General features: G+C 40.8%; 2 long non-coding RNA genes across 2 annotated transcripts; both read left to right on the top strand.

The window, feature by feature from the left end:
- Window positions 1-11,602: 11,602 nt before the first annotated feature.
- LOC122428867 lies at window positions 11,603-35,999 on the top strand. Its single transcript, XR_006265837.1, has 5 exons — window positions 11,603-11,699; window positions 15,724-15,885; window positions 16,994-17,071; window positions 31,573-31,680; window positions 34,060-35,999. It is a non-coding gene; the product is annotated as an uncharacterized LOC122428867 (long non-coding RNA).
- Window positions 36,000-47,109: 11,110 nt separating this feature from the next.
- Window positions 47,110-51,216, top strand: LOC122428868. The gene is made up of 3 exons (XR_006265838.1): window positions 47,110-47,822; window positions 50,371-50,443; window positions 50,942-51,216. It is a non-coding gene; the product is annotated as an uncharacterized LOC122428868 (long non-coding RNA).
- Window positions 51,217-72,089: the final 20,873 nt, after the last annotated feature.

Below are 72,089 nucleotides of genomic sequence, written 5' to 3' on the forward strand. Positions count from 1 at the left end.
AGAGGATGAGATGGTTGGATGGCTTCACCAACTAGATGGACATGAGTTTGAGCAAGCTCCAGGAGTTGGCGATGAACAGGGAAGCCTGGTGCTGCAGTCCATGGGGTCGGACATGACTGAGCGACTGAACTGAACCAAATAAGAAACTAATGTGTCTTATAAGGGACTGATAAATCGCTATGTGGCAGCTTTTAAGATGAACAAGCTAATAAAAAGAATTGCATAGACTCAGAGCTATAAGGCACCATAAGAATATTTTTATGTAATATCTTTATTTCTCAAGTGAGAAAATAGACATAGAAAAGGGAAAGGGGAAAAAAAGAAAGGAGAAGAGACCTGTTCAAAGTCATTGGTGATGAGCCAACTTGGTGGTGGCAACTCATAGGATCCCAAAGCCTTCGCTCTTACCCACTGCGCCATGCCGCATCTCTATACAGCTGCTGGTTCTGGTTGTTATTACCATTCTCTTTCCAACCTCAGGGACTTTGCACCTGCTGATCCTGTTTTTCTCATTGTTCACATCTCAGTTTAAATATCAAACCACAATCCAAGGCTTCCCTGGCAACCCGATCTGGCTAAGTCTCCAACTCTCCCTTGCCATTACTCTGAGTCACCATTTCCTATGTGTTACCTTCTCTACTCTCTTTCCCTATTCCCTGCCTTCATGGGCATGATCCACGATGAGGGGCCGTGGAAGAGGAAGAGACAGGCCTGAGGCTCACACCAGTTAACACAGATGTAGATGAGATCTTCATCTACACATGTCACAGCATCACTAAAGGGCAAAGTATAGCTGTGTTTGCACTTTATCTAAGGCCAGACTCACAGCTGACCTCATTATCACCACCACCTGGGACCAGGGGTCCCCGGAACAATATGCATATGCAATGCCTGCAATTGCATCAGTTAATGCAGTGCCTGCAGAGATGCTACTGACCTTTAGTGTAGCACAAAGACAGTCCTGAAAGGGACTAAATTGGGTCATTTGTAGAGAAGTGCTTGGACCTAGAGACGTCATACTGAGTGAAGTAAGTCAGAAAGACAAATCCTGTATATTAATGCTTGTATGTGGACTTTGAAAAAATTGGTATGGACGACCTTATTTACAAGGCAGAAAAAGAGACACAGACATAGAGAACAAATATATTGATACCAAGGGGGAAAGAGGGATTGGATGAATTGGGAGACTAGAATTGACCTATTTTCACTATTGATACTACATATCCCAGAGGAGGACGTAGCAACCCACTCCAGTGTTCTTGCCTGGGGAAGCCTCTGGACGAGGGAAGCCTGGTGGGCTGCAAGTCAGTGGGTTCACAGGGAGTCAGACACAATTGAAGTGACTTAGCTCGCAGGCACAATACTATGTATAAAATAGATAGGGGGCTTCCCCGGTAGCTCAGCTATAAAAAGTCTGCCTGCCAATGCAGGAGTCCCAAGTTCAATCCCTTGGATGGGAAGATCCCCTGGAAGAGGGCATGGCAACCCACTCCAGTATTCTTGCTGGGATAATCCCATGGACAGAGCAGCCTAGTGGGCTGTGGTCCTTGAGGTCACAGACTCGAAGTGACGGATGTGACTGTGCATGCATGCATAAAGTAGGTAACTAGTGAGGACCTCCTGTGTACCACAGGAAACACTGCATAATGCTCTGTGGTAACCTAAATGGGAAGGAAATCCAAAAAAGGGATATATGTATACGTATAGCTGATTCATTTTGCTGTACAATAGAAACTAACATCACACTGGAAAGCAAAACAAAGAATTGACCCACCCCAACAGCAACAGGTGCCAACGTTTTACCCCAGGTTTTCTTTCCTCGAGCACTTCAGAGTCAACGCAAAAGGTAAAAATCCACAATTACATATTGCATCATTAATTCTGAAATGTTTCCAAGAATTAATGACCACAAGACATGCCATTAGCAGTGAATTGCTCCCCTGACTGTGCTGGTCTGAGGAACAAGGGAGTATTAATATATCTGCTACCTCCATCCTCTACTTCAAACTTCAAAGACACGTGGTAAACAGCAAGAATATCTCAAGTAGCTTTCTGGCCTCTCTGAGTGCAGTTTTGTCTAGACAGCTGTGTTTCACTCAGGTCATGGACACATGTTGCTGCCTCTCAGCAATGGATGCAAATATCCACTATTCAAGGCAGGATATATTTCTACCTGACAGCAAACTGCATTCTATCCAGAGTGAAGCTGCTGTGTTTTATTGTTGGTGAAGAGGTGCATGGTAACTTGTGGAAGTGGAAGTTGTTGGAGTATGAATAATTGATGTCGGAAATAAGTCCTTTTTATGGACTCCATTCATTAGGGGAAGTTCAATCAAGAAGCCCTGTTTTTATGATACCAGGCTTAAGGTAATGTCTTTGGATGCACAAACATTGGCTTCTTACATATTCTGGGCTTGGGTTTAAGTAAATCAGGCCCTGTAACCATGAGATATGATGGAAATTAAAATGTTAGAGGCCACTTCTCTACTTATATAAGGAGAACAAAACAAAATTACTAAAATGGGTCCACTGATCTAATGATATCTCCAGGTCTAGGTTTAAAATAAAACGAAGTTGGTAGATTTCACAGGAAGGAGTGATATTTTTCCAGAAAGTTACAAAAAATCGTGGAACTGTGGTGCTGGAGTAGACTCTTGAGAGTCCCTTGGACAGCAAGGAGATCAAACCAGACAATCCTAAAGGAAATCAACCCTGAATACTCATTGGAAGGACTGATGCTGAAGCTCCAGTACTTTGGCCGCCTGATGCAAAGAGCCATTGGAAAAGACCCTGATGCTGGGAAAGATTGAAGATTGGAGGAGAAGGGGATGACAGGATGAGATGGTTGGATGGCATCACTGACTCAGTGGACATGAGTTTGAGCAAACCTCTGGAGATAGTGAAGGACAGGGAAGCCTGGCATGCTGCAGTCCTTGGGGAGCAAAATCCTGGAACATTTGTGGACACTTTCTTTAAGAATCACTTTCTTTCACTCATTCATTCATGAATTTGGCTATTTATTTGGCTGGGCTGGGTCTTAGTTGCAGCATGTGAGATCTTTAGTTGCAGCATGTGAACTCCTAGTTGCCACATGTGAGATCTAGTTCCCTGACCAAGGATTGAACCCAGGCCCACTGCATTGGCAGCAGGAGTCTTAGCCACTGGACCACCAAGGAAGTCCCTTTGGGCATTTTTTTTTTTCAATCAATAGGATTATTTTTTTTATAGCAAACCTATTTTGTGTCAGGCACTAAATTCTGGGTTGTTAGCAATAAAGAAAATGGACAAGGTCTCTGGACTCACAGAGATTACAGTAGTCTCTATTTGCCATACAGGAAAAATACCAGTCAAAATCCATTTATCCACTCCAATTATAGGAAGTTCTGTGAAGAGAAATTAGTCCAAGATGCAACCTTAGAAGTCATTAACCTTGACTCCATTATCTCAAAGATGGGAAGGATGAAGTGGAAGGGGAAGTGGCTTAGGTGAGCCTAGACAGAGGAAGAGGCATGCCTGAGGATCACACCAGTTAATGCAGAAGAAGCAGAAGTGATTTTCATCCATGTAGAAGACTAACAAGACCACCAATAGGGAAAATACAGCTGTATATGCACTTTAGCTCTAGTCAGGCTCATAACTCATGTCATCTAAAGAGTCTTCCTTAAGAACATTTGTCTTCTGAACCTGAGAGTTCTTTTTTATTTATTGTTTTAATGTGACCAACACTGACTGCTTTTATTTCATTTTGCTTAATAAACCTAGATTTGTTTGACTGTCAGTTGATTGGTTGGTTGGCTAGCTTTAGCAAGGCTTAACTAAGTCACAGATATAAACAGCTTTTTGTATCCTCCTAGGGAGTTTGGGCTTCCCTGGTGGCTCAGCGGTAAAGAATTTTCCTGCCAATGCAGAAAATGTGAGTTTGATCCCTGGGTCAGGAGAATCCCATGGAGAAGGAAGTGACAACCTATTCTTGCCTGGGAAATCCCATGGATAGAGGAACCCCTGGGCTACCATCCATGGAGTCACAAAGAGTTAGACATGACTTAGTGACTAAACAACAACAAGATAAATAAAATTTTGAGAATTGGGTCACTGCTTTGGATCTTGAGGGGGCAGGGAGCAGAGTTGGGTTTTTGGGTAGCAGTTGGGAGTAGCTCACAGAGAGACGGTACTGGAATAAAATTAGGGTCACTTCAAAGTGGGGAGCAATGGTTCCCTGAAGTTTTTTTGATCCCTAAAATGTCCCCTAATGCTTGGAGAATAGTGATCGAGCTCTACTCAGCCCTTCCTTGCCTGCCCACCCGAGGCACATCCAGAAATAAAACTTCCAAGATTAGGTGTCAAAGTTTCCTTTTCATTTGAAGAAGCCCTTAGGTCTTCAGTCTGAGATGTTCTATCAGCCAATTTACAGTTTCCTGGACTGGAAAATCTGGTTGTTTGTGTGGTTCTGCCTACGTTTCTGAGTGTTTACTATCTCTATGATACTACACAAAAATACACATAAAATTTCATTCTTTATATGGGCAGTGAGTATGTACAAGAAAGGTTGTGTCAGATTATTAGAAATATAAGAGGCAGTAAGCCCTTGGTTCTTTATATATATATATATATATATATATATATATATATGCAAAATCTTATTTATTTATTGGCTGTGCTGGGTCTTTGTAGGCTTTGCTGTAGCTGCGACAAGCAGGGGCTACTCTCTAGCTGTGGTGTGTGGGTTTCACATTGTGGTGGCTTCCTTGCTGCTGACCGCTGGGCTCTAGGGCGCACGGGCTTCAGTCGTTGAGGCATGAGGGCTCAGTAGTTGCGGCTCTATAGCACAGGCTTGATCGTTGTGGCACCTGGGCCTAGTTGTTCCGTGGCGTGTGGGATCTTCCCAGACCAGGGATCGAACTTGTGTCTCCTGCATTGGCAGGCAGATTCTTTACCACTGAGCCACCAGGGAAGCCAGTCCTTGGTTCTTATGAATGTTCTTTTGCTTTACCATTTTTTTTTTTTTTTTGCCAGAACTGCCATGTAACGTGGGGCCTTTTACTTCCTAAAGGTATTGTAATTTACAAAATACATTTAACATTCTTTTGTGCATGTTTTCAGCAGATAGGAAGTGAAAATGAGAAATATGATTTGACCATAAGTTCCCTCTAAAATGAATTTAAGGAGGCTGTACACTTCTGAAAGTAGAAACTTTTAGTTTATTGCTATGAATATCTAATAGTTTTTACATTTTCAATGACGAGTAATTTAGTGTGTGTCTCATGTTCACTTAAGCATTCATAATAACAGATAGATATGGAGGTGATGTCCAGAGAATCCATCATATATTTATGAGTATGAATCATTTTTCATCCCCAAATTAGTCCATTACAAAATAAAATTTACAAACCATTCAAATGTTTCCTATATCAATTACCAGATTTTAATCCCTTACCTACATAAAACATTCAAAGGATGACTTCAAATTTGAAAATAACCACAGTGGTTCTCAATGTAAGATTAGCATTTCCCTTGAGTCAATAATTCATGGCATTTTCCAGTTTTCTCTGAAAGCTATCCTTGTAAGATGAGTCAAATGAAAGAAGATAAATATGGACATTTAAAGAAAACTGCTGTCTCTGCCATAAAAATTCTTTTTTTCTGAAACAATGATGCTATTTCCTAACTCAGAGCCAAAACATGACTATTTAGGGGTTGAATGATTATATTCTAATGAAGTAATGCCATTTGATTTCTGACTTTTTTAATTTCCCATTTTATATTTCTGAGTGGACATGAAGGAATGCACAAGCTCCTCAGTACATACAGAATAAAAATGAATTGACCTGCATATTGAAATTGCCAAAGCACTCAATGTCTTAAGAGGTAGCCAATCAAAAGCAGAATATTCTAATTTCCTTGAAAAGAGGTTAGAGGGTGAAGAATTTATAAAGCTCTAAAATGCTTTAATATGTGTGTGTATATATCCTTTATGTATGTATATATACCTATATACATATATATATTGGGTTTCCCTGGTGGCTCAGTGGTAAACAATCCTCCTGCCAATGTAGGAGACGTGGGTTCAATCCCTGGGTTGGAAAGACCCCTTGAAGAAGGAAATGACAACCTGCTACAGTATTCTTGCCTGGGAAGTCCCACGAACAGAGGAGCCTGGAGGGCTACAGTCCATGGGGTAGCAAAAGAATCTGACTCAACTTATAGACAAACAATAGTGAAATATACATACATGTATACCCTGTGGTTCTGTTTTCTGGAGAACAGGGACCAATATACTATCTCACGGTGTTGTTATAAAGATGCAAGAAGTTCCATATGGCGCCAGAATATTGTAGGCGTTTAATAAATTTTGGTTTCTTGCCCAGCTACTCCCCTACCCCTTCCCTCAAAAAGTTACAGGGAGTCCACACATAAGACAAGTTCGAAAGCAACTTGGCTTTGTCCTCTGGGCTTTACAGGAGAATTGGGGAAGGGGGCAGAGGGAGAGAAAGTCAAGAAGGATGGTCTCTCCCACAAGGGATGGAACTGCCCAGGACCCAAAAATTCGAGTCCAGTGTGTCTTTAGCTGTCTCCTGGCCCAGATCCCAGATCCAGCCCTGGACTGAGTGTCATTCCACCGGAGGAGAATGTTCTATGCCCAGCTGGAGTCACTTTAAATGAGAGCTGTGGGGCTCATTTCTGGAAACGCTCTCACTTCAAACCCAGAACCAAACTGTGCTTCACCTGGGTTCTGGCATCTCAAAAGCAGATGGAGAAAAAGAATTCAAAAATAACTCCATCAGAAGAAGCACTATGAAATGAGGCTATGTTTTCTCTGTTGCCAAATGTGATAAAAAATAATGTAATACTTTAAATACCATCACTGTTCTTTATCAGAATTTCTAAGGCAGAAACTTAAACCAAAGTCAGGTAAGTTATGAAGTTGGTACTGGTCTCATAAGGTAAACTCATAGAGCCATATCTCTCAACAACTACACATGTGATTCACTTTCATCTCTCTCTGGACTCCCAGACTAGCTTCTACATTGGATTGAACTGATTTCTTCTGGGAAGATGTTGAATTTTATGGCTGTTCAAGTAAACAAAATCACACACTTTCACAGTCAAGCTAAGCCAATTCAAGACTTTAAATTTTGGGTGGTCTTCAAAATGCATTGAAAAAAAAATGTTTCCAAAAATATGTGTTGAAAAAAATGTGGGGTACAAGTAAACTTGTACCCTATTAGAATGTAAACTGGATAGATCTTCCCGGAAAGCAGTCTGGCAACATAAACCAAAAAGCAAAATGTGCATATCGTTTGATTTCATGTTTTCACTCTGTGGAAATAATCTAAAAGAAGTAATAAGACAAACACGCAAAGATGTATACATGAAAATTATAATTACAATGTTGATTATAAAGATAACATAATATCAATATAATTATGATCCAAGAAGGTTAAATACATAATGATCATTCATACAGAAATATTCCGCAACCACCACAAGTGAGTCATGCAGAACTAATTTACATCTACATTATATTAGGCAGAAAAAGGAAGATTTAGAGTGTGCTGCCATGTTGCTTTTAACAAAAATACTATCTGTATATAAAGTCTAAAATAATATATACAAAAAATTAAAAATTGTTGTCTCTGGATTGCTGGGTGAAAGGGTAGTACTATTTTTCTTTCTTTCCTTTCACTTGCAGGAGAAACAGCCCACTGAGTTTTATAATAAAAAAAAAGATAGTTATTTAAAATTCTAACTATTGAAGGTGGGAGGAGAAGGGACGACAGAGGATGAGATGGTTGGATGGCATCACCAACTCAATGGACATGAGTTTGAGTAAACTCCGGGAGTTGGTGATGGACAGGGAGGCCTGGCGTGCTGAGGTTCAAGGGGTCGCAAAGAGTCAGACATGACTGAGCAACTGAACTGAACTGAACTGATTGACAGTACAAAATTTTGCTTTCACACATTTTAAGGAGGGTTTTTAATTTTTGAAGTTTCAGAAAACTGGTCAGTAATTCTTAATGACAGGCAGAAGCAGAAGTGAATTGTTTCAGATTCAAACAAAAAAGAATTCTTTGAAAGTCAAGGAAAGCACAAGAAAATATTTAAATGCTCAATAATCCTGCAGTTAAGAATGTAGGCTGAGATCCATGGAAATTATTGAAAAAATACATTTGTCAGTGTCTCTAAATCTGTGGAGAAGCAGAAGCAGCTTGTCAATAAATGACTCAGGTATCGTGAGGATGAATTCCAAGCACTGTCTATCACTGACTCTATTATGAGCAAGTTGACAAAGCTTTTGTTATCTTCTCAATTGGAGCAAGTTTTACATTGTAAGTGTACGTAGCAATTTCTCTCTGGGTATCAATCCATTGATTCTCAAAACAAGCTCATCTTAAAACAAAACTCCAGCCAGAATAATGTTTAATACATGTTCAGTGATAAAGGTAGATCAATCATTTTTGAGGAGGGATGATGTGTCGAACAGGGAAATATATAGCATTTCTCTATCAAAAGAACAAAATAAAGGGAGTAAACTGACCTTCTGTCCAAGGACTCAACTGTGAATACAGAGGTGTGACGAGCCCAGTTTCCTCTAAGTTGTCCGAAAGGGGTGACAATAAAATAAATAATAACATTAATAAGTAATCATAGCTAATACAACTTAATAATAGAAAAGACGTCCTGGAGTAGAGGGGAGGTGGGAAGTATGTCGTGCAGAGGAGAAAGCACGGGGTGGGAGAAGAATTTGGAGATCTAAGAACAACACCTGTTTGTTGTTGTTCAGTCGCTATGTCGTGTTCAAGTCTTTGTGACCCCGTGAACTGTCAGATGCCAGACTCCTCAGTCCTCCATTATCCCCCAAAGTTTGCTTAAATTCATATCCCCTTAGTCATGCATGCATGCCTGCTAAGTCGCTTTAGTCATGTCCAACTCTTTGCAACCCTATGGACTGTAGCCTGCCAGGCTCTGCCTGTCCATGGGATTCTCCAGGCAATAATACTGGAGTGAACTGCTATGCTCTTCTCCAGGGGATCTTCCTGACTCAGGGACCGAACCCATGTCTCTTAAGTCTCCTGCAACGGCAGGCAGATTCTTTACTACAAGGGCCACCTGGGAAGACTCATTGAGTTGGTGATGCCATCTAACTGTCTCATCTCTGCTACCCCTTCTGCATTTGCCTTCAATCTTTTCCAGCATCACGGTCTTTTCCTATGAGTCAGTTCTCTGCATCAGGTGGCCAAAGTATTGGAGCTTCAGCCTCAGTCCTTCAAATGAATTTTCAGGATTGATTTCCTTTAGGATTGACTGGTTTGATCTCTTTGCAATCCAAGAGACTCTCAAGAGTCTTCTCCAGCACCACGATCCAAAAGCCTCAATTCTTCTGCACCCAGCCTTCTTTATGGTCCAACTCTCACATTCGTACATGACTACTGGAAAAACCACAGCTTTGACTATACAGACCTTTGTGGGCAAAGTGATGTCTTGGTTTTTTAATATGCTATACAGATTTGTCATACCTTTCCTTCCAAAGAGCAAGGGTAGGGGCTTTACAAATAGCTGAGGAAAGAAGAATAGCCAAAGGCAAGGGAGAAAAAGAGAGATGTACAGCTATTTAGCAACTAGTATAAAATTATTTCCATATTTCAACCATGCTGCATCCCCCTGTAAGCTTTGGATTCAACTGGCATTGGGATTAGTTCTAAATCCCAATAATAATAAATAAACTAAATCAGGGTTTCCCTACATGCACTCTCTTAAGCTAGTGGTTCTAAAAGAAGGGCATTTTTGCTACTGCCTCCCAGGACTTTTGGCTACTTCTGGGGACATTTTTAATTGTCACAACTTGGGGAGGGAACTACCAGCATTTAACAGGTAGAGACTAGGAACAGTGCTAACCATTCTACAGCCCCATGATAAACAATTATCTGACCTGAAATGTCAATAGTGCCAAAGTCAAGAAACTCTGCCTTAAGCATTGGATACAAAAGTTACAATGAAGTTTTCTAATAATATTCCTTGAATGGGTTAATTTGATACTTCCAAATTTGGCACTTCTCAAAGTAATGAGTAAAACGATGGCCATTTCAAATTATTTTTGCTCCTGGAAATTTTCAGCCATTTCTGACATTCTACAATTCCAGACATGACACCATCTTTTAGTGATTTTCATTCTATAGATCTGCAGAAGGCAAATTCAAGGGAAGACGTCAAAGTCTTTTAATATAGCAGGAGTCTAAATGAAAAATAAGGCATGAAACGGCAACTTTCAACATGAGCAAAAATTTGAAACTGCCTACCATGCATTTCTTCTACAAAGGCTTACGAGGTCGTACAACAATGTGAATGTACTTAACACTATTGAATTGTACACTTAAAAATGGTTAAAGTAGTAAATAGAAATCGTAGAAAACAAGCTTATGGTTACCAAAGGGGAAAAAGGAGGATGAATTAGGTGTTTGGGATTAACATATTCACACTACCATATATATAATAGATAACTATCCAGGACCAAGCTATATACCTGAAACAGTAACACAACATTGTAAATCAGCTACACTTAATTTTTTTCAGAAAGGGCTCTTTCACCTTCTGAGATGGCCCACACTCTATCCACAAAGTGTGTTTCTCTTTAAGTAAATCCAATTCTTACCTACCCAAAAAAAAGAAAGAAATAACAAGAACCTACATTTCCTTTCTTCTTCTTTCTCACAAAATCTTATTCCTGGGATTTGTTGTATTACCACCACTATTACTGGTCCACAGAAATATCTCTTCTGAATTTCTGAAACAGATTTACACAAATTATTCACTAAGCGTCTGTGATTATACATGTGTATGTGTGTCTCTTCGATATTTAAATTTTTTTAAGTTTTAGTGAATTCCCTAAAAGTCCAGTGGTTAAGATTCCATGCTTCCAATGCAGTGGGCACAGGTTTGATCCCTGGTCTAGGAATTATGGGCTTTCAGGTAACTCCGTCAATAAAGAATCTGCCTGCAGTGCAGGAGACTCGGGTTCAATCCCTGGGTCTGGAAGATCCCCTGAAGAAGGAAATGGGAACCCACTCTAGTCCATGGAAAATCCCATGGACTGAGGAACCTGGTGACTTACAGTCCATGGGGTTGCAAGAGTCGGACACGATTAGCAACTAAACCACCACCATCTGGGAACTAAGATCCCACAAGCTGCACAGTATGGCCAGAAAAAAAAAAAAAAAAAGTTAAATTTTAAGTTGTGTATATTTTACCACACACACACACATACACACACACACAAACGCCTACAAGGAACGTCTAGTAGGACAATAAGTCCATGGAATGAAAATTCTCAAGATGAATCTCTTTCTAGAATTATGTGAATGTATTAAAATCTGAGTCCATGCTAGAATCTCAGCACCACCACCTCTCCTAAAGTCTGATGGACTGTGCACACTCATGCCAAAATGGTCAGTGTGTTGGACATCTCTAGAGCCTTTTTTCCTGTTCTCGTGGCTGTACTGTTTTACTGTGAGTCATTGCTCAGGTGCCACTTTGGGTAGCCCCTCAGCCCCGCTCCATAGCCATGCCACCCACTTATCGCTTTCTGTCCTAGGGCTTCTCTGCTGCTGCTGCTACTGCCTGGGACACCTGTGGAAACTACTCAGCCATTCTGACGCACGCACGGTGTGGAAGTATGAAGGCATTAACATCACCTGGGAAATCAGGTAACGTTGAGACACATCCTACGTGACTGATTAGAAAGTCCCCAGCGTACAGTCTATTTATATCTATGTTGCTGTTGTTTAGTCACTAAGTTGTGTCCAACTCTTTTGCAACCCCAAGGACTGTAGCCCACCAGTCTCCTCTGTCCATGGGATTTCCCAGGCAAGAATACTGGAGTGGGTTGTCATTTCCTTCTCCAGGGGATCTTCCCGGCCCAGGGATCAAACCCACGTCTCCTGCATTGGTAGGTGTATTCTTTACCACTGAGCCACCTTGTATATGCAGCATAAAGTCTCTCTGGAAGAATCCCCAAAGAACTACTGACAGGGATATTCCTACAGTCCAGTGGTTAGGACTTCCTGCTGTCACTGCTGAGGGCTTGGGTTTGATCCCTGGTCGGGCAACTAATATCTCACAAGCCACGTGGTACAACCAAAAATAAAAAAAGAAAGAGTGGCATTGTTTTCAGGAAGTGAAACCGGGTGGCTGAAGAAGGATGGGGTGAAGAGAGAATTTTCAATGAACATTCTTTATGCCTTTTGAATTCTGAATCATGTAAACATAGTGCCTATTTAAGAATAAAACAGAATCTAAATTTAAATAAAATCATTAATGTGAGAACATCTTATTTGATGTAAGAATAAGAAGACTTAAATATCCAGATTGATTACAGTCCTATAGATTGAGGGAAAAAATAGATTAGTTGTGGCAAGGTTGTCACATTAAGAAATTACCTTAAAAAGTCAAGCTTGTCATAGATTATCTGCTCATAAAGGGGGCTTTTATAGAGGAAATAGCACTTTTAGTTCAGAAAGCAATCATCATATTATGTTGGTCACATTTTAGACAGTATGTGTCAGAAATGTTGGAATGAAACTGCTGGTTAGAAGATATTTCTGGTGACTTCAAATTGATTATATATCATAAGTAATGGAAAGGGTGTACCATACATCAGACTACTAAACTAACTGACAAAGGCATTTTACTTTTCTGTGATATTTTGGCAATAGCCTTGGTCTAGAAGCACATTCAGGTGAATCCAGACAAATTCTGTGAGATCATTTCAGAGGAAAAATTCCTTGATTTTGTCAGATTTCTCAAAATGGCCCCACCTGTTTCTAGTTATATCAAACTTAGGCTACAAAACAGATTTTCATATCAAAAAACCTGGAGACTCTGTGTACCCTCACTAAGTCTGTTATAAACACAGTGACTTCCTTTAGTGATGGTTTTTGCTACGTTTTAAACAAGCGTGAGAGATAAAATCTGTTTCATAGGAAGATTAATCCATGACATTTCCTATAATCAGTTCACCTAGTGAATTTAATTTTCTATTCACATAATCTGGATTTACAATGAAAACTTTCAGGAATACTTTTATGCATAATACATAGTAATGATACCAACCAGGCTTCTTGGTCTTCCCCAAGCAATAGACATTGACTACAGGCCAGACAAGAAATTCAAGCAAGACATTATTGCGGCTACTGCACCGGCTGCAGGAAGGAGCAAAAACAGCTAACAGGGTCCCTTGTCACTCCCCCTTGTTGTTGTTTAATCGCTAAGTTGTGTTCAACTCTTTGTAACCCCATGGACCACAGCACGCAAGGCTTCCCTGTCCTCCACTGTCTCCCAGAGATGCTCAAACTCATGTCCACTGAGTCGGTGATGCTATCTAATCATCTCATCCTCTGTCTCCCTCTTCTTTTGCCATCAATCTTTCCAGCATCAGGGTCTTTTCCAATGAGTCTTTTCCATGAGTCCAATGAGCTCTCCGCATCAGGTGGCCAAAGTACTGGAGCTTCAGCTTCAGCATCAGTCCTTCCAATGAACACCCAGGACTGATCTCCTTTAGGATGGACTGCTTTGATCTCCTTGCAGTCCAAGGGACTCTCAAGAGACTTCTCCAGCACCACAGTTTAAAAGCACCACATCTTTGGCACTCAGCCTTCCTTATGGTCTAACTCTCACATTAGTGCATGACTACTTTCCCCCTTGGTGTTTCTTATGTGAGGTGAGGGGAGGGGTGTATCCCAAAGGACAGGCCGGAGGGGTGGTTTACGCAGTTTGCTCACCCCTCTGTGGTGTTGAGTGCAGGGGGGCAAGCACTGCACCCTGCTTTTGCTCCTACCTTCAGTTTTTGTTCCTGGCTCTTCAGAAACGGCAGCTGGATTTTTTTATACATATATATATATATATCTCTTGGTCCAGAACCAGCCCCAAGTGTGCGTGTACACAGTTATTTTTAGGCCCATACAGTTTCTTTGTATTCTGTTGCTGGAGGAGAGGTGTGTCGAGGCGCAAGCATTGCAGCACTGCCGTGAAGCGTCCCGGGTCCCAGCCCGTCTCACTTAGAGTATTTTATATTACTTTAGATAATCTTGCCAACTCCATTTTTCCCATTTTCACACATGGGAAAACTGAGGCTAGGAGATGGGTTTGGCTCGCCTTCCTCACACAGTATGACCGCACAAGAAATATACATACAGGTCCTCAACCTCTCTTCTGTCTGTGCAGAAATGGTGCTTCTCATTTGCACAGGGAAAAACTATGAGCTGTGTTTTCCCTACTTTCTTTCTGTGCTTCATTGATTAGATAGGGATTTATTCTTGATAAGATTTCAAAATCAAATATGAGTTGGATCAAACTAAGGAAAATGATAAAAACTAGGTATTTTTAAGCATAAGAGCAAAGCAAAAGAACTACTATGCAATGTGACTACTTTAAAAGTTATTCTGTTGGTTGCCATCCCAAAGTTTACTCACAATAATTCATGGGAATTACTATCACATGCTAGGAGAAAGTATAATTAAGGTTGCCTGCTAGCATTGCACTACATAATATAATCTGTTTATTCAGAAGCTCCACTTTGTCTTCCAAAGGTTGATTCAGGAGCTTCTTAATCTGACAAGATATGTTTTATTATGCTTTCCTTTGTAATGAATATTGGAATACTTAATGCAGGGACTGATTCTTTATTGAAAACAATATATTACAGAGAAAAACTTTTACTCCCTCTGAGAAAGCAATCTCCCAGTCCCAGTGTGGGCATATTAACCATCTAAATTTGATCTTCTCATGAAACTAACTTTTAATTGTCTTTAACAATACATTCTAGGTCTTATACTAGAGAAAAAAATAAGGTGACTATTTTAAGCTAAATACTTATTAAGTAGCAAAAGCAATGAACCTCACTTAGTTTGTATTTAATAGGCCTTATATTTACTGAAGCCTGAAACCCTGGTTATTACTACTTATATAACACTGAACTTGGTGCTTGCATAAAAGAATGAAAGAGGTGATACTAACCAAATTAAATAGAGAAAACTTCCCATGAACTGTAGAACTCCCTGAAGATTTTTAATATTAAGGTTAGCTTCTGGGGTAATTCAGAAAAACTTCCCTAGAATTTTGAGGATGAACCATTCAATTTTGAAACATCAGTTTCCCTTCTTGTAACTAAGGTTTTTATGGAAGAAAACATTTTTAGTCCCACATATGTAGCTTCTGAACCCTGGTCACGAATGTTTTCTTTCTTTACCAACATCCTTCAACATCTTTCAAAACATCCACAGTTTTCCTGGGAACAATAAGTGATTTTTTTGTTTTATTTTTTTATAAAAATAATATATATCTTTAAATTCCAAAGTTGTCAAGGCATTGTTTGGGCAAAGAAATCAACCAATTCAACCCAAATTAAATCAATGATAGCATGTAAACAGAAACAGAATCCTTGGTGATATTTAATTATTTAACCCATCATTTAGTAACTTCATTGGTTTGAGAGCCAAAATATGAATCTATATTTTCAACTTGAACCCAGATCTAACTTATTCTCAATCCAACCTTGAACAGGGTCAGATGAAATACCAAGGGGCTATTTCAAGGCTAGTCTGCTAGTGTCCATTTTAAGGAGTGAAGAATCTGGACTGTTTTTTCTCCCAGACTCACCTGAAGCACTTTTAAAGTATAAATTCATCTTACCCATGAACTTGTTCAAAACATCCTTCTGCTTGTGCTTCTCAGCAGCAGACAATTCCCCCTGGGGCTACTCTGAACATGTTCAACAAGATGGACCTGCCAATACATGGAATGAAAAATGTCAGACTGACCCTCCAGTTGGAATCAATCTGTTCCTTTCAACTTTGAAGTTTGAAGATTTGTTTGTCATTTTCACTCACTCTGCAGGTATGGAATTCTCTCGCCACAGTTTATGGGGTCGAAGCTTTGGTGGCTATGCAGTCTTCGATTTCTTTTCCTACTTGCAGGAATGTGAGGCCTGAATATGACTTACAGCCCAGGCAGTAACCAAGATGACAACATGTAGGAAAGAGTAAATTGACTGACCCCGAAGCTAAGTATCAGTCTCAGAGATTTACGGTAGGGACTTTAAAGAGACACCCAGGAGCCAAGAAGTACTGCAGGATTCCTTGAACTCATGGTGTTCTTCCTTTCAACCCTCCTAAGAAACTGGAATTAAACCATTGGCTCATACCCTCTTAAACTACAGAAATGGTGCCAATGGTATTCACGCTTTGAGCTGTCCACATTAATAACTGTCATAGAAACATTACACCAGTGTCCTTAGACTTCTGTGGTACATTTCACCAGAAACTTGTGAAGAAGGTTGAAGAAATCTAACTTAAAAAAGAACCACTAGTCTATGTGTGATAAAAGCTCATTTTTTTGGATCCATTTTATTATGATATAATTGACACTCAGCACTGTGTAAGTTTAAGGCGTACAGCATAATGATTTGACCTTCATATATTGTGAAATCATGTCCACAAGAAATGTAGTTCACATACATCATCTCATACAGACAAAAAAAAAAAGAGGCAAAAAATGTTATTTTGATCATAACAAGAGCTCTTTGGATCTTTTCTAAAGGCCCTTGACAAGAGGAAAAGGGAAGAATCTTTAGGTGATGCAGAAAAAATTTGATGAGGTCCAGCAAAGACTTTGGACTCCAAAAAAATGTATGCCCTTAAGGAGCTATACAAACTTGAGTTATTCAAGTCTTTCTGACTCTCAATTTTATCATTTACACAATGAAAAATTAAATGACATCTAATTTCCATCTCAATTTTAAAACTCAGATTCTACAATGAAATGTCAGTAAAACGTGAATATTAGTTACCAAAATTATTTTAAAAATTACCACATTTCATAAAATAACCACATTTCAAAAAGTACTACATGAAACATTTTGCATAAGGAATTTTTTTTCATATTTAACCCTAAGGAACACTTGAGGAGGCATTTGACCAAGACTATCAAATACATTTCTTCTTAGGGTGACCAGCAGTTAAAACAGGACTGTCTCAGTTTTGCAACTCAGAGGCCCATGTCCCAGGAATCTCCTCGGGCACAGGTAAGCCAGAAAGGCTCTTCACCCTATGTCATGATCACCCTATATTAGTCCTTCTCTTCCAACCCCTCCTCAGCTCTCTCCTCCTACAAGAATCAGTTCCTTCAATTGTCAGATTCAGTCCCAATCAGCTACTGATTCAATCCCAACCAAGAAAGACCTTCTATAAGGAACTGTAATTGAGAATTGTCTTGGTTCTATTTCTCAGCCCTCATTTAATGAGCCTGGGATAGCCTTGGCCAGCTGCTTGCCTACTGAGAACTTATTCCTGTATCGGTGGGAAATCCTGCTATAATAATCTGACCTCTCATCCACGGCCTTGACAGCTTGCCATGCCCTTCTCCCACTCCCATGTAGGAGCAGAACCTGCTCCCTTGATGCAGGGATATACTACCTGTATCCCTCGATGAAGGTCTGAGTCCTTTTTTTGAAGTGATTTAACTTTCCATCTAAGAGCTTCCCTGATGGCTCAGTGGTAAAGAACCTACCTGCAGTGCAGGAGACTGCGGTTTGATCCCTGCAAGATCCCCTGGAGAAGGAAATGGAAACCCCCTCCACCCATTCCAGTGTCCAGTATGGATGTGAGAGGTGGACTATAAAGAAAGCTGAGCACCGAAGAATTGATGCCTTTGAACTGTGGTGTTGGAGAAGACTCTTGAGAGTCCTTTGGACTGCAATAAGATCAAGCCAGTCAATCCTAAAGGAAATCAGTCCTGAATATTCCTTGGAAGGACTGATGCTGAAGCTGAAACTCCAATACTTTGGCCACCTGATGCTAAGAACTGCTCATTGGAAAAAAACCCTGATGCTGGGAAAGATTGAAGGTGGGAGGAGAAGGGGATGACAGAGGATGAAATGTTTGGATGGTATCACCGACTCAATGGACATGAGTTTGATCAAGCACTGGGAGTCAGTGAAGGACAGGGAGGCCTGGCGTGCTGCAGTCCATGGGGTCTCAAAGAGGCAGACATGACTGAGGAACTGAACTGAACAGACCAGTATTCTGGCATAGGAATTCCCATAGAAAATCCCACTTTCTGGTAGTTGCTTGGCCTGTGGAAGCATCACTGCAAACTTCACATGCCATTCTCCCTGCGTGCATGGGTCCAAACTCCCCCGTTTCATAAGGTTACCAATTACATTAGATTATGGGCTGCCTTAATGACTTCATTTCAACTTATTACCTCTGTAAAGACCTTGTCTTCAAATAAGGTCACATTCTGAAAGACTACTAGGATTAAGATTTCAACATATCTTTTTAGGGGGCACAATTTAATCCACAGCACATGGCTGGCCCATTTGTCACAAGTCATAGAACTGTGCACTTAAAATGTGTGCCTTATACTATAAAGTCAATTGTAGAAAAGCTTGACATCGATGAAAATTTTTGGTGTCATCATTGAGAGGTATGTTTTAGTCAAAGGGAATTTTTAGGGCCTCAAACCCGGGAGGCAGCATCTCCTGTAACCCTGAGAGAGCTACTTGAAGGAGGCACGGGGAACAGGGGTTTTGCAACAAAAGGCAGGGAGTCTGAACATCAAAAGATTGTTGTTAATTAAAGAAGATCAGATATATCAGACTAAGGAATTTAGCACTTTTCTATACATGGGAAGATGCAAAAGTCTGGGCTCACTGAAATCATTCTTTTGATAAGCACCTCAGCTATCTGGAGTCAGTATCCTGTGTTTTCACATTGTGAGCATCCTCAGGGGAAATCTGACATGTAAAATGCATATTAGAAAAGAGAACTCACGCTCTGTCTCTGAATACAATAGTGCATTATAAGGCGAAACTTGGTTTTGTCCTGCATTTTCCCCAACTATATTAAACCCAGCGTATTAAACTCAGCAAATAGATAGCACTTGTCCCATCCAACTCCTACTGAATGTTGCTTATACCTTACATGACTCAAGTGATTTCCTAATGAAGAACTGACTTTTTAAATACAAGGATATGAATACAGAGTGGCAAAAATTTAGGATTCCAAGTGATTTTAAAACTTGTTACTTTGGTCTCATCAGTGAAGTACAGTGTTGAAGAGTGTATTTTTTTCAGTGGGAGGAAATCTCACGCTGTAATAAATTGATATCAAGTTTATAAACCAGAGACTTGTAAAGTGAAAAACCATCATAAAGGTCAACAAGAATACCCTCTTTTTTTGGAGACATGGAGAGGTTAGTGCTGTGCCCAAGATCACACAGCTAGAGACTGGAAACCACATTTCCTGACAACTCGACTCAGAGCCTTTCCAAGCTCCGGCTCTGTCTGCAGTTAGTTCTTGGTATTTCCTGTGTGAAATGCAAAAGAGAGAGAGAAGAGTCTAGCACAACTACCCCAGGAAAGGGAGGACAGAATTTCATGTCCAAGAAAGTAAAGCTCTAATTGCTTTGTATGATAAAAATGCAAGAATAAAAAAAAACAAAATTCACTCCAAAATTCAATAAATTGTCTTATTATGTCTTCATTGTGGATATGCAGTTTTTCCAGAAACCTCTGTCCTGAGGAGTTGATGTGTAAGGACTTGAAAAACCCAGATAATTCTGTCTTAAATGGTTCTATATCTACAATTTAAGTATATTTGTAAGAGTTCATACATGTACATGCATGCACGCCCAGTTATGTCAGACTCTTTGTGACCCCATGGACTGTAGTCTGCCAGGCTTCTCTGTCCATGGAATTTTCCAAGCAAGAATATTGGAGTGGGTTGCCACTTCCTCCCACAGGGAATCTTCCTGACCCAGGAATTGAACCCCAGCTCCTGTGAGTCTCCTGCTTTTCAGGCAGATTCTTTTATTGGACCAGTTAATTAAAATACACTCTTATTTTTCTTGGATTGATAGAATGTTATTTTGCTTTAAACCTAGTGAAGACATAGAGAAAGAATGTCATAATCATTTTACTACTTAAAGCAAAGTGAAATTATTTTGGTTCATTAAATAATATTTTTAACCAAAGAGGCATAGTAACTGCAAAATAAATTATCTGAAGATCTAGTATTTTAAGATGTGATCTCTATGTAATTCATATATCACACACACAGAGATATATCTGTATTCATTCTTTCATTTCTTAGTTCATTTATTCAACAACAATTTGTTGAGCACTTATTATGGGCCTGTCTCTCTACCACTAGGTTTAAAACATAAAAATACAAAATGTTCTTTCTGTTTCCTTATCAAAAATAGTTACTTAGACGGTAACAACTGTTAGAACAAGATAACTCCAGGCCATCTGTCAAATGTTTACCATTATCAAAAGTCTTCCTGGAGGGAGTTGCAACTTTGGCTCACCTCACCAGCAGTAATTTAATTTTTCCAAGTTTCAAAGTGTTCTAAATGCCTCAGACACAGCAGAGAAATAAAATAAGATCCCTGACTCTGGTAAGCTTACATGCCATTGGAAGAAACAAAAATAAACAATTAAATATATAACATAACATCAAGTAGTACAGAGTTCAAGAAGAACAATGAGTGTAGTAGAAAGATAGGGAGAATGTGGGGTGCTGGGGTGGGGGCGACTTGTGGGGGAGGCACTGCTCTTCAAATAAGATGGTTCAGAAAGCCCTTTCTGAATTAATGATATTTGTACAGAGACCTGAATAAAATAAAAGCAAGCCTGTGTATATCTTGGGGGAAAGCTGTTTAGTCAAAGGAAATAGGAAAGGTAAAAATGTGATAGAAAAAACATGTTTAGTATATTACAGCAAAGAGACCAGCATGGCCAGCTTGCTTGGAAAGGGGGAACGTGAGAGAAAATGACTAGGAAATGTAGACATTTGTCTTTGCCTTTGCCTTTGCCTTTTAGAGTCACTGTGATATGAGTGTTCTGAGGGTTCTGGAATAAGAAAGGGCACAATCTGATTGACATTTCTAAAACAGGGCTTTGTTTTCTGGATGCAAATTAGGCTCTAGGAGAACAAGAGTAGGAGATGAGTTGTAAGGCTTTTTGGTGGCTGTCCAGGTGAAAGCTTGGACAAGGGTGATAATGATGAAGCATGGCTGAATTTTTGACATATTTTGGAAGTAGAGCCAAAGGATTTACTAGAGTATTCTGGGTATAATAAAAAGACATGTGACAGTTGAGTAACCGAGTAAATGGTGATATCTGTCACTGAAATGGGAAAAACTGGAGAGAGGAAGACATCAGGGTCCAGCTCAAGGGCATTGGTAAGTTTGAGATGCTCACTAGACATCTGAATGGAGATGTGAAGTAGTTCAACACTTGAGGCTGGAGTTCAGGGAGAACTCACAGCTAGAAATAAAGATTCAGGAACCACCATCCTATTGACAATTTTTAAAACCACAGGATTGCATGAGAGCAACTAAGAAAGGAGTGTCAGTTGGAGAAGAGGAGGGCCAAAGACTGAATCCTCAACATTTTATGGACCTGAAAGAGGAGGAGGAGTCTGACAAGCAATGGCCAAAGGAGAATCAGGAAACCTGGAGAATGTGGGATTCAGGAAAAGAGCAGAAGAAAATGTATCAAGATGGAAAAAATGATCAATTGAGTCAAAAGTGATGAGAGAACAAGGTAAGGACTAAACACTGATCACATGGAGATGAAGATGGAGCAAAGACCGTGACAACTCAGCTGGTATTAGTGATCTCCATGAATACTAGCAGTGACTCCTGAACGAAGTAGGTGGGAGAGGGAATGGAAGGTAATGGTAATGTAGCCAACACGTAGTAGAAATATTTGCCAAGAGTCGTGCAGGGGGCGCCAGTGGTAAAGAACCGTCTGCCACTGCAAGAGACGTAAGAGACGCGGGTTCGATCCCTGGGTCAGGAAGATCTCCTGGAGGAGGACATGGCAAACCACTTCAGTATTCTTGCCTGAAGAATCGCATGGAGAGAAAAGCTTGGCAGGCTACTGTCCATTGCACTGCAGAGTGGGACGTGACTGAAGCAACTATGCATGCATGTGCTATAAAGCAGGGGTCCCCAACCTCCACAATCTAATGCCTGATGATCTGAGGTGGAGCTGATGTAATTAGTAATAGAAATAAAGTGCATAATAAATGTAATGCTCTTGAATCATCCCCAAACCACACCCAAGCCCATGGAAAAATTATCTTCCAGGAAACCGGCCCTGGTGCCAAAAATGTTGGGGACCACTGGAAGAACAGAGATCTGTGGTAGTCTAGATTTTCTAGTTATAACTGTAAAATAGTTTCTGCCCTACAAACAATTTCCTGTTGCTGGGAGTTTCTACATGCACAGGCCTTTTCTTAAATTATAAATTTTAATTTTCATAATGGCCATCGTAAAGCAAATTTGAGTTCAGGATGAACTTTTGATATCTGCAAATGTTCAGCAGGAAAAAATGCTGAGAAATGTAAAGCAATATTTAGTTTCGTTCAAGCCACCCAGCCAACTCTGGGAGTTGGTGATGGACAGGGAAGCCTGGTGTGCTGTGGTCCACGGGGTCACGAAGAATCAGACACAACTGAGTGACTGAACTGAACTGAAAGCCACCAGCATCTGAGATTCTTCTGAATTTCCCAGAGGACATAACCATTGCCATGCACACCAAAACTCAATAAATACTAGTTAGATTGAATTTGACACCACCAAATCCAGAGAAATTAAGGGTTAAAGAAATATCAAAACAAAATATCTGAGGTTGCCTGCAGATCAAGATTCTGCCAAGAAATCTTAATGACCGTTTTCATAAAATGTGGTACAAAGTTGAAAGAATTGTGTGGGAAATTTGGATAAGATACATCTAAATAAAATCTGGAAAAGCTAGATGCTGCTGCTGCTGCTAAGTCGCTTCAGTTGTGTCTGACTCTATGCGATCCCATACATGGCAGCCCATCAGGCTCCCCCGTCCCTGGGATTCTCCAGGCAAGAACACTGGAGTGGGTTGCCATTTCCTTCTCCAAAGCATGCATGCATGCTAAGTTGCTTCAGTCATGTCCGATTCTGTGCGACCCCATGGACAGCAGCCCACCAGGCTCCTCTGTCCACGGGATTCTCTAGGCAAGAATACTACAGTGGGATGCCATTGCCTTCTCCAAGATAAAACTAGATAAACGAACCAAATCACTCAACTGAAAGAGTGATAGATAGGGCCAATTTCTCATGTTTTTATTTTACCCTCTGTGTTTTATATAACAGAAATAAGGACTGAGTTCTTTCCAAAATGTTATAGTAATTCTCCCTGTAGTCATTAAGAGATTTTTTTCCCCCTGAGTTGGCCAGTGTTCACAAGATCATTTCCTTTAATTAGAATGATTTTGACTGTGTGCTCTGGGTTAAACATCTCCTTGCTGTGCACTCAAGACTTCATCCTCAGGAGAGGAGAGACAGCCTCATGTCTCCAGAGTGAGACCACCCCTCCCTGGCCTTCATTCAGGAGCCCTGAATGATGTATGAAGGCTCCCACTTCTTACTACATTTCAACATTCAAAGAATCCACCTTGAGGCCATGAGGATTCACCTAATTATGGCCCATCCCACTATTTATATGGGTCAACCCAAGAAGCTCTAACTCCTAAGTGACCTTCATTGCCTCTAAGCACTCCCATCCTGTCATATCCCTGGCTCTGTTCCAGTCCCTGACTCTCTCCTGAAACTCTTCTGCTATGCCCTCTGGGACTCGGGCCAGACATCCTCAAAGCATCCAGTCACCTCAACTCTCCTCTGGGGCTTTACTGTCCTTCCCAAAGAAAGAGAAAAAAAGAAACAGAAGTCGCTCAGTCATGTCCGACTCTTTGCAGCCCCATGGACTGTAGCTGACCAGGCTCCTCCATCCATGGGATTTTCCAGACAAGAATACTGCAGTGGGTTACCATTTCCTTCTCCAGGACTGCCCTTCCTAGTCCAACAGATAACTGGGTCTCCCCGAAGGCAAGCTGCCCCTCAAATCCCTTCAAGAAGTGGTTACTTTCTCCCAGCGCCCCAGGAAAAGTCTTCCTGGGTTTTCACTTCCACGCCAGTCTATCCTTTCTAAAGACCTGGCTTTGCATTCCTCTTGTATCTCAAAAACCTTGGCATACAGCTCACTGCCTTTCCCTCTCCATTTCTCTTTTTTTTAATATTTACTCATTTGTCTGAGTTGGTCTTAGTTACAGCATGTGGGATCTTTAGTTTTGGCATGTGGGATCTAGACCAGGGATCGAACCTGGGCCCCCTGCATTAGGAGTGTGGAGTCTTAGCTACTGGACCAGTAGGGAAGTCTCAGTCCTAGTGATATCTTTATTCATATTAATGATGTTCCCAGTACCCCAACTCTTCGCTCATGAAACGCCTCTCCACCATAATATGAACAGTTGATCTGAACAGTTCCTCAACCACAGACTCCCCTGGTCATAACACAGACCTTGTCAAAATGAATAAATGCAACCCCTCCTTAATCTCAATTTCAAAAATTCTATTCTCTAGCAAACAACTACCCTGCTGCTCCAATTAAAAAAAAAAAAAAAAATCCTTCATTCCTTTAACTCCGCCCCCTTCCCACTCACACTTCTCAGGTCTTCCTTTTCCCTCTGACCCAAACTTAAACACCACGTCAATCATTGTAAACCCTCCCTGTGAACCCTCTCAAATCTCTTGCTCCTCTATCACTTTGTAACCCATCTTCAGCAAAACTTGAACCCTAGTCAAGCTCATCTCTCTACCATCTCTACACTTGATCTCTGCAACTAAATGTGGCAAGAGTAAAATGGGAGGTTAAAAAAAAACATGCTGGTTGGTCTCATTTTAAATCCATGATTTCCAATTTCAAGGGCTCTCTGTTCCTGCCCCCAAATTATGCTACATTCCCTTAGAAACCCACTCTGTCACTTACTAAGTGACCGTGAGATAACTTCTCCTCTATCCTGGGCTTCCCTGGTGGCTCAGATGGCAAAGAATCTGCCTGCAGTGCAGGAGACTCAGGTTCTATCCCTGGGTCAGGAAGACCCCTGGAGAAGCAAATGGCTACCCACTCTAGTAGTCTTACCTGAGAAATCCCGTGGACAAAGGAGCCTGGTGGGCTACAGTCCATGGAGTCACAAAGAGTCGGACACAACTGAAGCGCTTGACAGTTTCACTTTCTTTCCTCTATCCTGAATCTTTGATGACATTGTTCCAACCTTTCATCACGCTCCTAAATAATAAGCTTTCTTTTCACTTCAGATCTTTTCACTTTTCAGATCATCAGATGAGAACTTCCTCAAATTGACCCACCTACCTTCATTGGCCCCCACACACTGTCATTTTCTCCTGTTACTATGATCAGTGATCCTTAGAGAGTGGTCCCCTGCTCAGCAGCATCAGTATCACCTGGGATATTAGAAATGTAAATTCTCAGGTGAACTCAGACCTACTGAATCAGAAACTCTGGAGGCGGAGCCTAGCAGTCTGTATTCTACCAAGTCCTTGGAGTGACTTTGGCACATGCTAAAGCTTGAGAGCCATCTGGGAAACCTTTTGCTTAAAAGTCCTCCCCCGGAAACTGTTTTTAAATTTTAGGGGATAAGAGATGGATGGCAGAAGTTGTAAAAACTCCTCCAAGTGATTCTAATGGGTAATTTTGAAAATCACTGCTATGACTCAATAGTCCACACTCATATCTAAGGACAACCTTTCAATATGATCAATAATTTCCCTCACCCTTGCCTCCTCAAAGACACTTCTCCAGCAATTTCTTCTCTCTCTCTAGCATCTTTGATTTTTTTTTTCCTCTGCTAGAGCATTCCTGTCTCCCTAAAACATGCTAATCTACCTCTTGCTAAAAAAAAAAAGAAAAAAATTCTCTTGACTTTATCTCCAGTTACTGCCCTATTTTTCTACTTATTTTTACAGCAAAACACTTTTTAGAATGGGCTCTTTTTGATACTTTTTTGATACAAAGCACTCTTGAGAGAAACCTATACTAATTATTTCCAATGCATATCTTTCCAGCCCCATTCTCATTAAACTCACTTTAATCAGCTTGTTTCCCCACCATCCTAGGAAATCTGGACTTGCCAAAGACACTAATTACCTCCATGTTACTCAAGCCAATGGTAAAGTCTCAATCCTCATTGTACTTGATTTATCAGCAGAAGTTGACATTGCTGAGCATTCCCTCCTACTGGAAACACTTCCTTCAGTTTGTTTTCAGGAAACCATCTCCTCTTCTTTTATCTTTTTTCTCCCTGCTGTGCTGGCAACTCCTTCTCTGTCTCCTTTGCTGATTTCTCCTCAGAGTCTCCGGACCCATCTTTGGTCCCCCTCTCCTGTGTCTCCACACTCACTCCCTTGGTGATCGCATCTCATTTAATGAATTTAAAGACCATCCAACACTAAAATCTACAAAATTGCTATCTCCCAGTAAGACTTTGCTCCTAAACTCAAGACTGATAAAGCCATCTGTCTATTTACCATGTCCCAACAGCCACAGGACTTCCAGGGAGGCTCAGACAGTAAAGCATCTGCCTACAATGCGGGAGACCTGGGTTCAACCCCTGAGTCAGGAAGATCCTCTGGAGAAGGAAATGGCAACCCCTTCCAGTACTCTTGCCTAGAAAATGCCACGGATGGAAGGGCCTGTACTGTAGGCTGTAGGCTACAGTCCATGGGGTCGCAAAGAGTTGGACACAACTGAGCAACTTCACTTCTTCGCTTCAACAGACACCTTAGTTTCAAGTGAACTCACCCTCAGACTCAACTGAACTGAACAGACACCTCAGGCTCAACATGTCCTAAACTGATTGCTAAGCTTTCCTCCAAAGTTCTCCTTCCACAGTTTTCCCCATCTCAACCAACAGCCACTTTGTCCTTCCAACTAGGAGTCATCCTTGGCTCCTTGACTGCGCTCTTTGGTTCACACACACATACCCTATTCATTCGACCAGCAAATCTTGTTTGCTCTACTTTTCAAATTTATTTGGAAATCCAGTGTTTTTTTATCATCTTTCCTGCATCCATCTATAAACTATCATCTTTCTTGCCTAAATTAGGCAACAGCATCCTCACTGGTCTCAGGAGTCCATCCTTGTCTCACCACAGTCTATTATTAATTAGCCCAGCATCCAGAGAGATGCCTTTAGGATATCTCAGCCCTTGTCACCTTTTTACACAGAGCTCTCCAACAGTTCTCTCCCTCACAGTAAGAGCGAAGGACTTGACAAGTCCCGATAGTGCCATCCAGTTCGCCTCTGATGTTTCCGGGACTCACTTGCTGGAACTTGTATTCAATCACTCCTCCATAATCACCAGGACGTCCCTGTTATTCCTCTTCATGTCAGCCAGGATCTGGCCTCAGAGCTCATGCCAAATGCCTTCAGCCCACTGCTACCCCAGGCCCTCTCTCCCTGCTCTCTACCCTGAAAGGATGAACTCCATGACAGATGCAATGGTGTCCCTGGCCCTCTGCTTCCAGGTGGAGAGCGCAGCAAAACATCTGAAGGAAGGACGAGGGGAAAGTTAGAGTCTCCTTTCCTCTCCTTTCCATCGCTTCCTTCCTGCACTGTTGGTGCAGGCCCTGCATCTCTCAACTTAAGGTCACAGCTCCCATCAGGCAGACTCTCCACACAGCTGTTTCCTACTCTGGGTTCCCAAACCATGGCCCAGTCACTCCCTCGGGCCTAGCGATGCTTACAGGGCCCTACAACCTCTAGCTCCAAGAAACCAGACTGTCCCTTGTCATTTCTGTACAGGTGGCCCATAACATTTTAGCTGAAGTATAGTTGATTTACACAATACCGGGTAAAGTGTAGTGTTCGTTTTGGGTGTCAGATTCAGACATACAGCAAAGTGATTCATATCTGGGTAGCCATTCCCTTCTCCAGGGGATCTTCTCCACCCAGCGATCAAACCCGGGTGTCCTGCATCACAGGTGGATTTTTTTTACCATCTGAGCCACCAAGGAAGCCCACAGCACATATGTAAATATAAATATAAGTGTCATTTGTTATGCCCGATGTCCGAATCCCCGAGCGGGAAAAGAGAAGGCCTCCAAGACAATGCAATTCGCAAAAAAGGGAAGTTTATTGCTGACTCAAGTCAGGGCTCCTGCCGCATCCAATGCAGTGGTGCGGGGTCAGAGAGCCCCGAGCCCAAGTTGTTACACAAATTTATAGGGTGAGCACACACCATTGGTAGTTGGTTTAAGCTGATTGCAAAGCAATTTCATTGGTCAAAACTCTCTCGCGCGCGGGACTTTCCCGGGGGTTTCCGCCCCGTTCCTAATTGGCAAACAGCAGTCAGTGTTAAGCGAAAGCTGATCCAGGTGGCCTGATAATCTTACCACCCAGAAGTAGGAAGGCCTACTCCTAATCTAAGCTGCCTGCCATGGCATTACTTCTGCTCGCCTCACATCATTGTTAGTCACTAAGTCATGTCCCACTCTTTGCGACCCCAAAGACTGTAGCCCGACAGGCTCCTCTGTCCATGGAACTCTCCAGGCAATAATACTGGAGAATTTCCTTCTCCAGGGAATCTTCCCAGCCTAGGGATTGAATCTGGATCTCCCACATTGTAGGCAGATCCTTTACCATCTGAGCCACCAGGGAAGCCCTTTATAAATAAATATAAACACTTCTTTCTTCCAATTCTTTCCCCTTATAGTTCATTACAAGATAGTATGGAGGGTCCTTTAAAAACTAAAAATAGAGTTTCCATATGGTCCAGCTATCCTACTCCTGGACTTATATCCAGAAAACACAAAAGCACTCATTGGAAAAGATACATGTATCCCAATGTTCATATTAGCATTATGTACAGCAGCCAAGACATGTAAGGAAACTAAAGAGCCCACATTTTTAAGAATAATCACTCAATAAATGCTGGAGAGGGTATGGAGAAAAGGGAACGCTCTTACACTGTTGGTGGGAATGCAAACTAGTACAGCCACTATGGAGAACAGTGTGGAGATTCCTCAAAAAACTGGAAATAGAACTACTATATGACCCAGCAATCCCACTCCTGGGCATACACACCGAGGAAACCAGGTCTGAGAGACACTTGCACCCCAATGTTCACTGCAGCACTGTTTATAATAGCCAGGACATGGAAGCAACCTAGATGCCCATCAGCAGATGAATGGATAAGGAAGCTGTGGTACATATACACTGTGGAATATTACTCAGCCATTAAAAAGAATTCATTTCAATCAGTTCTAATGAGATGGATGAAACTGGAGCCCATTGTACAGAGTGAAGTAAGCCAGAAAGATAAAGACCAATACAGTATACTAAGGCATATATATGGAATTTAGAAAGATGGTAACGATAACCCTCTATGCAAAACAGAAAAAGAGACACAGATGTACAGAACAGACTTTTAAACTCTGTGGGAGAAGGCGAGGGTGGGATGTTCAGAGAGAACAGCATTGAAACAAGTATACTATCAAGGTTGAAACAGATCACCAGCCCAGGTTGGATGCATGAGCCAAGTGCTCAGGGCTGGTGCACTGGGAAGACCCAGAGGGATGGGATGGAGAGGGAGGCGGGAGTGGGGATCGGGATGGGGAACACATGTAAATCCATGGCTGATTCATGTCAATGTATGGCAAAAACCACTATAATATTGTAAAGTAATTAGCCTCCAACTAATAAAAATAAATGGGAAAAAAAAAAAAGAATAATCACTTTTTGTAACTCTCTCCAAAACATCAGATTTGACTGTATCATCCTTCTCCTGCTCTGACTGAGGCAGGGCCTTTGCCCTTGCTGATACCTCTGCCTGTAGAACACTTTTCCAAGATACACACATCATAGGATATTCCTCATTCTCTGGCTTATGCCATCGTTATTTGGCTATCCTCCAATATAAAATTTAAAAATAAAATAAATAAAAATAGAGGCTTTTAAAAAATTGTTTTTAAAACACTGCAATTAAAAAGGATAGGATTTTTGGCATTTCATTATAAAAAAAAAAAAATCAACGTATCTGGTTCTTGGGAAAAGAAAAGATACACACATCACTCACTCCGAAGCCTCTTTCAAGTCTTCACTCAACTACCACCCTCTTAGCAAGACCCACCCTGTTCTTCTGACTCAAAATTGCACTTCTCCTCACCCTCCTTTCCCTGTACCTCTTCCCTACTTTGCTCTCTTCCATGGCCTTTATCATCCTCGAACATGTCAAGCTTATCTCCCCCTTCCCCGGGCCCCCTGGTGGCTCAAGCAGTAAAGAATCCCTCTGCAATGCAGGAGCCACAGGAGACGCAGGTTCCATCCCTGGATCAAAAGATCCCCTGGAGGAGGAAATGGCAACGGGCTCCAGTATTCTTGCCTGGCAAATAACATGGACAGAGGAGCCTTGTGGTCTACACTCCCTAGGGTTGCAAAGAGTCGGACACAACTGAAGTAGATTAGCTCTTAGCCCTTCCCCCCACTAGAACTGAAACTCCCTGAGGACAGGAATTTCTCTTTGGTTATTCATTGTTTATATCACGAGTACATGGAACAGTGCTTAGCTGCATGGGGCCAGTATGCAATGGAAGTTTTTTTTTTTTTTTCAATGCATTCAAAACAAGAAACAAAACCAGAACAAACAAAATAGCCCTCCTAAACCGCCAGGAGGTTAACAGAACTTGAAAATCTTGCCCAGTTTTAGTAATGCAATCTGTTTAGCTTTATCCAAACCCAAGTGAATTTTTAACTAGAGATTTAATTGAGTTTCACCACTGGTGACTTAAGATTCCTATTCAAACAGGTAAAATCTAGCAAGATAGAATTGCCTTCACATCGCACATTTAAAGTGAATGTTATAAATGTTGTAAAGTCTACAAATCATTTCAGTTGCTTAATTAAACGTAAAGCCAGATCTCAGAAATGTATAGCAGAAACAGCTTTAGTCTGAGATATGTGATTAGTCAGTGTTTTCTATCTGCTGGCAGTATACTGATCCTCCATTTTGTAAGTTTGTAGGCGAAAGTAATTTTAACTTCAGTAATTTTGCATGGATGAATTCTCAGCACATCAGTGCCCTTATTCTTGGCATGTGGAAAAGCCCAGAGCCCTGCATTTCTCTCAGCCTTTGGATCTATAATTTGCTCTATAATTTTCTTGCTCCCTTAGTTCATCTTCCCCTCATTGAAATTAGAAAATTTTATTCTTTTGTGAACGAAGCCCTCTTGACACCAACCTACCCCAAATGCAGGTAGATAACCCATAAATAATTTAAAGTTAAAAGAGCTGTCACTCTGAGGATTTCACTTGAATCTTGTTCTTAGAAGCTTCCTTTCATGTGAGGATCTGAACACTTTTTTACCAACATTATTGGATGATGATCCCTGACAGTCTTCCTGCAGGTACCTAGGCCTGCTTTGAAAGTCTCTACCTCTGCCTTAAGCCTGCCAGGAGGACTCCATTGTTTCCAGAGAAATAAAACGATGCTTTATAAAGATTTTCCATTGTGGTGGTTGATATCTTTCCATTGACCCACTGGAATGTCTTTTATACTCTGGTAGAAATTTAGGACACAATTAAAGTAGGCAGTATCCAAAGTCGATGCCCATTTTATATAACAATATCAAGTTTACAAATATAAACTGATGTGGCAGAACAATTATTTTCTTTCAATTCACAGGAGGATCCATAACTCCTCGATTTATTATAACGGGATGTGTTTACCTGGTAGAGATCTGAATGTGATGATCTGAAATGGATATTTAATATGGACCTAATTGCGCCACAGGTAAAATTAGGTGCCATTCCCTTCTCCAGGGGATCCTCCCAGCTCAGGGATCAAACCCAGGTCCCCTGCATCGCAGGCAGATTCTTTACCATCTGAACCATGAGAGAAGCCCTCATAATAACTTATATTTCTTTTCTGATTAAGAAATCACTTTTTAAAATAATTTTATTTATTTTTGGTTGCACTGGGTCTTCATTACTGCATGGGTTTTTCTCTATTTGCAGTGAGCAGAAGCCACTCTTTAGTTGCAGTGCCTGGGCTTCACATTGCAAAAGCTTCTCTCGTTAAGAGCATGGCCTCTAGGGCACTTGAGTTTCAGGAGTTGCAACGTGTGGGCTCAGCAATTTTGGCTCAATAGTCATGGTACATGGGCTTAGTTGCTCCGTGGTGTGCAGGATCTTCCTGGATCAGGGCTCGAACCCATGTCTCTTGCATTGGCAGGCAGATTCTTTATCACTGAGCCACCAGAGAATCCCATTTTTATTTATTTTTAGAAATGTGGAATACATATAAATGCAAACGAGTCCCACGTGGCAGTCATGGAGATGTGTCACTCAGATGCCTGTTCAAAGAAGGAATGTGCTAGCCTCCAGGAATGTGCCTGGCTGACCACCTCCAAATGTCATCTCCTTCGGCAGACACCTCAGGTTCCCACATGAAGTCCTGCTTATCTCCGGGCAGCTCCCAAACAGGAACCAAGTAAGGCCATGATGGCCAAATTTATGGCAACCAAAGTCAAGGAAATGGTTGACACTCCGCCTTCCAATACAGGGGGCATGGGTCTGATACCTGATCAGGGAACTAGATTTCACATGCTACAACTAAAGATCCCATGAGCCACTACTAAATAAATATTTTAAAAATAATATAATTTTAAAAATAAATAAATAACACTGCTATGGACATGGGTATGTAAATACATCTTTGAGACATTGCTTTCAATTCTTTTGGACATATACCCGGAAATAGAATAGCTAGATCATGTGGTAAAGATATTTTTAGGTTTCTGAAGAAACACCATATTGTTTTGCATTCCCCACGGCAAATGCTAAAGATTTTACTTCTTCCACATCCTCATCAACACTTGTTATCTTAATTTTATTTTTTGATAGCAGTCATCCTAATGGATTCGAGGTAGTATCGTGCTGTGATTTTGATTTGCACTTCCTTAATGATTAGTGATGTTGAGTACCTTTTCACATGCTTATTGGCCATTTGTACATCTTCTTTGGAGAAGTGTCTATTTAAGTCCTTTGTCCATTTTTTTTTTTTTTTTAGTTGGATTATTTGGGGGGTTTTGTGGTTGAGTTGTAGTTGTTTATATATTCTAGACATAAACCTCTTTTCAAATGTAGAGTTGGCAAATATTTCCTCCTATGGCAAATATGGCCTCCCAGGCTATCTTTTCACTCTGTTGACTGTGTCCTTTGATGCACACGTTTTTAATTTTGATACAGTCCAATTAATCTATTTTCATTTTTGTTGGCTGTGCTTTTGGTGTCATATCCAGGAAATCATTGTCAAATCTGACATTATCAAGCTTTTCCTCTTTTTTCTTCTAAGAGTTTCATAGTTTTAAGTCTTATATTCAGGTCTTTGATCATTTTGAGTTTAACCTTTTAGTGTATGGTATGAGATGGGGTCTAACTTCATTCTTTTGCATGTGGATATGCAGTATTCCTAACACCATTTGTTGAAATCCTAACAGTCCTTTTGCACTCCTAACTTTGTCACAGTGCCCAGTTAGCACATCCCTGAATCAGAGCTACTGCGTGCTAAGGTTCTGTATCTATCCTCCCAGTCCTTCACTATCTCTCTTTCTCTCTTCCTACCACACACACACACACACACACACTCTTCATACTGCTGCATATACTGCTCCTTAAACACAATGATATGTATATGTTTCTGTTTTCATTAGATATTTTCAGCACCATTTAGTTCAAAAACTCTGTAGTGACTCATTGCGTGGAGGCACCATTATCTGCTTAAAGAAAGTGAAATCTCTCAGTCCTGTCCAACTCTTTGCGACCCTGTGGTCTGTAGCTTACCAGGCTCCTCTGTCCATGGGATTTTCCAGGCAAGAATACTGGACTGGGTTGCCATTTCCTTCTGCAAAGAATCTTCCCAACCCAGGAATCAAACCCGGGTCTCCCACATTGTAGTCAGACGCTTTACCATCTGAGCTACCAGAGAAGTCTTTATCTGCTTAAGCAATGCATATTTTAATGACCATATTTTAAAAGATTGCTTCTTTTTTTTTGAAAACATCGTGTTTCCTTTAAAAGATTGACCTGTGAAAAAGTATATGCTTGAATTCTAGAAAGAAAACTATTCAAAACGTATGACTATTGTTTCAATTATTCTCTTCCTTTACAGACTTTTGTGTAAAATCCATAAAAATGAATATCTAGGCTTCCATACCTTAACTAGAAATAGAATTCACTAGAACCTTCATATCATAAACCAGGAGATCTAAAAATGAACTTCATCCAGTCTGGCTGGAACTAATGGGATTTTAATTCCTTGAAGCACAAGATGCCCCGAGATGGCAAAGCTACTTAGTGCTCCTTCTATTGTATTTGACCTCAAGTCTGACCATCGCCAAGATACCCACTCTCCAATAACCTCCAAGCTCTCTTTGCCTTGGATCTCCTTGTTCTAACTCCAAGAATCTACTGACTTCACTGGCTGCTAAAGCTCTGAAAGGTTCCTCTTAATAACAACAGGGCAGGAGTGACTACAGCCAGAGCAATGCCACAGAAGACAGGAAACCAACTGCCTTCTGGCCTTCCACTGGCTCTGTAACTCTGGTTCCATCACTAGCACAATCTGAGCTTTGTTTTCCCATCTCTAAGTTAGCAAGAGTAATTACCTTCGCGCAAACTTGTTATGAGCTGCAAATAAGGTAACATGGGGAAGTAATTTATAAATAGAGGACATGATAAAAATTTTAGTTGTTTTTCTTAATAATTAACGAGTCCTGTGCAAGTGTGTAAGTAAATAGCAAGGTCAGTTCCCTGGGCTTCTTGAGGAAACAGGAGGGCAGGCAAATCTCAGTGTTCACAGGTAACAAGCAACTTCACTCATCACAGCTTTCTACATGTTTGTCAAGCTGAGCCAAGGCTTCTAAACGCTACTCACTGATGGACTGACCTGCAGGTTTCAGCCAACCGCAGCTTTCCAACCACCACTGAATATCCGTAACAACCAGCAATGAAGATTTTGTTGAGTCCTCAGACGTTCAGGGGTGTCCCGCAGATCTAAGTCACTCTCACTGAAACAAATAGAGGTTCCAGCGAAGGGTGGCAATCCCCCGGAGGAACAAGAAAATTCCATTTGTTCCAGGCCATTTGATACTGTCTAAGAGTGATGTCACTGAAACTCAGAAGTGAAGGAAGTGCAGACTGTCTTCCTGACTCTCGGGAAAAGTTAAATCCTCCATAAAAGTACCAAAGGGCAGAACCAACCTGGAATTCTACATCCTCCAGCATCCTCAGTCTCTGAGGTATAAAAAACAACTCCATCTGAGGAAGCTTCCACATCCATTTGATTCTCTTCACTCCCTCCCCCACTCACCCCCATTGCAATCAAATGCTTCTCAAATCAATGGACTCCACTGTAATCAAATACTTTGGAAATCAATAGACTCCATCGGATTTTGAATACAGAGACAAAGAGAACGTTCACCGTGGTCCCTCTCTGTGATTCTAAGTGTCTGTGACTCTACTTCAGTCAAGAAAGGAAGAAGCTGTTTTCTGCTTCTTGTTTTGAAACACCTGAAATATGACCCTGTTTAATCTTTCAATCAAAAGGAACTAAAACTGGAATCAAGGATTCAGTCTGCTTCTGAACGAAGAATCAAGACTTCAGCAAACAGAAAAATTGGTTTGACATTGTTGAGAATTCAGGATACATCCCTGTGTTAAGCAGCACCCTCATTCAGTTCAGAATCTTCCCCTGGCAGCACGGTGGCAGGGATTGTTCACACGGGCTCACTGAAAGAAAAACATTTACCGGTGCTGAATTGAAATCAGAACTTCTGTTCCCTAAGCTCCTGTGCTTCAGTAGGTACAGAGAAAGAGGCCAAGAGGGAATAAAAAGAGAAAAAATATCTTATACTTAAAAGAGTTAACAGTATCCGTGTAGGTTGAGTGTCTGAATAAAGCTAGAAGGGGATATACAAATAGCATCTCTCCTTACACGTATATTTGAAAGAAGTCAAAAGTCTATTTCTTAAGTCTCTCAGAATAATTCTTCAAGAATAATCGTTCCACTATCATATGTAAAGTAGGTAGTTGGTGGGAAGCTGCTGTGTAGCTCAGGGAGCTCAGATTGGTGCTCTGTGATGACCTAGAGGGGTGGGGTGGGGTGGGGTGGAAGGGAGGCTCAAGAGGAAGGGGAATGTATGCATGCACTTCAGTTCAGTCGCTCAGTCGTGTCCGACTCTTTGTGACCCCATGAACTGCAGCACACCAGGCCTCCCTGTCCATCACCAATTCCTGAAGTTCACCCAAACTCATGTCCATTGAGTCAGTGATGCCATCCAACCGTCTCATCCTCTGTCGTCCCCTTCTCCTCCTGCCCTTAATCTTTCCCAGCATCAGGGTCTTTTCAAATGAGGCCAAGGTATTGGAGTTTCAGCTTCAACATCAGTCCTTCCAATGAACACCCAGGACTGATCTCCTTTAGGATGGACTGGTTGGATCTCCTTGCAGTCCAAGGGACTCTCAAGAGTCTTCTCCAACACCACAGTTCAAAAGCATCAACTCTTCTGCACTCAGCTTTCTTTACAGTCCAACTCTCACATCCATACATGACCACTGGAAAAACCATAGCCTCGACTAGACGGACCTTTGTTGGCAAAGTAATGTCTCTGCTTTTTAATATGCTGTCTAGGTTGGTCATAACTTTCCTTCTAAGGAGTGTCTTTTAATTTCATGGCAGCAATCACCATCTGCAGTGATTTTGGAGCCCCCCAAATAGCTTATTCACATTTTTGCAAAGCAGAAGCCAACACAATATTGTGAAGCTACCAGGAAAGTTGTAAAGCTATTACCCCCAAATTAAAAATGTACTTTTGTAATTAAAAAAAGTGTTCCAACATTTCCATGGAGTCAGTCCCCTCTCCCAAGTCCATCCCATCTAGCTCTAACCACCATCCCATACCTCCTTCAGCCTCTATCTTGGCTGCTCCAATCTATGGAAAAGTTCTCTAAATTTCCATTTCCTCAACTCTAAGATGAGGCTAATTATACTTTTATTGGAGGCTTGTGAGAATTGAGTGAAATACTATGTAAGTAGCTCTTGAACAAGGCTTGGCACATAAAATATCGACAGTAAATAAACTATTAATGTTAATTTATCATAAAAAATTCTGATTATTTTATTTTCCTGTTTATAATCCTAAAATTACATTCCAGAGCACCCAGAATAAGTTCAGACTTCTAAGTTTAGCTTCTATGAACTTCATAATCTGCCTACTTTTAGCCTCATCTCCTTAATCATCTCAAATGCCACATCTTCCCTAGACACGTGGAACAACTGTGGTTTTCAGCACATACCATGCTAGGTCCTCAGCATATCCACATGGCTATCATCTCTCTTGAATTCCTTTATTCTTTTTATGAGCTAGAAGATTCCTATGCATCCTTTAAAACACAGATCAAATCTCAGAATCGGATGGGAAATGTCCTCTTTCCCCACAATTGGACCTACATCTTTGAGTAACGACATCAAAGCTTTTATCATCTTGTTCTATTTGTGCTTCTTAGCTGGATTCTCTATCTCTGCCCCCTCAATCCAGTACCATAAATTCTACTGGTACAAGGGTCTTGTCTTCGCATCTTCCTATGCCTGGCACACAGCCAGTGTTCAATGCAAATAGATGAAGGAAGGACAGAAGGAAAGGAAGGAGGGAGGGGTAAGAGAGGAGCAAACAGGAAGATAAAAGTAAAAGATAAAAGATGAAAAAGGGAAAACCAGACCTATTTCTTACTATGCTAGAGTTCCATGGTATTAGTTCTTCAGCTCCTGAAAGCTCACAGACTTGCATTTTCCTGCATCAAGAGATGTTATGATCCCCTATATAGACAGTTCTGGTCTTCATCTTCCTGCAAAGTCTCCCAGGTGGCTTTGCTTCTGTGTTCTCTATTCAACCGAATCCTTGCCTCTAGCCTTTTTTTAACCCACTGTGATCTGCTGGTCTTCATCCTAACAAATGATCTTTTATTAATTCTGAAGAGATTTATCCCATTGACTTTTTACAGTGCCCTTTCAATGATGGGAACAAATGGGCAGCCTGCGACAAGAGCTGGAGGGAGAAGTTTGTGCTTTACTGGTATTACCTCCCAGTAACTTGGGGATTCACTGAACAAAGATATATTTGAGCACCTGCTCTTTGTCTGATAGTGCATGATGCACAAGAAATGAAAAAGTTGGGAAGTGATGGTCCTAGTTTGGCACGAGCTCCCAGATGAATGAATTCTTTCAGCTGACATTGTTTTGAGTCCCTCCTGTGTATCAGGCACTGTACTTGCTGCTGGGGAAACAACAGTGAACAACAAAATGTTCCCCTTTTCAAGGCAGTGATACCCTAGAAAGGAAAGCAGACAATAAACATTCAGGATGCTCTGAGGATAAATGAATGAAGAGGAACAATGATGAGCACTGGGAGATCAATTATCCACTCAAAGCTGACCAATTAAGAGGCGACTGTACACTTCTTAGAGTAGGGTGGTAATGGTGGTTAAAAACAAAAACTACTAAATTCTGTAGAGTCAACTGAATCTGCTGATAGATTGTTTTATTTCTTTTTATTTTAGAAAATTCTGTCTGTGCTGGGTCTTCATTGTGGCACATGGGCTCTAAAACTTGTGAGCTCAGTAGGTGCAGTGCAAGGGCTTGGTTGCCCCACAGCATGCAGATCTAGTTACTTGACCAGGGATCGAACCCATGTCCCACTGGACCACCAGGGAAGTTCCCATGCTGACAGATTAAACACAAGTTATTAAAGAGTCACCCTAACATAGGTATTTTAGATTATGTATCAGAGAAAAAGAGCTGCCTTTACTTGAGTTGGAAAAGTCAGCAAGATGAGTAGGTTTTTTCAGTGAAATAGGAAGCAAGATCATGATCAGAGAGTAAAGGATAGAGAGGAAATGTGGAGAAGAGAGGCGAACTGGTTGTCTGGGAGAGTATTTAATTGCCTATTCCCTCTGAGGTTTGAAGTTTAGAGGAAGATGAATGATAAAATGTTTAATGTTATGCAGTATGCTTGAGATGCTTAGAAAGAATAACAGCATTTATATATAATCACTGTGAGATGTAATCACAAAAAGACATACGGTGTACATTTCAATCAGGATGTGTTGTGTTGGTGGAACTGTAATAGTGATATAACTTATCACAATAGGGCTTCAGGCCATCATTCTCCTGTATTAAAGTTAAGACGGGAACATTTTGTATTTTAGGAAAGAATTGTTTTATTCTTTGTGAATTAGGATAAAGGACCACCAGTCCTTTAAGATGATGCTTCTTTATGGCAGGAGAACTTATAGATCATGAGTAATGGCTTATGTTACAGAAATAAATGAATATTCACCAGCAGCAGAGAAGAGCATGGTTAACTCCTTTCTGCAAAGACATTAACTTCTTGCATGTCCAGCTTTATTAAATATTTAACTGTGTTGAAAACCTGTGAAAAGCAAAACCTTCAGTCCATACATTAGAAGAATTAGAAAACATCTCAAAGTTTATCATCTGTATTTCGACCCAGGAGCATTTGGTGGATTTTTGGTAGTACTTTATGTAGGATATATTGAGTTCTTATATTTCAATAAATAAAATGTATCCCCTATTTACATGGTAAAAAAGTGTTTTAAGATGGAATAAATGATGAATGGTGGTAAATTTTACTGTTGGTCAAAATAAAATGAAGGCTGAGGTTTACCTTTGAAGTTGACAATTTTAGAGTCATTGGTGACCATGACAAGAGCAGATTTTGAGAAGTAGGGGGGAAGAGAGCCTGATAAGAGGAGGTTTCAGAGAGGATAAAATGAGAATAACTGGGAATATGAAAATATGTAAACCCCTCCTCTAAAGGGCTTTCTCCAAGAAGAACAGAAAGATAGAATCATAGCTGCAAGAGCACATAGGATAAGGGTGGGTTGTTTAAATGGAAGAGTCTATGGTTCCTTTGAAAGCTAACAGAAATGACACAGTGTGAGTGGTGATAGTGCAGGAAGAGAGAAGTCATTGAAAAGTAGAGGGAAAATGGAAACTAACGATGAAATAGAGGAACCGGCTCTAGATAAAATGAGGGAGAACAGATCAACCATGGTCATTGGAGATTAAGGCAAAGAAAAGATGTATTAGATTTACTAAGGGAACATATCAAGTTCTTTTTTGGATTGTTTTTATTTTTCAGGGAAATACAAAGCAAAGTTGAGACTGAGAAATGGGGAGATAATGGAGGTTTGGGAGAAAGCAGAAAGTGTAAACTAGTTAGTCACTTGGGACAGTTTTTAATTGTCCATCCTCTCTGTGGAATGTTTCCTGCAGAAACCCCCCCATCAAATCCATGAGAGCCTATGTCATGGCTACAGATGGTGATGCAGAGGGAAGCCCTCCCTCTAAATCTGGTTAATTCCATCTTCTCTAAGACCTCAACCTTCTGGATAAGCCTAGGAATGAGGACCTCACACAAGATGGATAAATACTGATTCCTTCCATGGGAGTTTTGGCCCTGGAAATGAATGAGTCCGTCTCCTTCTGGAAAGTCTTGATTGGTGGAAATGCAAATCCTTATATCATGTCATGGGAAAATGAAAAGCACATCTGTGGGGGCAAGGCTGGGGAAAAATAAAGCATATGTGCATAAATCACAGAGAGAGAATCTTGAGTGCCTCGTTAACCCTAATTCTAGGCATTCCTGAATCCTAGAACTTCGATTGCAAGAAAATCCTTAATAGCTCTTGTTGTTGTTCAATTACTAAGTTTTGTCTGACTCTTTTGAGATCCTATGGACTATAGTCCTCCAGGCTCCTCTATCCATGGAATTTCCCAGGCAAGAATACTGGAGTGGGTTGCCATTTTCTTCTCCCAACCCGGGTTGGGCTAGGTAGAACCTGAGTTTCCTGCTTTGGCAGGTCGATTCTTTACCACTGGGCCATGGGAAAGCCCCCTTAATAGTTTACCAACCCCTTTTGGCTTGACATACTTTGACTTTGGTTTCTATGACATGCAACTGAAAGATTCCAAAGTAAGCCATGCTCCACCATGTAAGCAGAATAGGCACTAAGAATATATAATGTGAGAGATTCAGGAACGCAAAACTTCTTGAGCAAAGCATCTTCCCCCGACTCATCAACTGTGATTTATGAAATTCCACGATGAGGATGGAAGGGAATTACCATTTACAGAGCATTTCAGGAATCTAACCCTAAGCTAGATGTCTTAAAAATATTAATACTATCTCATTAAGATATTAATATTATCTCATTAAGTCCTTTGGCACTGGAGAAAAGCTTATTCTTCCAGAGCCGATGGAAGAAATATCTCTTCCTAAAATACATACATATGTGTCTAAAATATTATTGCATATGCTATTGTTCTAACTTAACGTGAGAGTACATTAATTGTGATACTTATATTGTTTTTGTTGTTCAATCACTAAATAATGTCCAATTCTCATGGAAGCAACCTAGATGCCCATCAGCAGACGAATGGATAAGGAAGCTGTGGTACATATACACCATGGAATATTACTCAGCCATTAAAAAGAATTCATTTGAATCAGTTCTAATGAGATGGATGAAACTGGAGCCCATTATACAGAGTGAAGTAAGCCAGAAAGATAAAGACCATTACAGTATACTAACACATATATATGGAATTTAGAAAGATGGTAACGATAACCCTATATACAAAACAGAAAAAGAGACACAGATGTACAGAACAGACTTTTGGACTCTGTGGGAGAAGGCGAGGGTGGGATGTTTTGAGAGAACAGCATCGAAACATGTATATTATCTAGGTTGAAACAGATCACCAGCCCAGGTTGGATGCATGAGACAAGTGCTTGGGCCTGGTGCACTGGGAAGACCCAGAGGGATCAGGTAGAGAGGGAGGATCGGGATGGGGAATACATGTAAATCCATGGCTGATTCATGTCAATGTATGACAAAAATCACTACAATATTGTACAATATTGTAAAGTAATTAGCCTCCAACTAATAAAAATAAATGGAAAAAATAAATAAATAATGTCCAATTCTTTGTGACCCCATGGACTGCAGCACACCAGGCTTCCCTGTCCTTCACCATCTCCCAGAGTTTGCTCAAACTCATGTCCATTGAGTTGATGATGCCATCCAACCATCTCATTCTTTGTCCACCCCCCTTCTCCTCCTGCCTTCAATCTTTCCTAGCATCAGTCTTGACATCAGGTGGCCAAAGTATTGGAGGACTTTAGCATCAGTCCTTCCAATGAATATTCAGGGTTGATTTTCTTTAGGATTGACTGCTTTGATCTCCTTGCAGTCCAAGGCACTCTCAGGAGTCTTCTCCAGCACCGCAGTACAAAAGAATCAATTCTTTGGTGTTCAGCCTTCTTTATGGTCCAACTCTCACATCTGTACATGACTACTGGAAAAAACCACAGCTTTGACTATATGGACCTTTGTTGGCAAAGGGATATCTCTGCTTTTTAATATGCTGTCCAGGTTTGTCATAGTTTTTCTTCCAAATTTTTAAATTATGATTAAATTATAAGAATCAGAGAGGTAAGAAAATGTGAATTCTTGAGCTAGAGACCAAGACATTGAAAATGAGATTACAGTAGACAGGGGGCTGGGAGTGTAGTGGCAGCCATGAAGAACACAAGAGCAGACAGAGGTAAATCAGGCATAAAATGAAAAGCTGTAGGCAGTTGCTGAAAGAAACATGTCCAGACATATAAAAAAGTATCTGGGAAGGAGAGAGACTGGTGTGTGGCAACGCCTATTACTGGAATCAGTTATTGCTCAGTGCATCAGGTGAGCATTCTCCACTGGATTATAAGGTTGGAAGGGATTACACAAAAAGGAATGTCCTTATTATCAGAAGTTCAAAAGAGAAACGTCCGCCTGGATTCAGACTGAAAGCCAGCCGTGGAGAAGTATGTGATACAAAAATAAATGTCCATAAAACCCAACTCTATCTCACGGAAAGCTTTTTATTTTCAGTTAGAATAAATAACAGGATGTTGTACTTATTGAAATTTAGCCACTGAACAGAAAGATATCCAATGTATAAACATTTATACTATATATATGTGTATATATATATATATGAGATAGATATTGGATATCTCTTTGATTTGGTAGTGAAATTAAAATGTACAAATATGAATATAAATAAATATGTATATTTATGTGTAATACTTTATAAATATTATTATAATTATTATTAGGGAATAATTCCTGGGAAGGATTCAATGTCAAAGGGGCAAGGTTGTCATTTGAGATGGATAAATTCTTTAGCAATGAGTTCCCTGCAGTGAAAAAGGTCAATAGTAGAATCCTTACACTCACCCCAGGTTTGGAACTAGGAAATCTACCCATTTAAACTACATATTGGATAGTTTAAAACTTTGTTCTAGAATTTTCCTTTTCCCAGCATTCAGGCCATGCTGAAGGAGACTTGTTTACAATCTGAGAATGTGTGTGCTAAGTCAATTCAGCCCTGTCTGACTGTGACCCCATGGACTATAGCCCACCAGGCTCCTCTGTCCATGGGATTCTCCTCCTCCAGGGGATCTTGCTAACCCAGATACTGAACCTGTGACTACATCTCCTGCATTGGCAGGCAGGTTCTTTACCACTAGCACCACCTGGGAAGCCACAATCTGAGAAGGGTTCATCCAATTATTCAAGGCTCAGTTCTCCCTTCCCAATTTTCTTTTCCCATCTGAGTCTCATTTGAGAGACTTCTCCTTAAGCAGTTCTAATCAAGGTGTAGAAAAAATATTTCTGAACAAAAGAAATTATAATGCTTTTCAAAATGGCATATCCAAATGTGATTTGAAAGGAATAACCCAAAACATTAACATTTTGCCCATTATCACAGAGACAGAGAATGCTAGATCTGAAAAGGAATTTAGGAACCACTTCATACAAAATGCGGAACCACTTCATACAAAATGTTTATTTTGTTCATAGGTAAAGTAAGGCCCAGATAGCCAAAAAAGACAGGACGGTATTCTCAGTGACCTGACCAAACGGTTAGAAGGAGATCAGAGATGTTCCACTCACAGCTCCAATTTCTTCTGAAGCACACCTTCTGGGACTTTTTCATAACTTTCATAACAACTTTCATTTGAATCTACACATTAATAGCTAACATAAAAAAGATCACTAAAAAGATGATTAATTAAAAAATCTCAACAGCACATACCCTTTGTGAATGAAACTAAGCAATTCATTAAAATTGGAAGTGGGCAAACTGTAAATCATAAAAGTAATGCTCTGTAGTTAAATTTATCCATATGCTACATAAGAGGACCACCATAAAGTTACCCCCCAAATCCTATTTATTATAGAGTGACCAAAAATGGCTCTGGAAAAAAAAAATAGCAGTACCCTAGAAGGAGTGGTTACTAACAAATAATATCCAACTGATGGTCTTTTTTCCATCAAGAGTGTTGGCAGGAGAGCACAACAACAGATCTTCATGCAAGAAGATAGCAGAGAAAATATAGACTAGCTGGACAGGGACAGCAGAACCAGGAACTTGATTAAATTCAGGAACTGTTCTGAACAGGAAAGGTTTGTTAAAACATAAGAATGAAGGCACTGATTAAACAGTCAAACAGGCTAGATTTTGCTGAAGTCACTAAAGATTCAGGAGGGCACTCACCCCAGCCTAGCTCTAGTGTTCCCTTCCCTGAGACAGGGCGGGATGCAGAGACGGAAGATGTCAACCAGCTAGACAGGGGTCCAGAAACTCAGACAAGGTCTCTTTCAGGGCAGTTAAGGAAGGGTGGAAAGAGAGGAACCTCGGGAAGAAAGGTAAGAGACGAACTCTGCAAAAATGTGAGGAATGTGGGAATAAAGTTGAGGCAGGCACCAACAGAGAGTCCATCAAGAGCACAGACTGGAGGAGTATGTTACTGGGTCATGATCAGACCCACCCAGTGGACAAGAGATGCCATCAGTTTCAGCTGGCTGGCTTATTCTGTCTTAACAGACCCTTTGACGAGACAACCTGCGGCCTTAGCATAATCCAGTGACCGTGAATCATGTGCTTCAGCACTAAGCCATTTTAACATAATGCCAAATGGAAGTGAAGAAAATAGGGTGCCTGCCCAAAGGAGCAGAAATAATGGGCCAGCTCTCCCTTTGGTGCATTAACCTTCAGGGGAGGAAAGAGCTTTAAGGACAGAGGAAGCAGCAGCTTCTCAGGCATTAAGAAGATTAAGGAAAATAGTATTGGACTGAAGCAGAAAGGAAATGGTTTGCCCGTCTTGGAGAGGACATTTCTGTTGCTATTGCCACTATAAACCATCTTCACCCTCAGTTCCAAATCGGGCCGGGCCAATGGGATTTGTTGAGCCAATGTATCAAATTACTCCTGCTGAGGAGACTCTGGAGGGAGGCTTGGAGCCAAGGAGTGCTGTGAAATTCATCTAAGTGACAGGACACTTACAGGTGAAAATGGAGCTCCTAGCTGCCACTGTAGACAACAAAGCTAAAATGATGCTAATTAGAAAGCCTGCACCTTTAGCTCCAGGAAGAAAGGAAGATTCAGAGAGCAGACCAATGTCCACCTAAAGTCTTCATTACTAGGCTGGAACTTGGGTGAAAATGTCTTGAACGCAATCAGAAATTCAGAGATTTCCAGCACCATTAGGAGGATATGAGGGCTATAACGATGCACTTCTTCCACATTCACTGGATTAAGAGTGATCAAGGTCACACAAATATTGCAAAAGCAAATAAACTGTCTACTTAGCTTTAAGGCAAGAAGATGTGGGAAGATATTCAGCAGCTGAGTAAACCCTGAGAGGCCCTGAGGGGACCCCTTCAGCGTGGAAAGCTTCCCTTCCATCATCCTCAGGATGTAGGAGGCATAACTTGTGCTTAGCAAAGCCACAGAAGTCATCCAAACTTCTCACTGTAATGTGGTCACCTTCAACAGACCACAGCCAAACACATTCTACTGATTTATGCTCTTGAGGGTTCACAGTAAGTTCATCTTCTTCACGTGGATCAGCCAAGCGCTCCCTCTCCCCAACCAAACTTCTCTGTCTCAAGTAGGGTTTCTTGGGAAGCAGGCTCTAAGAGTTTAATGTGCAGAATATTTACGTAGGTGATCCTTTAGTTTCAACACTTGGGCAAAGAAGGAAAAGAAGCAGGATTTGGCCGAAGTTGAGTCATGATGCAGACTATGACAGCCTCAGTCAATGTCATGGCAGTTCTGATGTAAGATGTGTCTTCAGAGTTGTCCTGAGCTGGGCCAAGATGACCAGAACTTTAAACCCTCCCTGATCAGTCGCTGGATGTGGCCTACTCCAGGAAAGGGTACCATCGACAGGCAGGGCAGCTTATTGTGGCTCAGCAGTCTCTGAAGAGCTGACAGCTGAAGGCTGGTACTGACAGCATCCCAGCAGCTAGAGCAGTAGATTCTTCCTTAAAGACAGATCTGGATATAGCACATCACATTGTCCATCACATGCTCTCCACGTGCTTCCTAAATTCCCATACAACTCCAGGAAGCAAAGATGGAATTGAAGTTTGAACCTCCCCAACCTTTTTTAAAGCAGAAACCATAGGAGGAAAAGAAAAAATGCCAAGCATGAAAAATGTTTCGATGCCAAGCACTTTGAAGAATTAAAGTAACAGCCTCTGGTGTTGCAATTATGAGACAAAGATTGAAAGGCAGCTTTGCTTTAAAATAATGATGGTATCACCAATGTGATGGACATGGGTTTGAGTAGGCTCCAAGAGTTGGGGATGGACAGGGAAGATGATCCCATTGCTGTAGTCCATGGGGGTCTCAAAGAGTCAGACAAGACTGAGTGACTGAACTGAACTGAATGTCTTCCCTTTGTCCCCCTTCTGTGAAATATTCGCAAGTTTCACTCAATCAATGACTTCCTGTTGTGTTGAGGGTCTGCTATGTGCTCAGCATCGCACTGGATCCAGCTGTGGGAGATGCTAGAGAAACATTCAGCAGGATCTCTAACTTTGAGGACGTTTTGGTCTAGATGGGAAGCGAGCATAAACCACAAGGGCATAGGAGAACATCTTTTTGCTCAACTACACGCTCTTGACAGGCTGAGGCAGCATAGTATAACGTGGTATAGCAAATTTTTACTTCATTACGGTATGAACTTGATCACATTACTGTGCCATTGATCAAGGCAGTTACATCTCTAAGGACCAGTTTCCTTTCTTATATTGAAGTATGGTTGATGTATAATATATAAATTGCAGGTGTACAAGTAACGATTAACATTTTTTAAAAGTTATACTCAATTATAGTTATTTCAGAATATCGGCTATATTCCCCAATGTTATACAATATTTCCTTGTAGCTTATTTTTATACCTAATAGCTTGTACCTCTTTTCCTCCTACCCATATATTGCCGCCCCTACCCGCCATCTAGCGTACTTAGCTTACCAGTGTGTTGTGGAAACTGAATCATTCAAAGGTTGTAAGCATGCTTTGTAAGTTATGAGAGGCAACGCAGACATTTGCTTCTCCTTTCATACCCCCACTCTTGGTGCGTCAGAGAAGGAACAGAAAAACCGCTGAGCTGGAGACGTTAACAGATTTCAGAGGAGAGTCGAACATTCGAGCAAGGGCTGCGAACTGGCTGCTTCTGTGACGTATTCTGGGTGACATTCGTCTTGTCTCTTCTGTACACCTTTAGAAGGGGCGAATCATTCTAAACATGGTGGAGGTTCAAGCCAGGCACATCCTTCACACTGTCTGTAAAGCCCACTGGGAACAGAGCTGGGTCAAAGAGTTGGTTAGCGAACTTGCTGCAGCAGCACGGAGCGCACGAGGGAGGAACTTCCTGCGGAAGTGGCCTGTGTGGGCGGAGTCTGAGGAGGACGGAACCAGGAACCCGGGGTGGACTGGAGGCTGTCGGGAGGTGGGTATTTTCATGACTGATTAGCTTATTACGCTATAACGAGGAGGCGGGAGGGTTAAATTGAGGTTTAGAGTTGTCATGGGTAAACAGTAGAGTGGGGAGGGGAGGACGCTTAGTCATTCTTGGATGGGTAGCATGGCCCTGTCTTGTCGCAAATGTGGTCACAGTGCCGCTCTGTCTGAACACCGTATCTATTCTGTGAATAGGTTTATGGTCCTCCAGAAAGGTCACAGCCTTGCTGGCAGCAAAGCCATTTTCTTATATCTTCCATACCACCCCACGTACACATCTGCATAACTCTCTGGGTTTCTTTAGATGTCTGAATTTGCCACTTCTTATGGGCAGAATTGTGTCCCCCCAAAATGTATATGTTGAAGCCCTAATCAAAGTATGTTAGACTGTGACTGTATTTGGAGATGGGGCCTTTAGAGAGGTGATTATGTTAAATGAGGCCATTAGGATGAGCCCTAAACCAGTCTGACCGCATCCTTATAAGAAGAGGAGAGAAGGACACAGAGAGACATCACTGATGGATCACACAGAGGAAAGACCTCGTGAGGACACAGGAAGAGGATTGTCATCTGCCCGCTAAGCAGAGAGGCCTCGGAAGAAAGCAAGCCTGCCAACACTTTGATCTGGAACTTCCAGCCTCCAGGACTGTGAGGAAAAAATGTCTGTTGTTTAAGCCCTTCAGTCTATGGTGCTTTATTATGGCAGCCCTAGAAAATGAATACAGTTACCCTCCCTTCACTGAAATAGGACATCTTGTGAGTAACAGTCCAGGCTGAGAGAAGCCTAACTCTGCCAGGGGGAAGCTTTAGAGGAACTGATATGAAGAATGGTCTTGCTCCTTGGAAGAAAAGCTATGATAAATATAGACAGCATATCAAAAAGCAGAGATATCACTTTGCTAGCAAAGGTCCTTATAGTCAAAGTTATGGTTTTTCCAGTAGTCAGATACAGATGTGAAAGTTGGACCATAAAGAATACTGAACACCAAAGAATTGATGCTTTCATATTGTGGTGCTAGAGAAGACTCTCAAGAGTTCCTTGGACTGCAAGGAGATCAAACCAGTCAATCCTAAAGGAAATTAACCCTGACTATTCATTGGAAGGACTGACACTGAAGCTGAAGTTCCAATACTTTGGCTACTTGATGCAAAGAGCTGACTCATTGGAAAAGACCCTAATGCTGGGAAGGATTGAGGCCAGGAGGCGAAGGAGATGACAGAGGATGAAATGGTTAGATAACACGACCGACTCAAAGGATATGAATTAAGCAAACTCCAAGAGATAGTAAAGGATAGCGAAGCCTAGCGTGCTGCAGTCCATGGGGTCACAAAGAGTTGAACACGATTTAGTGACTGGAAAACAACAACTTGAAGCATGAATTAAAATGTGGCCAGCAGAGGAGGAGGAAAGAGCTTGCCTATGGCAGAGAACCTGGAAGCATGGTCCCTACACCAGCAGCATCAGCCTCGTCCAGGAATTTGTTAAAAATGCAAATTCTCACCCCCCTTCTCACACAGACTAAATCCGAATCTCTGGGGTAGGGCTCAGCCATCTGTATTCGATAAGCCCTCCAAGTGATGCTGTTGCTGGCCAGGATTTAAAAACCACAGCCCTATAGTAGAGGAGAAGGCTCCCAAATGCAATCATGAGTAGTTCAATGTAGCTAATAAATACTAGCATGACTCAGAAAGGTTTAAAGAGAGAAGTGGGCATTGATTGAGGCCTTGAAAGAGGTAGAAGGTGGGTGGTATGAGGAAGAGGAGAGGCAGTCGGGGATACAGAAATAAGGAGTGGAAGCTCCTGCCTCTGGGTTAATCCTTAGCTTAGGACTTGAGGTCTAAACACTGCAGTGCCCTAAGGTGAACATGATCCTAAAATTAAGATGCTTAGGACCAAGGCCACATTATACTAGATTTTTTACCACGACAAAGACTTAATGAAGAAGTTCTTCAACATTCATCTGAAGTGGTGAAAAACACTTAAAACAGTCTACCCAAAAATGTTAGAAGTTCTCAGGCTGAGAATTATGGTCATCGGAAGAGATATTTTAAAGCCAAATTGAAGAGGATGTAAAAGTTACATTAATCGTCCAGAAGGCATCCTTTGTGTGGAATGCAACCTTGGCTTATAGGCTTTTAGTGAAATTAAATTTCTTCACACCTCGCCAAACCTGTGACTTTCCCGTATGAGGGAACTGGAGCCCACCTTCCGGAAAAGGGTTGCTGCAGTGCTCATCTGCCAATGTTTTACTGGCGAGGGGTGGGGATGGGGTAATTGATGCAGCAGCCCAAGAACAAAAACCATGAGCCCAGTGGAGGAAGGACGATCTCCATCATGATACTTTGGACTTAATGAAATTTGCTGTTAGCAAATGGAGTCATTCAAATCTAAGATTGGAAAGTTGTATTCAGTCTTTCATTCAGGCTAGGATGTTTTTGTTCTTTTGTGTTTACAGAATCGATCTGAGTTGCTTTTGCTTTCCCATGCCACAGGAATGCCTCTGACCAATTATTTATCCTTTCTGCCCTCCTGACAGGGATGAGTTTGTGTGCTGTAAATCATCGTCCCATTCAGTGTATTTACTTGGAACTTGGACTTCTGTGTTGACAGTGAGTGGCTAATTTGCATGCTTCTGTCTCCTCCCTTGCTCCATACCTTGCACAGATGTGATCATTTATGCTTTAACTTTTTTGCATCCCTTTATAGCACGAACCCGTTTCTTCATGTTCATTTAACTGCACCCTGAGAAATTATCTATCCACATACTTGGTGGCAAAAGGCAAGAGCAGATGGCTCCAAAACTGAAATGGGAGTTCTCCTGAAAACTCAAAAGGAAAGATGGTGTTCAGGGACTGGATTATGTGTATTTTGCATTTTTTAGTTCCCATAAAAAAGTTGACTGCCTCAAATCAGATATAGATTTGACAAAACCATTTATTCAGCAATGGCTTTTTTGCCCTTCTTTAACAGTGACATAAAATATTTGAGTATTTTCTTTCCTCACTGATAACAAAACTATTCAAATGCACTGCCATAATATTTATTTAATTAGTTTGCTGAAATCTTTCTATGGAGGAATAAATTCAACTTTACTCTTTCTATTTTAGACATAAAAAGAAGCTGACTTCCAGTGCTACAATATTTTACTGTGATCTGAGCCTCCCAAGGATGAAACCTGGAAAATACAAATTTAAAAGGCGCCTCCTATAAACTGTACTGTTATTTTAATCAGCACTTCTATTCACTTTCTTTCTCTTTTTTTGTTTGCCAGCTTTCCTTCTGATTGTATCATAATAACTGTCTAGACACTGTTCCCAACTGTGATGGATTTTAAGAGACTGTACAAATGAGGCCAGAAAAAAATAAATTAGCAGTACTGTGCATTAAAGTGCCTCAGTTTAAAGCATTATGAATAGAAAAAGCACTGACCACTTACATATCAGCTAAGATAGCCTACTATCCATTTTCTTCAAGGTTGTGATTAGAAAGTTCTTATCCAACTTGCTGTCCAAAGGTATAATAATGACTTACAACAGTATGTTTCTAGGTTCCCATTTAACTTTTTGTTTTATACTAGATGCATGAGAATCTAGATTTGAAGGTTAAGTTACAATTTCAGTTATAATGGTCTTAGAGATTGGTCTTAGGAGTTTCTGACTTCTTCGGTCACTTGCAGGACTGTCATCAGATTCAAAGCCATAGTTACTAATGTTTTACTTGAAGCAACACAGCAATAACAATGACAATAAATAATGTCAGAAACAATTCTCCCAGTCGATACTTAATCAGTAGGAACTGGTATAATCATAATGAAAGATTTTTCAGCAGGTTGAAAATCAGCTTATACCTTAAGCATCCCCTAATCCAGGGTCTTACCACTCCTCTTCTGCAGCCTCAGCCCCTTCTCTTAATGACCTAACACCTAAAGTTTAACCCCTGGCCCAATAGGGCAACTCCATTTATGGTACGTTCCAGTTGGCTATTACTGATTGATAAACAAATATGCTATAAGTATTTTTCATGTCATTCCTGATTAAACTTTATCATTTACCATCTCAGCTAATGTTAGTATACAGTACAGTCAGATAAAAAGGGGTCTCAAAACAATTCCTATGTGTGTGCCACAAACACAAAGGAGCTAGAAGAAGTCATGAAGGGGGAATAAAAGAGGATGCATTGGGAGAGGATTTCTGATGTGAAGCTTCGAGAAGACTTCTGTATTTGCAAGCAAATCTCTATTTTAGCATTCTCTTTCAAGTGAACTTATCTTTGCCAATTGCCTAATTGCTCTATAGGATTTTCTCAGAGATAGGATGACTTACTGTGTTCTGTAGTATGTCACAAGATATATTCAGTCCCCGAGGTTAGAATTTGGGAATATTCGTAGGTGGGCAGGATTCTACCTACAAGCTTAGATGTATTCAGTAGATGGTACCCCAAGCAGATCTCCTTTACTGAGCCAGGGCACCCATCCCCCAGCAGCTGCTGTTAGTTTCTAGCGGTTCACAGATGCCCCCTCTTATAGGTAATTGTGTCAGCCACGGGGAACACCCTCGCCCAGAGATGCCTAGGACATGTCCTTCCACCACCACCAGATTATCTTGCTCCCAAGGACGGATTCTGGGCATCCCAGGTGGCTCAACAGGTAAAAACTCACCTGCAATGGAGGAGATGCAAGTTTGATCTCCAGGTCAGGAAGATTCCCTGGAAGAGGGCATGGCAACCCACTCCAGTATGCTTGCCTGGAGAATTCCACGGACAGAGGAGCCTGGTGGGCTATAGTTCAGAGGGTCGCAAGGAGTCGGACACGACTTAAGTGACTGAACACAGACAAGGATAGATTCTCCCCTCGCAGGACAATTCTGTGGTACCATTTATGCTCCAGAGCCCATCATGGAATCAGGCTGAGCTAGATACCACACTTTCATTTAGCTGCTTCTCCTGCACTACCTTGCTGCTCTTTTTGTCCTTGAAGACTTGTCCTAAATCACTCTCTGAAAGAATCCCTGTGTCAGTCTCCACTTTTAGACAACCCAATACAACTTTATTCCTTGGAGGCAGAATTAAAGACTTTTTTCCTAAATATAAATGACAAAAAATATATTTTTAGACTTTTACGAAGTCTAATTTTTAGACTTTTATCAAATTTGAGGGACATTAATAATGTTTAATATTGATTTTCTACCAATTATACTATGACAAATCTGAAATAGAACATAGTTCTGGGTTTTATTCTGTTGCAATACTTTGTTTTCTTTTTGTGGGACTCATATTTGAAGCTCATGTTTTCCCTGTTTTTTATTATCCTGCATATACAGACATAAAGGAAAGTGTCAATGCATTGTAGATTACAGTTAGCACCTCAGCTAGTAGAAAAGGCATTTGGGTAGTTTTGGCTTGCACCCCCCCATCCACACTCCACTCTTCTCCATCCTGCTCTGAGCCCCAAGACTTTAACTTCTGAGGACTTCACCTAAAGCCTTCTCTGCCCTCCAACTTTCAGTTCAGCCAATGGAAGGCATTTGTCAAGAAATTGAAAGATTAGTGAAAAATAAAAAAAGCATTTTTATTCCAACAGCTACCTTCCTACCAGATCATTACAGGCAGACTCTGACCCTGTACCCAAGGCCCCACGTTTCTACAGGGCAGCCCTTTTCATTGAGCTATTCTATGTTCCGGTAACTTAACTGCTCCCCACCCAGATCCCTCGGAAGCCTTGCTTTTGCTGGCCCTAAGGATTGCCCTATCCTTTGTTGCTTAACCCTGCCCACTTCATCATACATGCTCTCTTCATTAAACTCCCTTCAGCGGTCCCTTTGAGAGTGTGATATTATGCCTGGGCACTGGGTGAAGCAATAGGATAGCCTAAGTTGGCTAGCACTGGAATGGAAAATATTTCTTACTAGGGAAAAAAATAAATCTGGTAAAAATATGTAAGTCATTCCTAGGGTAGCTGATTACTCAGGAACTCCAATACTTATTGTTACTGATTGATGTTTTGGGTTATAGTCATTCCATCATTCCTGCTTTCATTTATTCCATAACCAGGTATTGATCACCAGCTAAGATTGATGCTCTGTGGGCTACGGTAACCATGCAAGGCACAGAACCATAGTGTCATGCACAACATCATAAATTTCTCCCTGTGAATGATGTCCAGGGGACATCTGTTACCTTTGAACAGTTACTGTAGGCGAATGAAAATGCTAAAGAATGGAAGCAAACATTCTGACCCCTGTTTAGTACTGAAATGAGAAATCCCAGGGATTAAAGGAATGAAAGTGATTTGTAAGACAATTGTTCTTACAATAAGCAACTGGAGTACCACTCTGGAAAGGTTTCAACAGATGAAGAGGTGATCAACCTTTTGTATGGAAAAGTCAGCACCCTAGAAGATGCCTGGTAGCTAAATGGATAATCTTCAAGCTGTGCTGAAAATTGGGGTGAAAAAAACTGTGAGTCCCAAATGCTTTGGAAATGATTTCCCAGACTGTCTTACCTAAGGGGCATGTCGTTCAACAGGGACTAAACAGTCAATTTAGTGAAAGTCTGTCAAACTGTTTGATATTCTCAGGACTAAAAAACCAATTGTGTGACCAAGGTTTTCATTTTTCAGGGCAGTCATTGTAGAAAGGATGTAAATTTTTCAGATGATTGCTTTTAGAATAACACTGATGTTTAATCTCTGAGTCGTTCTTTCCACTACAGACATCTTGAAACAGAGGAAATAAATGCTGCAGAGTGAAAATCAAGTCTTCAGGGCAAAAACCTGGCTTAGTGTATCACTTAAAAAACATCTCTGCACTTTGCTGCATGTTCTATATTGCTGAATCATAGCTAAATATCCCCCCCCCCAAATGCATTTCTTTAAATGAAAACAGCTAGAGAAATGCTTATATACTCAAGAAAAGGTATTAAATTTAACAAAAGTATAGAGGGTGGCCTCCATTCTTAACCCCTACCACTTGATCCAGTTTCTGGCACTTCTGATTATGCCAAGCAGATTGTTGTATGACTAAAAACAACAGAAGTTACTTGTAGATGACAATAATTCCATCTATGTATGAGAAGATGAAGAGATATCTGACAAGATATTGACCAGTGTAGCAAATATTTGAGAGCTGTCCGATCCATGTCATGTAAATTTGCTTGAAATTATATTACATGTAGATATGTAATCTTACATGTAGATATGGAAATCCATGTTGAAATATAAAGATTTGCTGATGTTTTTGTGAAATACAGTCTTATTTCTAGTCTACGCTCATATTCATCACACATGCTATATGCATTCTGAAGATACTGATATAATGAAGACACTGATATAATGGAAAGCATTATATGCCCCAGAAACAAATTGATCTTCAAGAAGAGTGGGACTAATTAATGAACACTCTTTTGGCTAAAACAGTCAACTATGGCACTGTTGGTTGGCTGATCACTGTCAAATAGAAGGATTCCCTCACAGATAAGAGATTTGGGAGTGAAGCAGGTTGTCAACACAGGGCTTCTTAGTGCCTTGGGAGTCGAACTGTATGCCATTTATCTTGATATATCAAAACCTAGGTCAGTGTTTGGTATATGCTAGACACAGTATATAAACACTGGTTAAACATTTGGGGGGTGAGTCAGTGTGTTTTGAGTTTTAGCAAAGAGTAACATTCACTGCACCTCTCTAGGGCATGAAAGTGTCAAAACAATAAATGACCTCATTTGGCAGAGTAGGAAACAAGAGGCCCACAGTTTGACATGGAGTAACTTCATGAGAGAAAAACATAGTACGCATGATGTATTAGTCTTCCTAGAAAACCAATGGCTTCCCTTTATATCCAACCCAAAGGGTTCCATTCTTTATACACAGTCTTCAGTGGCCATCTGTGGTAGAGGTGAATTTGGTCCACACTAAGTGAGAGAAATATCACATTTTTATTTTCTTTAACCAACTTAGTTCAACTGTGACCCATCTTTGAATTCCCACCCATGCTTGACCACAGCCTCCAGTGCCCACTCCCCCAAGTGTGCATGAATATGTGTGCACATGTGCACATACACACACATACACACACAGATGAGGCTCTGATGAGGCAAAAATAAGAATAAAACCAAGTTCTCATCTTTGGAAAGGTCCTTCTAAGATCCTTCAATTTACTCTCTACTTTCGAGTATGCTTAGTATGGTCCTTTGTGTCTTGTAACCTGCCCTGGGTCACACTTAGGGTGTACGGATTTGGGTGAGGCTACGGAAACAGAGTCCCTCATTTCTGAGGACACTCCACTCTGCTGGTGCTGTCAGACTGCAGGGATTGAGTCCTTAACACCAGCAGCATGTGGTCCTTTCTCTCCTTTTAATTCTGACTTAGCTGTTTCCTTGCTTCCAATCCTCTCTCTCATTCCTCACCAGCTCCGGCACCCCATTATTTCTAAAGGCTGAGATTTTTTATATAAGACAAAAAAGAAGCTTTGGGTTTACTATGGCTTGTGTTTTCTGCCAGGCTAACATCATCCATGCAGCAACAAATTTCAAAGCCTGGATTCTGCCTTGAAACAGAGCAAGGAAAAGGCAGAAGTAAAACAAATATGATTGAATGTCTTAAATGTCTGCTGTAAAACAAAGCCAAAGTGTTTTGGTGAAGTTTTAGGGAACGGTAGATGGATATTTGCAATAACTAAAGTCGGCTAAAAATATAGGTTCATGAAAGATGAATTTTTAAACTGTATTTTAATTAGTCATTATGGTTTTGAAAGAGTCACTTTAAATCGACATTTTTTACTCATCTCACCTGAAATTCTAGTGGATGATCTAGTGGTAGGCTTGTGGTGGAATTGTACTCAGTGTGATTTGTGAGGTGTGCATCTGTGTGTGTTTCCTTATAAACTCTTACCTGGCAGTATAATTTTTCTCCCCTAGCAGCTTAGCTGCTTTGAGAAATAAATTTAGAACTCAGGTGAGATATCTGCTAAATACAACCACAGAAAGCTTGGAAAACAATTTTTTCTAATATTGGAATCTATCCCCAATTGGCAGGATTTATCTTCATTCTATTTTTAACATGACGCAATCTCTCTATACATCTATACATATTTTTCATATGTGGCATGCTTTATCAAATATTTTAAACACAAAGAAAGTTTCTTTATGAAAAACACATATATTAAATCTTTCTCCTAACTGAGATGTTGGTCTAAAGCAATGTTTAAAATTTATGTCTAATTTTTATTCTTTATACAAGATCACTAAGACTTCTCCTAGCCTTGCAACAAAAAAGGACCATTTATAGTAGGTGGGAAAGTGTATGGATAGATGTATTTTACATTAGGAAAGAACAATAAATATTTGAGACCCATAGCCACATCACTGTGCTAGACTACGTACTTTGTTTGGAGTACATTTTCCTAAAAATTTGACCACTTTTTTCTCTTGAGGAAAAAAAAAAAATGCCCAGGTAACATAGTCACTAAGCAATCAATTGAATACCTGTTTTCAAGGACAGTCACCCATATACACATATACTGTTTGCAAGGATTTACCAAGTGTTTCCAAAACACTTTGAAACCCAAACACACTCTAGGAATTAGCACTACTCTCAAATGCGTCAAGGGCTCTGCAGTTCCCAGTAAGAATCTGAATCACAGGCCATTGTGCATCCCCAGCTGGGCTCAACATCTGCTCTGAATATGTATTTAAGAATTCAGAGGCTAACCTAGAAGGACTAGATCAATTTGACCTCTGTTTTAATGTTCCTGTGTTTAATGTGATTTGTATTTGAACTCTTTGCTGACTCTGCACTTTTTCTTGAAGTTCCTGTCTAGTATTGAAGAGAAAAACTGTAGGAGAATCTCTTTTTAATTATTTGTCTCATTTGATTAACAAATGCAGTTTGAGAAAGAGTAAGAAGTCTTCACAGGTGAGAAAGGTCTCCACTGTGGGCTCTTTTCCTGACTCTATAAACTTCATTACTGTTTCTAAAATGGACTCCCAAACTATTCTAGACAACTCTACTTCACTGCGTGACTGATGGAATGTTGGCTGTCTTTAGGGCATGTATTTGGCTGGTTTGACTGGTTCTTAAAATAGAAATCCCTGGGTACCCTTAGAATTATTCTAAACCCCCCTCCCCCACCGTCCCTTCCACCACCTCTCCTGTATTCCAACTCTGTGACTGTGTCTGCTTTGGTTGCTTTGTGGCCATCCTATCTTGTTATTGGGTTTCCTTGGTGGCTCAGATGGTAAAGAATCTGCCTGCAATGCAGGAGACCTGGGTTTGATCCCTGGGTTGGGAAGATCCCCTGGCTATCCACTCCAGTATTCTGGCCTGGAGAATTCCATGGACTGTATAGTCCATGGGGTTGCAAAGAGTCAGACATGACTGAACGACTTTCACTTTCACTTATCTTGCTGTTAAATATTTTTCACATTATCTAAATTCTCAATTATATTTGTTCTCATGTGCTTAGAGATCATAAGCCAGATTGATGGTAGGGTTACCAGAGGGTAATCTCACTTTTTGTTGAGTGAGCTGCTTTCCATGATGAAGTGAATCTTTTAATCCAAGCAGTGCATTACTTGAAGACCTTGGTAATGTTATCATCAGGACAGAGAGGAATTAGAAATTAGATCATTTACCTAATACTCTTCCGCCCCCAGACTCTCATGATGAGCCATGGAGCCAGCAGCACTCTCTGCTCTGGTGTCTTCTTTCCATCCCACCTTCATATTCCTCACCTTCAAATTGGTTTTCTTCATTCAGCTTGCCCTACCTAGAACATCCCACATGTTCAGCTTCACAAATTCCTCCCACCCTTTTTATACAGTTCCTCCATCCATATGGCTCTGTGCTCATCCTTAGGACTCTGCCTTTGGCATTCAGAGGAATTTATTAGCTAAAACCTCTCTGCTGTTATGATCTTCACTACTATCATGAGAAGAAAAGGCTGGTACCTAGTAACTGTCTTTTGACTGTGACATTCTGGGGTCCTCACCCTTCTTTATTAGCCAACCCAAGAGACAATCTCCAGTGGTGAGTCCCACAGGCCTGGGAGGGATGCTGACTCACAAGAAGCTGGCTCAACCTTGTGGAGCCACCATTACTCATGTCTGCTTCCCATCTGTGCAGTCCTTTTCCAGGAGAAGGAGCACTTTCCAAAATTGTACTGATATAGCCTGAATGCAGCAGCAGTTTTTATACCATTAGTCAGTGAGTTTAAGAGGCTGCTCACATTGCCTGCTTGCATGGGGCAAGCAGGGAAGAATGAATCAGCCTGCTTTGGTTTTTCAGAATGGTTGGATTGAGTCTCAGATCATCAAGTTGTTACAGCACCTTCATTTTGCTTTGGCTCTGCGGTTACTGCTGGGGAACAGTCTTTAACCCAATTACCCTTCTCTCCAGTCCTCTTAAGTCCAATAAGGATAAACATTTTCAATGGCATATTACTTTTAAAAACCAGTTCAAACAGCACAAACTTTAGACTCCATTTCTACTAGCATGATCCATCAGTCACTTCTCACTGCTTAGTACTTCATGTGTGTGTGTGCGTGTGCGTGCTAAGTCATTTCAGTCATGTCCAACTCTTTGTGACCCTATGGACCATAGCCTGCCAGGCTTCTCTTTCCATGGGATTCTCCAGCAAGAATACTGGAGTGGGTTGCCATGCCCTCCTCTAGGGGATCTTCCTGACCCAGGGATCAAACCCGCATCTCTTCTGTCTCCTGCAGGCAGGTTCTTGACCACTAGCACCACCCAGGAAGCCCCAGCACTTCATACCTCAAATCATTAAAGTCTACTCACTATTTGCTCATTTTAATTCATTTAGGAACCCATCATTCCAAACAAAATTTATCTCAGCTTATGGGTTTTTCTGTGAGAGAGCCCTGTATTCTGCCTCTGTCTGTATTCTAGACAGGTAGTTATACAGTGCAGGGTTCCTGTTCAGAAATTTAAATCATCAGAATATACAGGTTTTCTAAAAATGACCCAAACCACTTGAAAGGGGAAACAGTAGCCAAGAGCATGGGGGTGGAAATGGCAAAGATGTTGCTGGTTTGCCGAAATATCAAGACCATCTTCTATGTCAACAACGTTTCTGCCACAGTCAAAACCAGCTGGTAAGAATAAAGGCTGGGCAAGATGGCAGACCCCAGGATGAGAGAAGTTGGCCCTCCTGACAGGGGAAAGCTTGTTTCAGAAGGGGCTTGATGGTTAGGGGAGACAGCCAGTGGGAAGCTGCAGGCCCCAACAAGGTCTGCGTTGGCAAACAAAGTATGGATCATACCACACTGATGAGGGCCGCTCTGTTTTGGACTTGTCTCAAGAATGCCTTAGTCACACACACGGCATTTATAGAAGTGAGGCGCCAAGTTGCTCACTGGAACGCCTCGTCCACACCTTAACTGGAGACGTTGTGGAGCATCAGTAAACAAGCTTCTCTACTCTTCCTGCAGTTGTCCTGGGAGAGTACAAGAAAGCAGGAAACGAAGGTTGGCCATGGTGGGGTGGAAGGTTGTCTTATGATTATTTTGAGCCATGGTGCATTTGCCTACATGAAGAAGTAGCAGGTCAGGTGACTCACTAGGGGAAGTGAAGAATGCTCTCCACAAAAACATTCCCTAAACTATGTCTGCACAGAAAAACATTCCTATCATCATTTATTTCCTCCTGGTCCCAAATATCCATCCGCTTGTCATCAGAAGCTTGTGATTCTGGTTTAATCTAATGACTTCATAAAGAATGCCAATCATCATTTCAAGGTAGACAGAATGTAATGTGATAGAAGTTAAAACAAACATCTGCATTAGATCAGGTGTATTATTGGTGGTGGTTGGTGATTTACGATCTGATAAAGTGGAAAAGATGCGATTCATATGTACTTTGGTTTTGGCTCTGTAGAATGCTAGAATTGTTATGATCTTGCCATTTATGGGTCTAATCTTTTACATTATAATAGTAGTTACCCTTATCTTCTTTCAAATCTGTATAAAGAGAGTAATTAAGAATATACTGTAGAATCTTTACGTACGTGTGTGTGTGTTCTCAAACACTCCTCTGGCTTTCAATCTAACTATTGACCAGAGCTGTTTTGTTGTATTGTCCTATGTCAATGATTTCTCAAGAAAATTAAGCAAGTGATAACCTCCATTTAGTACATTTTAGATAATATCCTAAAAACTGAAATGGCTTTTCGTATGTAAACACACCATGGCCTACCCTCCCAATTTGACTTTATACAGGGAATTCTCAGAATCACCACACCAGCCAGTCCCTAAAAAGCTCCCTCAAATAATCTATATGATCACTTTTACTGCAGGCCACATATACTGTAGTCCAAATGTGAATCTTGCAAAGATATTTTTTTCATGGCAGTTCATAAATATTCTATTTCCCTTTTAGCTAGACTTGTCACTAACAAAGCATTTACAGTCAACATTTGCAAGGTGGCTATCAAAACTGAATTCTGTTCCTCTGTACTAAAGACATTTATGTACTTATAAAAAAACAACTACTCAGATTCATTAAGTACCACTATAAATCTTTCTCCTGAAATGATGATTCTGCTGTCTTCAAGTCTCTGCGGTAGCATAGTGCTCACTTTGTTACAGGAAGACTTCAGCCTGCAGGTAGACTGCTGCTGAGATGGCACCGCCTGGTAGATAGAGTGTGAAAAGAATCCACCCACCTCATTCTGCCCCGAGGTCCCGGGTAACCTTGAGCAAGTCACTTGGGCTTTTCTTTGCATTTCAGAGTTTCTTTTCACAATGATGGAAAAATCTTCACATCTTCTCTCTTTGCAGGGACCATTCTAACATGGCCTTCATTTCTTCCCATTATATACATTTTTATTACTGTCTTCCTGTTTAATATCCCTTTTGACCATCCAACATTCCTGGGTAACTATGAGATTATGTCAGAGAGTCAACTACACCCCAGGGAGCATGAGTGGTAAAGAATCTGCCTTCCAGTGCGCGAGACGCAGGAGACGCGGGTTCGGTCCCTGGGTCGGGAAGATCCCCTGGAGGAGGAAATGGCAAACTACTCCAGTATTCTTGTCTGGAGAATTTCATGGACAGAGGAGCCTTAGGCCAGAGGCCACAGGGTTACAAAGAGTTGGACACGACTGAGCGACTAAACACACACACATACATGACATCGCCATCCAACATCCCTGGGTAAATATGTGATTATATTAGAGAATCAGAGGACATTTTCCCTTTGAGGAGGAAGCTAGGTTGGTCAGGATAATTAGGCAACTGTTAAGGCTGATGATTCGCCTTCATTTTTCATGCTTCATTGAAATGTTATGTGCATGAATGCATGCTAAGTTGCTCCAGTCACGCCAATGCTTTGTGACCCCATGAATTGTAGCCTGTCAGGCTCCTCTGTCCATGGGATTCTTCAGGCAAGAATACTGGAGTCGGTTGCTATGCCCTCCTCCAAAGGATCTTCCCAACCCAGGGATCAAAATAGCATCTCTTATGTCTCCTGCATTGGCAGGCAGATTCTGGGCCACTGAGCCACTTGGGAAACCCAAAATGTTATGTTTCAATTTCAGTTCAGTTGCTCAGCCCTGTCTGACTCTTTGCAACCCCAAGGACTGCAGCACACCAGGCTTCCCTGTCCATCACCAGTTCCTGGAGCTTGCCCAAACCCATGTCCATTGAGTCGGTGATGCCATCCAACCATCTCATCCTCTGTTGTCCCCTTCTCCTCCCACCTTCAATCTTTCCCAGCATCAGGGTCTTTTTCAATTTCTCAGTTCTTCGCATCAGGTGGCCAAAGTATTGGAGTTTCAGCTTCAGCATCAGTCCTTCCAAGGAATATTCAGGACTGATTTCCTTTAGGATTGACTGGCTTGATCTTATTGCAGTCCAAGGGACTCTCAGCATCTTCTCCAACACCACAGTTCAAAAGCATCAATTCTTCGGTGCTCAACTTTCTTTATGGTCCAACTCTCACATCCATACATGACTACTGGAAAAACCATAGCCTTGACTAGACAAACCTTTGTTGGCAAAGTAATGTCTCTGCTTTTTAATATGCTGTCTAGGTTGGTCATAGCTTTTCTTCCAAGGAGCAAGTGTCATTTGATTTCATGGCTACAGTCACCATCTGCAGTGATTCAGTCCATGGGGTTGCAAAAAGTTGGACATGACTGAGCACGCACAAGATCTGTAAAAAGGATGCCTAGAAATGAGGACAGTATTTGCCCTAACATACCTGGGTTTTGATCCTGTCCTAGGCGTAGCAAGAAACTGAGATTCTGGGCAGAATAACCATGCAGACTATTGAGAAAAGAAAAAGAAACAATAAGCGGAGCCTAACATCCAGAGGGTGACCTTGCACACACAGCCAGGTCATGTTATTTTCCTACTGGACATCAACAATCTCACAGAATACCAATTTCAGACAAGGTTACTCTGAGACCAAGATAAGTGAGACAAAACAAGCCTATTTCATAATCCTGTATAAGCACAGATATAATTGAGGTTACTCTATCACCCATAAAATCCAAACACCTTCTTTTCTGGCCAAAATAAATGGCTTCTATTTCTTTACTATTCTGCCATCTCTATGGATAAGATTTCTTGATAACTGATTATAAAATTCGCCCTGCTTTTTGACAGCATCCAATCTGGAGTGAACTCTTGCTTTCTTAGATCTGCCTTCAGAACACCCAAAGCCCAGATCCTCTAAGAGGACCTTCCTAATGTCCTCTTACAGAGATGGCCCATGGTTTCCTATGGCATGTGTTCCCTCTCACCGAAACAAGTAATAAACCCAGCTCGTCCAATGACACCTGTGCTCCTGGAGGTCTCTGGCTGGAGGGATTGACACTGCAAATTTGGATTAAAGACAGAAGCCCAGTTCTAAGGAATCAGCTAACATTTAGAGGATTGGATATTTTTAAAGCTGCAACACATTTGGAGTTACACAAGCAGCTGAGGTTGGCCTCAGGGCCCTGGATCTTGGAACTAGTTCTCACCACAAGTAAATTCCAAACCACCCCAGAAAGTAGAGCTGGTGTCACAGTCTTGGCTGGAAGTGGGCTCTTTAGGGTAACAAGAAACACTACTTGGACCTGCAGTGGGGAGTTCAGGAAAGATGCAGAGAGGGAAGGAAGAGGCACTTCATGAGCTGAGCTATGTTTGTAATACTGGAAAAGCAGTGAAATGTTATAGACCAGGGCCATTATAATCAGAACTGTCAAATCTGTCAACCCTCCAGAGATACATTGAAGAAAAGCAGAGATAATGATAATTCCATTGCTAGAATCTAGGAAAATCTTTTTTAAAAAAGTGTAGCTATGAGGCCATTTATACCACATCCTTTTAGCTTAGTTTGTACTGCCTTGCTTTCACTCTTTCTCTTTCACACACACACACACACACACACACACACACACCCACACCTCGTTATCAATGTATCTTTATTTTTTTTACATTTTCAAGCCTTTTAAACTTATGCCCAAGGATAAACGTTCTAACTTGTTTTATTCTCTGCTTAAAGCAGTAGCTCTTGACTTTGGTGGCTATACATTAAAATCCCCTAGAAAGCATTAAAAAAAAAAAAAATTGTGTCCAGGACATACCCCAGACTGATTCAGTTAGAATTTCTGGAGTAAAACTCTGATTTAAGTGTGGTGTTTTGTTTTGTTGTCTTTTTCCTTATGGACAATGAAAGTGAAGTTGCTCAGTCGTGTCTGACTCTCTGTGACCCCATGGACTGTAGCCTACTAGGCTCCTCCGTCCATGGGATTTTCCAGGCAAGAATACTGGAGTGGATTGCCATTTCCTTCTCCAGGAGATGTTCCCGACCCAGGGATTGAAGCCGGGTCTCCCGCATTGTAGGCAGACGCTTTACCATCTGAGCCAGCAGGGAAGTACTATGGACAGGTGACTCTAATGTGCCAAGATTGAGACCCAGTCTTGAGAGTTTCTGGTTGAGAGTTTCTGCCTTAGTTTGCTAAGAGTCTCATTTTTTAATTGGTGAGTTTCTTTTCAATGAACGCACCATATCTTCAGCCATATTCCTCTAGCACAACTGTTCTTGACCTATGTTCTTGATCCCGTCTATGGGGTTAAATTGAGAGTGTAGGCTCTGGCTTCCCAGGTAGTGCTAGGGGTAAAGAACTTGCTTGCAAATCAAAGCTGGAGACATAAGAAATGTGGGTTCAATCCCTGGGTTGGTAAGATCTCCTGGAGGTGGGCACAGCAACACACTCCGGTATTCTTACCTGGAGAATCCCATGGACAGAAGAGCCAGGTGGGCTGCAGTCCATGGGGTCACAAAGGGTCACATCCAACTGAAGCGACTTAGCACTCAGGCACGCAGGGTAGGCTCAGTCACCTGTATTGATTCTAAAGAATAATGGAAATTTGACAACAACGGAACTTGCAGGAGGTGCACAGGTGGGGAGGGGATATTTAAAATAAGATGAGTTCACATGAGCCACTCAGAATAGGCGATGGCAGTTATGCTGGGGGGCCTGTGGGAAGAGGGTAAGAGAGACCTCCAAATGTGCCAGATAGCATCTTAATTGCTGGATGAAGGTGGGGCACAAGGGATCCTAGAACAGGTCTGGGCAGTAAAGGGTCAGTTAAGGAACCTGCAACTGTGACCATCTACCAGTAAAGAAGTAGTTTCATGCCTCTGGGGCAGGCTTTCCTATGAGTACCACAGAACATCAGGCTCCATGAGCTTCAGCTGGTTTAGCACCCATCCATCTTGTGTAGCAACTATATATTTGCTATTTGAGAACATATATCATAAGCTTAACAGATTCCTGATGAATGAATAAATGAACTTTATCTAATGCAGAAAGCCCTTTCATTCTTTCTCCCAATCCTTAAAAATATTTTTTTCTTTTAGCCCATAGCCACCATCTTAGTGTTTTTATAACTGCAAAGGCCATGAAAAATTTCATTATTGCACTTTTTCAATATTGAGCATAGAGTGCACTTAACATGGTCTTGGTATCATAAGGGGCTTCCCAGGTGGCGACAGTGGTAAAGAACCCTTCTGTAAATGCAGGAGACCTAGGAGATGCAGGTTCAATCCCTGGGTCCAGAAGATCCCCTGGAGAAGGAAATGGTGACCCACTCCAGTATTCTTGCCTGGAAAATTCCATGGACAGAGGCGCTTGGCGGGCTACAGTCCAGGGGGCCACAAAGAGTTGGACATGACTGAGCAACATAGCAAATAGTACAAGATGAGATTTCTGAATTCCAGGTGCTTATGGATATCAGGTTGCATGCTGGGGACACTTCACCCATGATCCTACCAGGTCCTATGGAAGCAGCACCCAGAGGGAGTATCTACAACGACAGCATCTCAGGTCCATGGCTGGCTAGTGGGGAAGGACACTAGGGGCATGTAGAAAATTTCTTTTACCCTATTTCTTATAAATAATTTCTATTCATAGACACAAGAGATGAAATTCCTTGATCTATATCAGCTATATGCTGCTTGATATACATTATTTTAAGGGACACTTCTTGATACACTTACTTAAAATAATAATGGAAGCCACGGTCAAAACATTCAACCATTCTAACCCCAACATGTCACTAGTTTATGTTATTTTTCGCATCTCCCTCTTGAAGAATATTAAACCAAAGTCACCAGGTAAAAGGCAAAAAAATAAAAAATAGCTACATTTTATTCAATAGACAGAGTTCATAGTGAGCATGTATTTATACAATGAGCATACATCATTTTAGCATTTTAGTAGTCTTAAAATGGTTAATTGATTCTAAAAATGTCCTAATTTCAAACAAATTTTAATTATATTTTAAAATATATGGTTTATATAATTGATTTGGCTTAAATATATGACATCTCCACAATGATTCATATGACACACATATTTCAATCAGTTTTTAGAATTAACAATGATTATGATTATTCTTGTTACTATGAGATATCCACCCAAAGATGCTGTCATGGACATACAGTGTCCCAAACAAGTATGATCCTTGACTAGGACCCTAACTTTGAGGATCACTTTTCTGGTCTTTCTCCAAGCAGTGGCTCCATAGATAGAATGATTTTTGGTGCAGGGCATTTTCTCTTTATCTTGGAGTGTTTCTTTGCTACAATGGCATTAAAATTTTTTACAATTACTTACTATTCAGTACAGATCCATGAAGATAAATACTGGTCCATCCTATCAATGAGCAAAATAAATTAGTTTTCCACTGCACAGTAATAGTCTGTTTTCATGTTGGTGTCAGGAAATACATTGAATGACAATAATTTAATCATACCACTACAATGTATTCTTGTATGAAGCTCTTATCATTCAGGGACTTAACTTGATGGTTGGCATTCTTTATGATAAACCTCTGCATAATACTAGGTTTTGCTCCAATTATTTGAATACCCAGTGGAAGCCTAACATTCTATTAAGGTCAATTTTCTGAAAATTAGCTGTGAGTTAAAATTTGTTTTAATGTATTCTTTCTTTGTATCTCTCTGGGTTTGAGTTTTGTGAACACATGTTTCCACAGGACACAGCTGTATGAATTTGCAGCTGGAATAACACATAAGCAGGAAAATATGCTGAGAATTCACATGAAGAGGTAAGGCTTCAAAGGAAAGGCTCAGCTAGCGCTGAAGCAGTTGAAGTAGAGAAATCGTACTCACAGAAGAACTGGCTCCATGCAGGAGAAAAGCCTTTATATGTAAATAGGATGTAAATAGGATGTAAATCCTATGTAAATAGTATGGAGAGTAAACTCAAGCCCATTCCTGGCCGGCTCCACTGTTGAAAGGATGTGAATTGAGGAAGCAGGATGGAATGAGGCACGGGGACTTGTCTCAATGCTGTCAACAAAAGTGAGTATACATGTACTTGTCTTCAAGGAAGTGGTGAAGCAACCACTGATCTTCTGCAGAGGTTTGTCCATGTTTTATAAAGATTAGATGTGATGGTGTATTTGGAAAAAAAAAATCCCCTCAACATGGATAGGGAAAAGTTCAATAGTCTGCAGAAAATGTTACAATCTGCTTAGAAGTCCTATTATTACCCATCCACTATCTTAAAATATGTATAACTTCTTTCTTCTAAAATTTATATATGTATCTTCCAACTCCCCTGTTATACTAATCTCACTGAGCTATGAAATTATGATTCTCAGCAAGATCATCAGAATTCACTGCAGCTTCCCTGCCAAGATCAATACTCTCTTTCACCTGCCATTGACCAGAAGGCTTTCACTCACATGGCTGTGTGAAGCTCTGTCAATTTAATTACCCTCATTTTACCCCCGTCTCTTCCAAATTACAGAGACTTCTCTGTTCTCCTTTAAAACACTTATTATTGTTTACTGTGTTTAGTCACTCAGTCGTGTCCAACTCTTTGTGACCCCATGGACTGCAGCCCTCCAGGCTCCTCTGTCCATGGGGATTCTCCAGGCAAGAACACTGGAGTGGGCTGCCATGCCCTATTCCAGGGGATCTTCCCAACCCAGGGATTGAAGCCAGGTCTCCCACATTGCAGGTGGATTCTTTACCATCTGAGCCACCAGGGAAGCCCATTACTGTATATTACGGTCAACAATTTAGGTGTCTATTTCCCAACTAAACAACAAGTTCTTCAAGGACAAATATCAGGTCTTATTTATATCAAAAAGAATCTTGCCAAGGGCCAAACACCTACAATAAGTTGAATAACTAATTCTTAAGTGGAAAAGCTATTAATATATGAAGTTATTTAATTTTGTATGCATGCTAATATGTTAAAAAAAACACCTGATTATTTAGTTTTACCTTCAAGAAAGTAAATAAATAGGATAAAATTCTATTTTAGAAAAAAAGAGACCTGCAACCAAAAATATTTCATTGCAGAAATAGAGATGCAATCACAAATATGTGAATCAGTCACTCTAAAAGTGGCTTTGGAAGCCAGGCTTTGACATCATTGGTTAAACTTCATCACCACCAAGAATAGCATGAGAGATCAAAAGTTGCCAAAAAAAGCACAATGTGTAATTCATATTTGATTCACTATTCTTAAAGTCAAAACATTTCTTTTCTAGTTTACCAAACAGATATGTATGCTACATGCATACGCTCCACACACACATATACTTTCCTAAATCCAAGTCTAGCCTTCACATTAGTTACAAAAATTAAACCCAACTATCCCAAGTCACTTTGGGAAGAAAAATAATTGACTACATTGATGAAAAAACTCACTATTTTAATAGCCAACTGAATCTGGCCAATTTGTTAAGAACCAGCAATAGGCATATCTTGGAAATACTGGAGGTTCTATTCCAGACTACCTCAATAAAGCAAATATAGCAATAAAGCCAGCCACACAGGTTTTTTCTTTGGTTTCATGGCACATATAAAAGTGTGTGTATGGGGGGAGGGGGGTGTGTGCATGCACACGCATGCTTAATAGCACAGGCATTTCAGACTCTTTGCAACCCCATGGACTGCAACCTGCCAGACTCCTCTGTCCATGGGATTTCTCAGGCAAGAATACTGGAGTGGGTTGCCATGCCCTCCTCCAGGGGATCTTCCCGACCCAGGGAATGAACCCATGTCTCTTGCATCTCCTGTGACACAGCAGGATTCTTGACTGCTGAGTCGCCAGGGAAGCCCTGTTTACACCATACTGTAGTCCAGTCCTCGTGCCTGGAAAATCCCATGGATGGAGGAGCCTGGTGGGCTGCAGTCCATGGGGTCGCTGGGAGTAGAACACGACTGAGTAACTTCACTTTCTCTTTTCACTTTCAGGCATTGGAGAAGGAAATGGCAACTCACTCCAGTGTTCTTGCCTGGAGAATCCCAGGGATGGCAGAGCCTGCTGGGCTGCCTTCTATGGGGTCGCACAGAGTCGGACACGACTGAAGCGACTTGGTAGCAGCAGCAGTAGTCTAATATAGCATTATGTCTAAAAAATGTACATATCTTAATTTTAAAATATTTTACTGCTAAAAAATGCTAACCGTTATCTGAGCACCAGCCAGTCATCACCTTTTTGCTGGTAAAGGGTTCTGCCTCCATGCTGATGGCTGTTGACTGAGCAGGTGGTGATTGCTAAAGTTTGGAGTGGTTGTGGCCATTTTAAAAAATAAGACAAATTTGCTGCATTGATGAGTCTTCAGGAACAATATCTCTGTAACATGCAATGCTGTTTGGAAGCATTTTACACACAGAACTTCTTTCAAAATTGAACCAAATCTCTTCAAACCCTGCTGTTGCCTTATCAGTCACATTTATGTAATTGTCTAAATCCTTTGTCATTTCAATGAACCAGCAGTAGTTTCCATCTCAAGAAACCATTTTTTTTATAAGAAACAACTCTTCATCCTTTAAGTTTTATTTTGAGATTGCATTAATTCAGTCACATTTTCAAGTTCTACTGCTAAATCTAGGTCTCTTGCTGTTTCCACCACATCTGCTGTTACTTCCTCCACCAAAGTCTTGAACCCCTCAAAGTCATCCATGAGTGGGAAATCAACTTCTTCCAAACTCCTCATACTGTTGATATTTTGACCTCTTCACATGAATCACAAAATATTCCTAATGAAATCTAGAATAGCAAATCCTTCCCAGAAGATTTTAAATTGATTTTTCCCAGATCGACCAAAGGAATCAGTATCTATGGCAACTATAGCCCTATGAAATGTATTTCCGTATTTTATTAGGGGTGACATATAATTGATGTTTCGTATTATGGTACTTTCAGATGTATTATGTACTGATTTGACATTTGCATACATTATGAAATGCTTATCACAATAGGTCTAGTAAACATCTGTTCTCATGCAGAATTATTGCAATATTATTGACCATACATTCCTTATGCTGTATATTACATCCCAATTGCTTATTTATTTCATAACTGAAGATTTGTACCATTCACTTACCTTATCCACCCACCCCCTCCCTCTGGCAACTACCTGCTTGTTTTTTGTATCTATGAGTCTGTTTCCATTTTGGTTTTTATTTTGCTTTGTAGATTCCACATATAAGTGAGATCATATATGGTATTTACCTGACATTTCATTTAGCATAATAGCTTATAGATCCATCCATATTATCTAAAATGGTAAGATTTCACTTTTGGCTTAATAATATTCCACTATATATCTATATATATATAGATAGATAGATAGATAGATAGATAGATAGATATTACATCTTTATCCATTGTATACATCTTTATCCATTCATATCATGAGGATGGTATATCTTTCTGTTTGTTTGTGTAGCTTGAAAAGGTTAAGTATTAACTCCTCTTTAAATGTTTGGTAGAATTCCCTGTAAAGGCATTTGGTCCTAGACTTTTGTTGGTGGGAATTTTTTTTTTTTTTTTTAACAAATTCGACTTCACTTCTAGTGATTGGTCTGTTCAAATTGTTTCTTATGACTAAGTCTTGGGAGGCTGTATGTTTCTAAAGAATTACTAATATGTATGTGCGTTTGGGTCCACATGTAGGACTTTCATGTTGAATGTATTTCTCTTTTATAGTCCACTTAGCAAAACTTGAACTGGGGGTAGTGCCACCTCCTGACTTATTTTTCTCTTCCATAGCTCTTGCTAGAATGAATCATTGAGGCAGTAGAAAGCTTTTGTTTTGGTATTTGGACTCCGTCATATGATTATGACCAATTCCATTCTTTTGGACTGATACTCTTGCTTCTCTTTTTCTAAAGGAATAATTATGTTCAATGAATTCATTTGGGAGAGACTTTCCCTTCCCAAAACACTTCATTTCCAACAACTTTCCTGGGAGCTGGAGAATTCATAAGAAGTAGGCTTTCTGAGTAGCCTAATCACAGCCTGGAAAGAAATATGCTGTTTTCACCATTCTTCATCAATTTCACACATCAGTGTACAGACAGATTTTTAGAACGAAAATCACCCCCCAAATGGAGTTGGAAATGGGGTTAGGAAAACAAGTAGGTTTTTCTTCACTCTTTAATGTCTTCACTGGTAAGATCCAGCCACATAAAAAAGATGTAGAAGAAACATTAAATTTCTCTTTAAACTTAGCGAATACTCCTGGTTTGAAACAATTCTAGCATTCACACTTTAGAATTTTTGTTAATAATTAATAGTATTAAATCTTGCACTTACCAAGTACCTTGTATTATTTCAATTTAGTATCTTAATAGATTCTCTCTACAACCCACTGAAAAGACTAAGTCAAATATTTCTATTTATGTTTATAAATTAGAAGTTGAAACAATAATTTGAGTTCATTCAAGTGCTTATTGGAATAGAACTAGAATCTGAGGCATGA

The sequence above is a fragment of the Cervus canadensis genome, chromosome 27 (genome assembly GCF_019320065.1).
Source record: "Cervus canadensis isolate Bull #8, Minnesota chromosome 27, ASM1932006v1, whole genome shotgun sequence".
Classification (NCBI taxonomy): Eukaryota; Metazoa; Chordata; class Mammalia; order Artiodactyla; family Cervidae; genus Cervus; species Cervus canadensis.